We start from the raw sequence: 72,089 nt of genomic DNA on the forward strand, positions 1-72,089 counted from the left end.
TTCCTGCTCGGTAAGTAGCGCGTTAGACCGTGCGGTTAGCCGGGCGGGCCCTCTTATTCTAAGCCACTGGTAACAATCTCCTAAACCCTAGATCGATGTTAACCAAACATGGTACATGTATAGCTACGGCAGTGCCAACAACAGCTTCTTACGAATCCAATAACTTCTCCTATATGTTCCAAAATCACTTGTGCTTGGTATCCTAGGGGATTTTCTCAATCTTACTCCAATAAAGGTAACTTAGCAGACCTGATAACTCATCGTCGTTGACATCCTGACTGTGCCACGCAGGCCGCATTTTGGTCCAAAGCTGATGATAGGACTGGTGCTGTGACATGAGAAGATAAACACACCCCCAAAAAGCAACTCTCACATTGCCCTTGGTAATGGAAGCAACACTAATGAAATATAAGGGCACACTTATATGTTTCATCGATCTATAGGAAGCTGAAATCTGGTTTTGCAGGTTAGAGGGGATCCGGTTATGGTTATGGAAATGGACCGTAATGAGTTACTGTTAGTTCCACAAACACACAAACTTTTATTTTTCTAAGAACGACTTAATTACACACTACCTTAAAAGGATCAAATTAAAACAATACGGCTGAAGGCCCAGTTAAGAAAACTTGTGATACCTCCTGGGCTGAAGGCACAAAACCACACCAAAAACAAAAACAGCTAAAGGCCTGAACACAAGTTGTTAAAAATTGCTTTAAGGAATACACGCGGCTGAAGGCCTTACTTAAGAAAAAAAAATATAAATACTTGGTCGTGGGCCACACATTGAACACAGAAGAACTGATGGCTTAAGGCCTGGATAACAAGAATTTCAGATAGAGTAGAAAATTTTAAAAGGTTTTAAACAAGTGAATTTTCAAATTTTAATTTGAGACAGCTGAAGGCCTTATCTTAAAATGCTTCACGTAAAAGTCCACATATGAACATAGAACAACACAAGACTTAAGGCTTGGATAATAAGGATTTCCAATAGAGCAAAATCCCCCTTTAAAAAGAAAAAATAATTTAAGCAAGAATCGTACTGAACATTGAAGAGCTGGAGGCTTAAGGCCTGGATAACAATGATTTCAAATAGAGCAAAATTTACTTTTTTTAAAAAAAGAAAATAAGTCTTAAACAAATCAATCTTGAAACCTTAATTTAAGTCTGCTGAAGGCCTTATTTTAAAATTGAAACAAACGGAAGTAATAGACGGCTGAAAGCCTCGCACAGTACGTGAGACTAAAAGAAAATCACAATCTAAAAACAACAGAACAATGGTGGTCAGAAGTGTTCCAAGGGTCGGCCTGAGGAGGTAACTCTAACATAAGCTTAGGTGAGACAGGCAGCCAAGAGTAAGACCAAATAATCGGATGGCAACCCGACACAGCGACGGCTGAAGGACCGACCAACAACCTAATCAATTCCCTTCCGCCCGACCAACGGCACGACAATGAAAATATTAGGGAGGACGAAAAAACCAGCAGCACTACGTCTTCAAAATTGGCGTCTCAATACAGTCAAGGCACAATAACAACTCAAAAATATGAACAACACCAAGGCTGTCGAACTACATGCCGTGCCGGACAGCATCAACACAGCAAGGAAAAACACACTGCCAGAAAACTACACTAACGACCCGGGCAGGTAACTGGAGCGTTAACGGCTACAAGGCAGAAAATACCGCTGGTGCACTTCACTAATAAGTAACAATCAATCAATAGTTAAACACCATATAGGAAGACAGCTGCAAAGATTCGCCTACTCCAACACACCATACGTTGCTGCTTGCAGGGACTGCCCAAGAAGCAACAACCGGCAATGAACGAAGAGATGTCACAGCAGTTGAGGTTTTCATAACAACTTAATTCTTCACTTAACTTTAATGTCTAGGTTCGGCGGAGGACAAACTTTGTAGCTCTTGCAGCTAGCTCCCACAAATCCAAACGCCCGTGCACGCCTCCAGCGGCCCCATCCTGACCTCGCACCGTGGAGACTTCCTCACTGCACTGTCCCAACTGACTGACTGCATTCAACATGCAGACAGCGTTACAATAACTGGTCAGTCACAACCCCAGGCTACACACGGTTCTGAGGAATCAGTTTCACAAACTACTCGAATGATACTAAAACCAGTCACTGAGGAACAGCAAGGACGAATCGCAAGTCGACACACACAGAGAACCCAGAAGCGGTTGGCCACCAAATACATGTCATCGGATGAGACGCCGACCGAATGACCAACCAATGTCATCCCCACTCAAGTCATGTGTGTCGGCAACGTTTGGGCGAGTCATGGCTGTCCCCGGAGCTCACTGCTGCTCTTTCCTGACTCAACTACCAACACACAACGACCCAGAAATACTAGCGGTCCCTTCTAAAATAACACAACAGTGCTCTTATCGATTAGTGCTGCTGCTGCCAGTCATGGGCAGCCAAACCAGAAACTTAGTGACGCTAGTAAATCGAATAAAAAACGAGGCGGCAGTACCGTAAACACAAAATGATAAACAATAAATGGCGTGAACACGAGCAGCGCATGGATCAACCTCCTCCCCCCCCCCCCCTCAAACATCAACCTGGGGGTCACATGCCAAAATGAAATTGACCGGCAGCTTCTTAATGAAAGCAAAAGGCCATGGCCATGAGAATGCCACAAATGAGACACTTGTTCAAGACCATCCATGCAGAGGGAACACTTGCCCACTGGCCACGCAACATCACTGCACCAGGAAGGAACCTACCTAAGTCCCGCAAGGTGACCAATTCAATTATCATTGCTAGCTCAACAACGAAAAGAAGCGAGATTCCCAACCAGGCAGAAGGAACACACGCCGATAGGCAACCCGATATCCCTGCACTGTAGAAGGTTCCAAACTAAGCCTCACCAGATGACCAACATCAAGAACTATTTGAAGCTGACAACGAAAAGCTACCAGAATGTAAGGCAATAAGATTACGTCTTGGAACTAATGCATTAATTGTGCTTCCAACCTATCAAACTGACTTTCACTAGGTTGAGTGCCTTCCAAAATACAAATGGTGTCCTCAAGGCTCCTAATAGCCTTGAACCAAACTCAATGGCTGCGTCTGACTCACTCAACACCTCCTGTGTGATGTCAACCAGGTGAAGAACGGTGCCGGCCGGTGTAGCTGTGCGGTTCTAAGCGCGTCAGTTTGGAACCGCGTGACCGCTACGGTCGCAGGTTCGAATCCTGCCTCGGGCATGGATGTGTGTGATGTCCTTAGGTTAGTTAGGTTTAAGTAGTTCTAAGTTCTAGGGGACTGATGACCTCAGTAGTTGTCCCATAGTGCTCAGAGCCATTTGAACCTTTTTTTGAAGAATGGTAACACGCAAACGGGCCACTAAGCCCAGAACAATGCCCTCAATAGGCTGGGGCTTTATCACCAACTCAAAAACAAGGTGGTCCTTCTTCAACAGGCTGATCCCTGGGCACTGCCTGACCGCCATTAAAATAAGCCACTGGAAACCATCAACAATCAAAACAGTAAGGTGCAACACTAACAGAAATAAAATTCAAACTAACAGTAATTGGAATGGCAATATCACAATCATAACCACGCTCTGCTACCACTTGAAATGTGGTTTCACAGGATAAAGTGGATCTGGTTATGGTTGTGGAAAGGGGCCGTAATGAGTTACTGTTAGTTGCACAAACACACTAACTCTCATTTTTCTAAGAACAACTTAATTACATACTGCCTTAAGAGTATCAAATTAAAAAAATACCCCTGAAGGCGTAGTTAAGAAAACTTGTGATACCTCCTGGGCTGAAAACCCAAAACCACATAAAATAAAAACAACGGCTAAAGGCCTGACCACAAGTTCTTAAAAATTGCTTTAAGGAATAAGCGTGGCTGAAGGCCTTACTTAAGAAAAAAAATTTACATAAATACTTGGCTGAAGCTAACGCCTCAAAAATCCGACCGCATGTGCACACCGCCAGCGGTCCCGGCCTGACCTTGCGCCTTGCTGCTCTGTCTCAAACGACCGACTGCCTGCAGCATGCAGACAGCATTAAAATATCTTCTGACTCAAAACACACAAGCTACACATGGTTCCACGAAACACTTCCACAAACAATTCGAACAATACAAAAACAGTGACTGTGGAACAACAAGCATCAATCACAAGTCGAAACACACGGAGAACCCAGAAGCTGTTGGCGACCAAGTACACGTTGTCCAATGAGATGACCGACCAAAAGACCAACCAAGGTCATCCCCACTCAAGACGTGTGTCGGCAATGGTCAGGCGAGTCATGGCTGTCCCCGGAGCTCACTGCTGCTCCGTCCTAACTCAACTACCAACACCCAATGACCCAGAAATATTAGCGATCGCTCCAAAGATATCACCGCAGTGCTCTTATCGATAAGCCCTGCTGCTGCCATTCACAGGCAGGCAAGCAAACAGTGACACCAGTAAATCGAATAAGAAACGTGGCAGCAGTACTGTGAACACAAGATGACAAGCAGTGAATGGCATGAACATGAGCCGCACGTGGCTCAGAAGCGTTTGTAATGGAAAATGGTGCAAGACGTTAGAAATCCTAGGAAATATTTGAGCACGCTACAGCGTACCTCCCCGCCCCCTCTCCTGCAGGCTAGAATAGGTCCGATGTATTCCTGCCTGTCGTAAGAGGCGATTAAAAGGAGTGGCCTTTATGTGATAGTAGAGGTTAACCTCCCTATTTCCAAAATTTCCCGAACAGCGAGCCAGTTGGGGAAGGGCGCTTTACATGGTGAATTGTATCCTTCATGCACTTTTAGCCCACTTTACCATCGTGGCTTTGGAGTTACGCTCATTCTCCAGCCCTCAGGCGAGGACACCTTCCTGGGTGCGTTTTCCTCCATCCACTATGCAGTGTCGTTTACTGCGCCGACGATGAACGTGGACTCCTTTGCACTTCATATCCAGCACTGTAACCAGTCTGTTGTGGTGGGGTCGCCATGTACCCTGTTGGTTCCAACCCCCTGACCACACAGGGATAGCTCTGCTGATGCCTTTGGCGTTACCTCCTCACATATGCAAAGGAATAGGTGCCTGTCACCCCGGGGGCATTGGGACTCTTGGAAATGGCCAGCTGGCCAGTTGGCCCTTTCTGCAGCTGGGCAGCGCCCGTGGGAAGGGTCTCTGGATGGAGTGGACGACATCAGGGTGGATGAGACACCATGAAGCGTACCATGTCTCTTGCTGGAGGTGAAACACCAGCAGTCTCTAAGCTCTCTAGGTTTCAGTTTAATGCAAGGAAGTATGACACCAAATGGTTCCCCTTCCTGGCCACTGCATAGGAGTAATGTCAGGCTAAGAATGGCAGCTAATCTTACTCACCCTGATACACTGTATGTACAAGAGTTGATGGGGAATCCTTCATGTTAATGAAGCCTCAGTGTTTTGTCGAGCATTTAGAGGACAAGTTTGGCGACGTGGAGGGAGTGTCGAAAATGAGATGTGGGTCAGTCTTGATAAAAACAGCATCCTCTGGTCAATCACAGGCATTACTCGCCTGTTACAAGGTGGGGGATGTTTCTATTATCATCGCGCCCCCATAAGACCTTCTTTTGCAGACGACGAGCTGCGCGCCAGTTCAGAGCGGCGAGGTAGACATTTCGTCTGGCGCGTCCATCAGGGTCCAGGGGATAATGAGGTTGCGACCAGTGCCTTCATGTTGGCCTTCGAGGGTGACACATTACCCAAGAAGGTCAAGGTCAAGGTGCTCGTCTACCACTGTGATGTCACGTCATATATCCATCCACTGATGTGGTGCTTTGAGTGCTGGAAGTTTGGGCATATGTCTTTCCACAGTACTTCCAGCGTCACCTATCGAGATTGTGGACGTCCATCACATCCCAATCCTCCATGTGCCCTATCTTCCATTTGTGTTAACTGCAGAGTGCACCATTCCCCTTGCTCGCCAGAGTGCAGGATTTTACAGAATGGAACGAAAATCATGGAATACAAGACTCTGGACCGGCTGACCTATACTGAGGCTTATGCCACCACTACAATAGCTCTAGCCCCACCACTTCCGCTAACTCTAGTCAGCTCTCAGAGCCAAAAGACTTCGCCTGTCCACTTGATGGCAGGGGGTACTTCCCTCCCTGTTGCTCCCCCATAACCTACCTTGGGACCACTGCCCCCCGCCCCCAGGACCATTGTACCCCCCAAAACCACTGGGGACATAAGCTCTCATTTCTCAGCTGGAGAAGCGTTGATCTTCTTCGGCTCCTCTCGCTAGGAAGGGATTCTGTAGGTCACTCCCTTCACAGGTTTCTACCACTGGGAAAGAGGACACCTGCCAGTGTCTGAGGCACCCACAGGCAGTTGGTTGTAGAGGTTCAAGATCCTCCTCAGTCCCTGAGACTGAATCAGTGGAGCTCGTCCAGCCAGAGAAACCCAAGGAGCAGTGAGAGAAATCTAAAAAGAATAAGACTGTAAAAACCAAGAAATTACAGTGGCACCCACACTACTGCTACCTACAAGCTCTGCATCTGAGGATGAAATGGAGATTCTGATATCTGCTGAGGACCTAGATCTCTCTAGACCCTCAGACACAATGGATATGAAATGCACAGGTACTCAGTTAGTGGCAGCAGGTGACCATAAGAAGTAAACAGCCTCTTTGATTGCTTCATGCTTTTCCAGCCTCGCGACATCATCATCCTCCATTGGAATTGCAGCGGTTTCTTTCACCACCTGGCTGAACTACAACAACTGTTAAGTGTTTCTGCATTGCCGTCCAGGAAAGCTGGCTCCTGGCAATGAGGACCCCTGCTCTCTGTGGCTATAGGGGATATTACAAGAACTGAAGACTATAACTGGTGGAGCTTGAGTCTATGTCCTGTACTCAGTATGTAGTGAAACCGTGCCCCTCCAAACCCCTTTTGAAGCTGTGGCTGTCAGGATAAGGACGACTCAGGAAATAACTGTCTGTTGCTCTGATTCATCAACTCTCTAAACCTTTCAAACTTGTGGGAGATTTTAACACCCTTAACTCCTTGTGGGGTGGCACTGTGCTTACTGACCGAGGCAGAGATGTAGGCACTTTACTGTCTCGACCTCTAAATCTTAAATATTGGGGGCCCCACTCATTTCAGTGTGGCTCATGGTGCTTAATCGGCCACTGATTCATTCCTCTACAGCTAAGGACTTCTCCCGTCTGTCCACAATGACTTGTGTTGTAGTGACCACTTTCCCATCTTCCTGTCACTCCCCTAGCGCCATTGCCCTAGACGTCTACCCAGATGGATTTTAAACAAGGCAGACTGGGAATATTTCACCTCTGCTGTCACAACTGAATCTCCTCCACATGGTACCACTGATGTGGTGTTTGAGCAGGTCACTAGAACGTGATAACTTGATACATAGGGTGCCCCCGGCGAAAGACAGTATCTGGTGGTCGCCGGAAGTCGCTGAGGCAATCAAGGAGCGTCACTGGGCTCTACAGCGACATAAGCGGCACCCTTCCCTGGAGACGTAATAACTTTAAAACGACTCCATGCCTGTGTTCGCCAGCTTATAAAAAGACGGAAACAGGAGTGTTGGGAGAGGTATATCTCGCCATTGGGTGCGTTCCGTCACCTTACCTGGTCTAGCCGAGGATCAGACATGTTTTTATGTAGCAGACCCCCCCATCAAGTTCCCCTATCATTAACATCGATGGCGTGTTATCTACCGACGCAAATGCAATTGCCGAGCACTTTTTGTGCACTATGCTCGAGCCTCTGCGTCGGAGAATTACCACCCCCGCCCCAGCCTTTCGCACCCTCAAACGGCGGATGGAAGGGTAAGTCCTCTCGTTCACTACACGCCGCAGTGAATAAAAAAAATGGTTCAAATGGCTCTGAGCACTATGGGACTTCACATCTGAGGTAAACAGTCACCTAGAACTTAGAATTACTTAAACTTAACTAACCCAAGGACATCACACACATCCATGTCCGAGGCAGGATTCGAAACTGCGACCGTAGCGGTTGCGCGGATCCAGATTGAAGCGCCTAGAACCGCTCGGCCACACCGGCCGGCTGCAGTAAATCCTGTAACGCTCCATTTACAGAGTGGGAGCTCCTCAGCACCCTTACACATTGGTCCGATACAGCTCCTGGACCAGATCGGATACACAATGAGATGATTAAACATCTCTTGTCCGTCTACAAGTGACATCTCCTCGTCATCTTCAACCGGATCTGGTATGACGGCGTCTTTCTATCGCGATGTATGAGTGGGGTCTCTGTGGCTTGCTCCCGATTCATATCCAAAATTTCCTATCACTCCATACTTTCTGTGTTCAAGTTGGTGCCTCCCGTAGTACCCCCTGTGTCCAGGAGAATGGGGTTCTGCAGGGCTCTGTAGTGAGCGTATCTCTATTTTTAGTCGCCATTAACTGTCTGGCAGCAGATGTAGGGCCGCCTGTCTCACCTATTTATGCAGACGACTTCTGCATATTTCGTACTGCTCCTCCAGTTGCTGAGCGGCGCCTACAGGGAGCCATCCACAAGGCGCAATCATGGGCTATAGCCCACGGCTTCCAGTTTTCAGCTACGAAGTCGTGTGTCATCCACTTCTGTTGGTGTCGCACCGTTCATCCAGAACCAGAACTTTACCTTAATGACGATCCACTCGCTGTAGTGGAGATTCTTAGGACTGGTTTTCGATGCCTGATTGACTTGGCTTCCTCACTTTCGCCCGCTTAGCGGAAGTGCTGGCAGCACCTCAACGCCCTATGCTGTCTCAGCAACACCAACTGGGGTGCAAATCGCTCCAAGCTGCTGCAGCTCTACAGAGCCCTTGTCCAGTCCCGCCTTCATTATGGGTGTCTGGCTTAAGGTAGGGCGACGCCCTCAGCGTTGCGTTTACTCGAGCTAGTGCACCACTATGGTCTTCACCTAGCGACGGGAGCTTTTAGGACGCTTCTGGAGACCAAAGCCCTGGTGGAGACCGGGGTCCCTCCACTGAAGTTTAGGCGTGCACGACTGCTCACCAGTTACGTTGCACACATTCGTAATTCTCCTGTTCCTCCGAACTGCTGTTTCATTTTTCCAACCACTGCAGTTCATCTCCAGCATCGGCGGCCCAGGTCAGGGCTTCTGTCTTAACTGAGTCCTTCCCTTTACCACCTCTACTCGAGGTCCATTCACGTACACCTCCATGGTGTCAACCCAGGCCGAAGCTTCGTGTGGACCATTCGCATGGCCCTAAGGACTCCTTTAAGACCGCCACTCTCTGCTGTCACTTTCTCTCGATTCTCGACGTGTTCTAGGGCTCTGAAGTGGTTTCCACCGACTGTTCGATGGCATATTGGTTTCGCCTACGTCCACAGCGGCCATATTGGACAGCATTCCTTGCCCAGTGGTTGCAGTGTATTCACTGAGCACTATGGGACTTAACATCTGAGGTCATCAGTCGCCTAGAACTTAGAACTACTTAAACCTAACTAACCTAAGTACATTACACTCATCCATGCCCGAGGCAGGATTCGAACCCGTGACCGTAGCGGTCGAGAGGTTACAGCCTGAAGCGCCTAGAACTGCTCGGCCACAGCGGCCGGCTATATTCACTACAGAGCTGGTGGCCATATCTCGTGCACTTCAGTATATCCGTTCATGTTCTGGTGAGTCGTTTCTTCTCCGTACTCTGAGCAGTTTAGAAGCTATCGACCAGTGCTGCCCTCGCCATCCTTTGGTAGCGACCATATAGGAGTCCATCTAGTCCTGGAACATTCCAGTCATTCCGTGGTGTTTGTGTGGACCCCGGGACACGTCGGCATCCCAGGTAACGAACTTGCTGACAGGCTGGCCAAACAGGCTACACGGAAACCGCTACTGGAGATGTCCACCTCTGCCGCAAGGTTTTTCGGCTTTGCGAGACGGAATGGCATAGTCTCAGTACGCACAACAAGCCATTAAGGGGACTACGAATATGCCGGAGTCGTCTATGCGGGCCTCTCGCTGGGAGTGTTGTTCTCTGCCGGCTCCGCATTGGCCACACTTGGTTGCCCCACGGCTATCTCCTGCACTGTGAAGACACCCCTCAGTGTAGGTGTGGCGGCCGGTTAACAGTGGCCCACATTCTATTGTGCTGTCCTGCTTTGACTGCCCTGCGAGACAATCTTCGGTTACCGGACTCATTTTAGCAGACAACGCCTCATCGGCTGATTTGGTTTTCTCCGTGACAGACAGTTTCATTATATCATGTAAGTTTTAGGGTATGTCCTTTGTCCCTCTGTGTGCTACACGACCGTGTTTTTAGGCTGGAGATTTCAGTGTGTCGCAGATTGGCTGGCTTATCCTTTTTATTCTCATGATGAGCCAGCCATGGTCATCTGCTCTTTTGTTTCAATTCCTTCTACTTGTTTATTGCGTCTCTCTGTGGTTGTCTTGTGTTCGTGTTTGTTGCTCTTTTGTGTTTCTTGTGGTTTTTCCTTCCTCCCCATTATGTGTTGTCCGTCTCGTTTGTTTTGTTCTCACACTTGTACGCTTGTTTTAATAGGAACAAGGGACTGATGACCTAGCAGTTTGGTCCCTTAACCCCCCCCCCTTTTTTTTTAAACCAACCAACCAACTAACCAGCGTAACATGTGTAATATACTCGTATAATGCGTATGAGAACCAAGAAGGAAATATAAGAATGGAAGACTAAGAATGATATACTACTATTTAAAACGAGGTGACAAAAGTTATTGAATACCTCCTACAATCATGTCGGACCTCATTTTGCCTGATGTAGTCCAGCAACTTGACATGGCATGAACTCAACAAGTTGTTGGCAGTCCAGTGCAGAAATATTGGGCTACGGTGCCTCTGTAGCCGTCCATAATTGCTAAAGTGTAGGTGTAGGATTTCGTGCACCTCCCGCCCTCTCAGTGGACATCGCCTTGTTTAAGGCACCTTCACTGCTGGGCAGGAGGGTTTGGTGCTTCGGCTGGGTATGCGGTGGCGTTGCTACTGGCAGCGTCGCCCTTCTAGCCGGGAAGCTTTCGACTGAGGAGCGAGACGAAGAGTGTCACACAACACAGGGCAGAGCGGGCTCTATAGGTGTGGTGAATCCAGCTTCCCTAACGGAGACAACCTCGACAGAAAATCAGGCAGTCCGCGATACACACATGTGGTAGCCCCACCTACATCTACATTTACATCTACATCTACATCTACATGATTACCCTGCAATTCACATTTAAGTGCTTGGCAGAGCGTTCGTCAAACTACAATCATACCATGTCCCTACCATTCCACTCCCGAACAGCGCGCAGGAAAAACGAACAACTAAACCTTTCTGTTCGAGCTCTGATTTCTCTTATTTTATTTTGATGATCATTCCTACCTATGTAGGTTGGGCTCAACAAAATATTTTCGCATTCGGAAGAGGAAGTTAGTGACCGAAATTTCGTAAATAGATCTCGCCGCGACGAAAACCGTCTTTGCTTTAATGACTTCCATCCCAACTCGCGTATCATATCTGCCACACTCTCTCCCCTATTACGTGATAATACAAAACGTGCTGCCTTTTTTGCACCCTTTCGATGTCCTCCGTCAATCCCACCTGGTAAGGATCCCACACCGCGCAGCAATATTCTAACAGAGGACGAACGAGTGTAGTGTAAGCTGTCTCTTTAGTAGACTTGTTGCATCTTTTAAGTGTCCTGCCAATGAAACGCAACCTTTGGCTCGCCTTCCCCACAATATTATCTATGTGGTCTTTACAAATGAAGTTGTTCGTGATTTTAACACCCAGGTACTTACTTGCATTGACAGCCTTGAGAATTGTACTACTCATCGAGTAATCGAATTCCAACGAATTTCTTTTGGAACTCATGTGGATCACCTCACACTTTTCGTTATTTAGCGTCAACTGCCACCTGCCACACCATACAGCAATCTTTTCTAAATCGCTTTGCAACTGATATTGGTCTTCGGATGACCTTACTAGACGGTAAATTACAGCATCATCTGCGAACAACCAAAGAGAACTGCTCAGATTGTCACACAGGTCATTTATACAGATCAGGAATAGCAGAGGTCCCAGGACGCTTCCTTGGGGAACACCTGATATCACTTCAGTTTTACTCGATCATTTGCCGTCTATTACTACGAACTGCGACATTCCTGACAGGAAATCACGAATCCAGTCGCACAACTGAGACGATACCCCATAGGCCCGCAGCTTGATTAGAAGTCGCTTGTGAGAAACGGTGTCAAACTTGAGATCCCCTGTCGATAGCGGCCATTAGTTCGTGCGAATAAAGAGCTAGCTGCGTTGCACAAGAACGATGTTTTCTGAAACCATGCTGATTACGTATCAATATATCGCTCCCTTCGAAGTGATTCATAATGTTTGAACACAGTATATGCTCCAAAACCCTACTGCAAACCGATGTCAATGATATAGGTCTGTAGTTCGATGGATTACTCCTACTACCCTTCTTAAACACTGATGCGACCTGCGCAATTTTCCAATCTGCAGGTACAGATCTATCGGTGACCGAGCGGTTGTATATGATTGCTAAGTAGGGAGCTATTGTATCAGCGTAATCTGAAAGGAACCTAATCGGTATACAATCTGGACCTGAAGACATCACGCAACCAAAGCTGTGCGGCTTTCGTAATCCAGCCGAAGGATTGTAAAATTACTGGCAAACTTAGAACCTACGTCTCAAATACGCCCCATAAATGTAGATATTCATTTAAAGCGATGTGGGTGGCCGAATCAGTCACTCGAACTGTCCAGAATGTTCTTCAAACTAATGAAGAACAATGGTGGTCCGGTGATGTTTCGCATTTTCATCCACAGATTTGGGAACGTGAAGTCAATGAACGGCTGAAAGCGGCCTCCACGTACTATTTCCATTCAATGATCGGTTCATTTGGATCAGAGGACCCACCAGTCTATTCCATGTAAACACAGCCCACACCATTATGAGGCCACTGCCAACTTGCAAACTTCGTGGCGTCTGCACCACCCTCGGAACCTACCATTATCAATTGAAATCAAGACCCATCTGCCCTGGTTACGGTTTTCCAATCATCTAGGATCCAATCGATATGGTCACGAGCCCAGAAGAGGTGTTGCAAGCGATCTCGTGTTGTTAGCAAAGGCACTCGCGTCGATCGTCCGCTGCCATAGCCTATTAATGTCAAAACTCTCCGCGCTGTCCTAACGGATACATTCAACGTATGTCCCACACTGTTTTCTGCAGTTATTTCAAGCAGAGTTGCTCATCTGTTAGCTCTGGAAAGTCTACGCAAACGACAATGCTCTCGGTCGTTAAGTGAAGACCGCCGATCATTGCGTTGTCCGTAGTGTGAGGTAATGCCTGAACTTCGGCAAAGTGTATCTCGGAGTGTTGAATTCACTGACGATTTCCGATATCAAATACGCCATGCGTTTAATTCCAACTGCCAACCCCGGTTGCAAGTCTGTTAGTGCCCGTCGTGCGTTCATAATGACCTAAATGCAAATAACAGTTCCACCAATGCACAACCCTTTTGTATCTTTGTACGCGAGACTACCACCACCTTTATGTGAGGATATCGCTATCCCATTACCTTTGCTACCTCAGTGTACATAAAAGGCGAAAGTAAAAGAATGGTTCAAAAGATAGGATTCGGTGGTGACGTTGCTACGCTTACTGAAAGCGACGAGGAATTACTGAATAGAATAAGCAGTACACGGTGCACAGAAACGTAATGAGATTAAAGCGAAGAAAGACAGAAGCGCTGAAGAGAGCAGAAATGATGTTAGTGAGATAGTTACCTTCAAAACTGAGGAACACGACCTGGAAGTGAACAAATTCTGCCACCTTGAAAGCAAAATAACACGTATACGGGCGATAAAAGGACATAAGAAGTAGACTAGTACATGAGAAGAGGGCAAGCTGACCACAGGAAGTCTACTATAATCAATACCGGCCTTCATCGGACGAAGAAATTTCTGAGAAGGCATGTTCTCAGTAGAGCGTGTTAAGGTAATGAATAAAGGACTCTGAGAAAATCGGAAAAGAAGAGAATTTAAACGTTTGAGATGACGTACTATAGAAGGATGTTCATAATTAGAGGGGCAGATAAAGTAAATACTGAACTGGTTCTCGCAGAATAGGCGAAGAAACGAACATTGGGAGATGACTGGTAAGACTAGTGGACAGGATAATAGAACATGACTGTGATGACACATAGAGGAATAACTAGATAGAACTGTAGGGGAATCTAGAGATTAGAGTGTACACAACAAATGGTTGAAGGAGTAGGGTGCAAGTGCTATTCAGAGAAGATAACGTGTGCAAGGTTCGCACAAAAGAGAAATTCGCAGCGGGCCGCATCAAAGCAATCAGAAGACTAATGGAAATGTGTGCTGTTAGTCGTTGCATTATATTGATTCTGCGCTCAGGTGAGTATAGTTAAGCCACCGTTGGGTTGTTTTGGTTTCCACTGGCATTTTTAAAGCCGTTTTAAAGTTTAATCCTATGAGACACAGCGCCCGTAATTTCATTGGGAGACCACATTAAGTTCTTAAATAAGTGAGTAATGATTTATTTTACTAAACTGACTGATGGGAAAATGCACTAGATTTATTTCCAAATAATTAAGCACTGTCTGCAGCTCTCGAAACGTGCGTTGAGCTACAGTTATTTATTCCGTGGATTAACCTGTTGTGTTCAGAAGTTTTGTTAGCGGCATACGCGGCGCCAGAACATTTTTATTTCAGTTAGATGTTAAACGTGGAGTCCCAGTTCTGATTAGTACGGTGTTAAGAATAAATGTCTCAAAGGTTTTTTTATTTTAGGTGCCTTATTGCGGTGCTTCGCACAAGTCTCATTACGAAAGATAAGTTATATTGTTGGATTCATGCGCTTGGTATGAGAGGCTGTGTAATAAATTTTCAGTAGTTTCATTCTCTACAGAGTATGTCTCTCCAACTCTGCCCGCATCTCGTGGTCGTGCGGTAGCGTTCTCGCTTCCCACGCCCGGGTTCCCGGGTTCGATTCCTGGCGGGGTTAGGGATTTTCTCTGCCTCGTGATGGCTGGGTGTTGTTTGCTGTCCTTAGGTTAGTTAGGTTTAAGTAGTTCTAAGTTCTAGGGGACTTATCACCACAGCAGTTGAGTCCCATAGTGCTCAGAGCCATTTGAACCATTTTTGTCTCCAACTCTCAAACTCCACCAAATTCTCCAGTGTACCTTGCTGGACTACTATGGCTGCTGGAGAAATGCCTTGGTCACATTTATGGTTTCCAGAGTGGCGAAGTCTGGAGAGGCAATTATTTCCACCCTCCCGCCTCCCCCATTCCCCCCCTCCAGAATATGGAGTACAGAATTTCTGTTCTTATACGAATGTATAACAATCGTTTCTGTAGGATAAAATAAGTTTTTATTGTCAGCTGTCATGTATAAAATTTATGATGTAACAGAAATTCAGACTACAGTCGCAATAGGGCATTTAAGTAAATCCTATGGCGACAAGAGTGAAAAATTGTGTCGAAGAGGAACTCGAACCCTGTCACCTTGAGGTCTACGGCTATCCGAGCACGCTTTTCGTCCAACCCCAATTGTCAACTTTTCGGACACTACACACGTAGCTTCCAAAGTCCATTATCCGAATTGCTCGCAGCTTCGAATCAGGTGAACCTGGTATCAATGATGTTAATGGATAGTGGATGCTACGTGTGTAGCGTCCGAAAAGCTAAGAATTTTGGGTGGACAGAAAGTGTGCTCAGATAGCCGAAGCGGTTAAGACGACGCCTCACATAGAGCAGGAATTTCGGGATTGAGTCCCGGTCCAGCACAAAGTTTCACTTGTCGCCATTGGATTTATTTCAATTCCCCATTGCGGCTGAGGTCTGACTTTCTTTTACATTATTTATATACGATGGTCAGAAACAGTCTAAAAAGCTTTTGAGGGTGTTGCAGAGTAGGTTTTGCTGGTAGACAATTGTTAAGAAAAAACTGTATACATTCCACCGTTTCAGAATTAATTAGGATTGAAATTAGCCAATGAGGCCATGAAAAAGCAGCCTGGCAGATAAAAGTAGCGTCAGTTGTTCTCATAATGTAGATGATAGTTCACGAGACTGGTTAGCCTTTGGCTCCGGTTCGATCCTTATTGCCGTCAAATGTATCGCTCTCTTGTTCGATTTTTAGGGAACCAAGCAAAGAACATATTTGGCGACGCCGTCTTTTACGTGCCGCTTAAACTGGCGGGCGCAACCGCCTGATTGGCTAAGTTCCATGCTAATTAATTCGGAAACGAAGCAACGTACTGAATTTTTATTCTTAACAATTATTTCTCAGCCTGGCTCACTCAGCAATATCCTTACAAGCTGTTCAATCTGTTTCTCACCTCTCTGTATATACAAAGCCGCTGAATCAGAAAGTGGTGTCTATTCTTTCGGATGTGTCCCGATATAAATAATATTACATGCGCCTTGAGGGCAAATAATGATACCTTCAGTGCGGACGCTCGCTACATCCGATCTTTTGTGAGAATCAAGTGAAGCTGCGAGAAATGGGCGGAATGACTTTTATCGAAACTGACAAAATCATTTACAAAAAAAATGGCGATTTTAGAGCCAACAGCTGCTGGAAAAATTTCTGTGGCCGCCCAGGTTTCACACTGTGGCGGAGCGCGAAACATTTTTAAGTACCCTGCAAGATTAAAACTGTGCTAGACTGGGAAGTTAAACTGGAGACTTGCGTTTCTGAAACCGTGCACTTACCGACGGAGTTATTTAGACACGGCCCACGAGCTGCCATTCTAGATTCATTTCTACCAATACCTTTTCCCTAATTCTTTTACCTTCTCTTCTAGGGGTGCCAGCTCAGACCATCTATGAAGTTTGCTTTTTGGGAGAGAGGTATGGACGGAAGTGAAGCTTTGAGGGCTGGTAGCGTGTTGTATCTACATTGTCCACGAATCTCAATGTTCATAATTCGGTTTCGGATGCCAGAGACAGTTCTCTTCTGACAGAAATTTTCAGAACAGCTGACATTCCGCTGCAGAGTTGAGAACACTATAACATAAAAAGGGATAGCCGCTATTAACGACAGCACATGACGTATGTGACGCTATAAAAATATTACTTACACTTACTCCACGTGACTCTAGAAACCAGCGCAGTTTACTTTGGGACAGTCACGCCCAATGTGAAGTTCAGCTCCTCCATTTATTGGTGTAAAGTAATAGCCAGTATAAAGTAGAACTGTAGAAGATACACGAAACTGACACTCAACCGGATAAACACAAGATTTTATAATTAACCTCTTTAGTCTTTGATTATCTTTTATTTTTGTATAGATATCACTCAATTACAATTTTTTCAGGAGAATATTCCTTCATTTAAAACTTGAATCTAAACTACTAACTAAATTACTATTTTGTGATAAAAATGTGGGTGTACAAGGTAGTCCTCTGTTCATATTAAGTAAATTTCAATCTCATCACAAAATGTAACATTAATTTTAAAGGCAAAATTAATTTCTCATTCCGATCAACGTTAAATAATTGAAATCATGTCAGGGGCTGTTAAAGAACGATATTAAGGAAATAATTTAAAATAACCGAGAAAATTGAAAGTACCGTTTTTGCAACGGTGCATTAATTGTAAAGAAAAAAAAACAAGAAGATCAAAATAACATCACATAATAAATAACGTAAAACAGTAAAACAGCTGTATTTAATGAAAGAAACCTGAGTAATTGTTGTGGTCGATAACTGAGTCTGGGTACGCGTTGCCACTGTAACAACGCCTGTGATGGTATTTGTAACTTTGTCTTGCGCCTGTGCCGCGAGGGATAGCTCGTTCCTGTTGTTTGTCGGTTTTATAGATGTTCGCCTGTGCGTCACATATTTTGATACTTGGAAATTTAGTGTAGATGGAAACTGAGAGATCGCAGGATCGAATATCGCTCGGAACACGGGTTTTTCAGTATTTGTTTTAATGTAGCCTCCACCTCGCAACGATATGAGGATCCGCCAGAAATATCTGAACTAATATTAATGAGAAAAAAATATTTTATAGTGTCTCGATGAAGTGGCCGCCTTAGATTGGACAAGCGGTTTCTTTCACCACCAAAACCAGAAACTCACCTTTAATTAGCGACCGAAACTGCAGAGTAGAGTATAAATCGCTTTGTGCTTTAATCATCTTATTTTATTTTATATTGTAAATACAGTGATAGGCTAACACATTACAGCTTTCCCACCACTAGACTGAATGCCATTTTCGAATCACTTCTTAAATTCATTTCGATAGTCCAATAAATCGAACTCCCATTTATAAAACGCAATATCTCCCGAAAAAAGTGTCGTACAGTGATACAAGATTATCGCTCTTAATGACTAGATTACGACAGCATTTTCAATATTTAAATTCGCTCAATTACGGTATCAAATACTGAATGTCAAATATTTCTTGCTACTGAAATTCGCTAGGTAGGCAACCTGTAACTGGCGTTCAATTGGGGAGAGAGGTTTAGTAATGTAGTACATACTGCTGAAATTTTCAGCCTGCAATAGGACAGCACCACAAGCAGCAGAGGAACAGCCACCTCTAGCGTCTCTCTACTGTTGCTGAACTGCGAACTCGCAGAGATGCAGAAATCGAAAAAAAAGAGAGGAGAGCGGAAACGGTGCACAGACACTGAGGGGCCACCCATAGAGCTATGGGGAGGGGGCAGGGGTGGCGAGGTTCTGCTTTTAGCCGTATTGCTGGCGCTGGCTGGCAGCTCCTTGCTGCCTCAGCAGTTTGGGGGGGGGGGGGGATGGGGGAGGGACGAGAATAGTGCCAGCAGCTCCTTTGGGAACGGCGGCCGATGTCAAGTGACGACGTGTGGCGCAAAGCGTGGAACCGCCCTGCTAAAACATTTCTTGTGTTTGAAGGTTTTCCGTCGTTTCCGATGAGTTTCAGAAATATGCAAAGTGAATTTATTTTGTTTCACTCAATTGGCCAGATTGCACTGTACTTATAATATTTTATTTCGCCTTGTGGAATTTTAGGCACGTTGTATTGTATATACAGTGATAGGCTAACACATTACAACTTTTCCCACCACTAGACTGATTGCCATTTTGTAGCATTACAGGGATATTCCACGACAATGCAAGTACGAGGTTAATTTTGTTTTCAAGTCCTATCGGTCGCGAAATTAACACCATAGTGAAAATCTGTTAAAGCTTTGTGCTGATGTGTTGTACAGTGTCTATACTATTCCTGTCAAACGCGTCACGTCGTATTTACGAGTTTTGAGAGCACAAAGGTATCCGGATCCCCCCAAAAACAAACATTTTTCATATTAGATGCATTGTGCTGCTACCTATCGCCAGGTACTCCATATCAGCGACCTCAGTAGTCTTAGACATCGTGAGAGAACAAAATGCGGCGCTCCGTAGAACTCACGAACGGGGTCAGGTGATAGGGTGTCACTTGTCTCATACGTCTGTACGTGAGATTTCCACTCCTGAACATCCGTAGGACCACTGTTACCGATGTGATAGTGAAGTGGAAACGTGAAGTGACCCGTACAGCACAAAGGCGTACAGGCCGACCACGTCTGTTAACTGACAGAGGCTGCCGATAGTTGAAGAGGCTCGTAATGTGTGATAGGCAGACATCTATTCAGATCATCACACACGAATTCCAAACTGCATCAGAATCCAGTGCACGTACTATGACAGTTAGGCGGGAGGTGAGAAAACTTGGATTTCATGGTCGAGTAGCTGCTCATGAGCCACAAATAAAGCCAGTAAATGACGAACGACCCCTCACTTGTTGTAAGGAGCGTAAACATTGGACGATTGAACAGTGGAAAAACGCTGCATAGAGTGATGAATATGGTACACAATGTGGCGATCCGATGTTAGGGTATGGGTATGGCGAATGCCCTGTGAACGTCATCTGCCAGCGTGTGTAGTGCCAACAGTAAAATTCGGAGGCAGTGGTGTTATGGTGTGGTCGTGTTTTTCATGAAGGGGACTTGCACCACTTGTTGGTTTGCGTGGCACCATCAGAGCACAGGCCTGCATTGATGTTTTAAGCACTTTCTTCCTTCCCATGGCTGAAGAGCAATTCGGGGCTGATGATCGCATCTTTCAACACGATGTAGCATCTGTTCATAATACACGGGCTGTAGCGGAGTGATTACACGACAATAACATCTTTGTAATGGTCTGGCTTTCACAGAGTCCTGACGTGAATCCTATAGAACATCTTTGGGATGTTTTGGAACGCCAACCTGATGCCAGGCCTCACAGACAGACATCGATACCTCTCCTCAGTGCGGCACTCCGCGAGAAATGGGCTGCCATTCCCCAAGAAGCCTTCAAGCACATTGGTTGAGAGTGGATGCTGTCATCAAGGCTAAGGATGGGACAACACCATATTGAATTCCAGCGTTACCGATGGAGGCCACCACGAACTTGTAAGTCATTTTCAGCCAGGCGTCCGGATACTTTTGATCACATAGTGTATGTCTAGAATGCTAAAGTCTCTCGTCAAGTGTGAAGTGGATGCTGTTATTAGAAGTCTTCATGCTGAGGGACTCCACGTGATGTCATGCAGCCCACATAATACTCACTCATGACAGCAGTGTGAGGCAATGGTGCAGCAACTTTTAAGGAGGGCGTACCGCGTTCACTTTGCTGACGATCGGGGAAGCTAGCGGGTGTCCACTGATCCAAACAAATTTGGAAAAGGGCAGATTGTTACGGTACAGCCTGGGAACATGCTTCTCGGAAACAGTGAAGCTAGTCCACCGTTTGCTTGCGATAATGGTGGGTATCTATGGAAGATTGTTGAAGGGTGGTGACAAGGTGTTGGCGTCCACCTCTCATTACAGAAGGTGGAAGTCGAAGGCTTGCCCACTCTGTATAGCAGGATAAGTGGTGATGTATGGCAGGTCTGGCGACAGAGTACAATCCTGGTACAGGCACAAGTGTTTGGAAATACACCGTTCTGCGTACACTGATGCACATGCAACAGACAACCCCTACATGTTGACCCAATAACATCTTCTATTACGAAGACAGTAGGCACGGAGGCATCGAGGTTGGATCATGGAACAAAGGAGACGTGTCTCTTAATCATATTAATCACGTTTCATGTTACAATAGGTCGACGGTCGCGTGTAGATACACTGAACATGCAGTGAGCCACAGACATAAGGCGGAAGGAGGGGGGGGTAGATGTATGGATCATGTAGTAGCTGCCAAGGACAATATTACACCTTTGGAACATGTGGACAGTACTTGCAGCCCTTCATGCCTGATGTCTTCCCCGAAAGTTACGGCATCTTTTTTCGTTCTGTGTTTTTCTGTGTCTGTGTGTGTGTGTGTGTGTGTGTGTGTGTGTGTGTGTGTGTGTGTGATCAGTGTTCTGACTGGACAGATGCACCCGCCACGGATTCCTCTCCTGCGCCAACCTCCTCATCTCAGAGTAGCGCTTGCAGCCTATGTTCTCAGTTATTTGCAAGATGTATTCCAGTTTCTGTTTTCTCCTACGGTTTCTACCCACTACGCACCTCTAGTACCATGGAAACTATTCCCTGATATCTTAACAGATATCGCACCATACTGCCCCTTCTTCTTGTCAGTGTTTTCCATATATTCCCTTCCTCGCCGATTCTCTGAAGAACCTTCCTATTCCTTACCTCACCGATCCTCCTTTTCAACGTTCTTCTCCAGCACCACATCACAAATGCTTCAATTCTTTTCTTTTCCGGCTTTCCAACAGTCCTTGTTTCACTACCATACAATGTTATGCTCCTGACGAACATTCTCAAAAATTTATTCATCAAATTACGACCTATGCTTGATACTAGTAGACTTCTCTTGGCCAGGAATACCATCTACGCCAGTGCTAGTCTGCTTTTAATGTCCTTCTTGCCCCGTCAGTCGTGGGTTATTTTGCGGCCTAGGTAATAAAATTCCTTAACTTCATCTGATCGTGATAACCAATCCTGATCTAAAGTTCGTCGCTGTTCTCTTTTCTGTAATTCTTCTTCACTTCCACTGTGGATAGCTCTCCCCTATTTTCCTCGGAATTTAGAACACCTAGCACCATTTTATATTGTCGAACGCTTTTCCCTGGTCGACAAATCTTATCGACGTCCCTTGATTTTTCTTTAGTCTTGCTTCAGGATCAACCACAACGTCAGAACTATACCTCTGGCACCTTTACCTTTCCTAAAGCCAAATGATAGTCATCTAACACACTTTCCATTTTCTTTTCGATTCTTCTGTCTATTACTCTCGTCACTAACTTCGATGAATGAGATTTTAAGCTAATCCCGTGAAAATTCTCGCTCTTGTCGCCACTTGTCTTCGGAATTGTCTGGATGATGTCTTCTCGACAGTCAAATGGTATACAGCAAGACTCACATTCCACACACCAGCGTGAATACTCGTTTTTTTGTCACCTTCTCCAATTATTTTAGAAATTCTTATGAAATGTTATCTACCCTTCTGACTTATTTGACCATAAGTCCTCCAAAGCTCTTTTAAAATCTGATTGTTATACTGGATCCGCTATCTCTTCTAAATCGACACCTGTTTTTTCTTCTATCGCATCAGGCAAATCTTGCCCCTCGAACAGGACTTCAATGTACTCTTTACATCTATCCGCTCTCTCAACTCTATTTAACAGTAGAATTTCCATTGCACTGTTAATATTATCACCCTAGATTTAATTTCACAGATTTTTGTGTTGACTTTTCTATATGCTGAGGCAGTCCTTTCAACAATCATTTCTCTTTCAATTTCCATACATTTGGCATGCAGCCTTTCACCTTAGCTTCCTGCATTTGCTATTTGTTTCATTCCTAAGTTAATCGTATTTCTGTACTTCTGACTTTCCCTGAACATTCTTGCACTTTCTGTTTTCATCGATCAACTGAAGTATTTCTTCTGTTACCTCTTGTTTCTTCGAAGTTATGTTCCTTGTACCTGTGTTTTTATTTCCAACTTCCGTGTCTGCATTTTTAGAGATATACGTTCATCTTCAACTGGAATGTCTACTGAGCAATAACTTATTGCAGTATATATAACTTCAGAGAACTTCAATCGCGTCTCTTCATTCCTTAGTAACTCCTTATCGAACATCCTTACACGTTAATTCTTCTAACCAGTCTCTTAAGCTTTAACCTATTCTCCATCACTAATACATTGTGATCTGAGTCTTTATCTGATTCTGAGTACGTTTTACAATGGAGTATCTGATTTCGGTATCTCTGTCAGACCATGATAGAATGTAACTGAAATATTCCCGTATCTTGCGGCCTTTTCCAAATATACATCCTCCTCTTGTGATTGTTCAACAGTGTATTCGCTACTCATAGCTGAAATTTACTGCGAAATTCGATTAGTCTTTCTCCTCTCTCTCATTCCTAGCACAAAGCGCATATTCTCCTGTAACCCTCTGTTCCGCTGCTACCCCTCCAATCGCAATCCAATGCCATATGACTATTAGATTTTCATCTCCTTTTGCGTACTGAATTACCCGTTCAGTATCCGCATATACTTTATTCTTCATCTTCTGCTTGCTGACGTCAGCATGTATACCTGAACTATTGTTGTCGATGCTGGTTTGGTGGTGATTCTGATGAGAACACCTCTATTGCCCCACTTTTTACTGTAATTCACTGTGTGTCCTACTTTCATATTCATAAGGAATTCTACTCTCATTTTCTGCTGCTGTTAATATTGCCCTATACTAATCTGACCAGAAGCCTTTGCCTTCTTCTCACTACATTCCCTGAGACCCGTTACATGTAGAATGAAACTTAGAATTTCCGTTTACAGATTTTGTAGCTTCCCTACCACTTCCAAACTCATGAAATTTCACGCCCCGACAAGTAGAACTTTATACTTTCGTTCGTTATTAAATCTTTTACTCATGATCACCTGCCAGTTGGCAGTCCCCTCCCGTAGATCGAATGGGGGTCTAGTCTGGTAGCTTTTGTCAATACAGAGATCTCCATGATACTTTTTCAATTACAGGAAATATATTGTGGATACACGTTATATGCCTTTAACACAGTTTTTTTATCGCTTTCTGCATCCTCATGACATTGATCATGGTGCAGGAGAGGTCAGAGGTTCAGGCCACTCTCTTGCGCTAGGGGTCAGAAACTGTCCCTAAAGGTGGAAGAATTATAGCATCAACCAGCACAATAACTGCCCGTAACACAAGGCCGAAATTGTGCTGCTGTAGGTTGAGGAGTATGACAGTGAACGCACGCTGATGTCTTGGCCACCAGATTCTCCTGATCTGAAACGGGTAGAACACATATGGGACGCTGTCGGACGCCAACTTCACAAAAATATCCACTCCTAAGTTGCTCGAATGTAGCGACCTATTGTAGACAATTTCTGCTACATATCTCCGAAAATGTTCCAAAAATTTGTCGATTCCATATCACGCAAGATCGCTGCTATATTGCCTTGTGAAGGTGGGCCAACACGCTATAAGTAGATAGTCACAGTTTTTGGTTCATGGGTGGTTGGTTCAGCCTTAAGTACGTAAATCGGATTATCGTGGTACGCATGTCTTATTTTAGGTTACTCCAGTGATCATGGTACAGCGTCTACCGATATCGATAATATGGAATAAAATAGTAAAATCTATACCACAAATTTTGAGAGGAAGAGGAAGAAAGAAAGATTAGGATTTAATTTTCAGTCGACTTAGACGTTGTTGGATACGGAAGACGAAGCTCAGAATGTTAAAACGATTGGAAAGCAATTCGGCCGTGCCCTTCAAAGGAAATCATCATGGCATTTGCTTGCTGCGATTGAAGGTAACCACGGAAAACCAGTATCAGGATAACCAGACACGGATTCGATCCACCGTCTTCCTGAATGCGAGACCACTTTTCTAGCGACTGGGCCAACTCTTTCGGTCCTTGAGAGTACCATTACGCAAGACAACAGTAATTCTGTGGTCATTTTGCAGATTTTTGATCTTTGCCATCTGATAGCAAACTACGACTAGTTAAAAGTGCTTTAAGATTTACGTACAAACAGGTCTCCACGATACTCGGAAGCATTGTCCTCCATGATATATGACGTTCCATTTATCTGATGTCCACATGCACGGCGCAGTAGATGGAGAGCAATGAGCGCTCCGTTGCCCGGCGAATCAGGTACCGTGTCGCATGTCTATCACCAAGTACCAAATTTAAAACATACGCAAACAAATATTGTACTCATCCATGTAGAGCAAGCAGATGCTACAACAGTCTACCATTGTCTTCCACGCATTTATGATTTCTAATCAAGAAATTATACATCATACGATTCAGTTCTCATCGAGAAATTGAATTAATTGACTTATGGACATTATCCTTGAGTTCCTGTAATGTGTGCGGGCTTGTTACGTACACTTTATCCTTAAGTGGTCCCCACAAAAAGAAATCGGATGAGGTTAAGTCGGGATTTCGAGTGTGCAAGGTATTGCTGCTAATGACTCTGTCCAGGGACACATAGTGAATTGTGTGCAAAGAAACACTGGCTATATGAACCCTTGCCGAAGCCTGTTGAAAAAATGCGTATCGCCGTTCTCTTTGTCTCATTTCATTAAAAAAATGTTGCGCACATATCTTTCACTGTTAACTGCGTCATTAAAAATGAGCCTATTGTTCTATCAAGACTGACTGCGCGTCACACTCCTATTTTCCGATCGTGTTGGCGTTCCTTATGGAGCAGAATAAGTCTACCAGTGCTCCGATTTCGACAGTTTTGGGCATTTACATATCCGTGTAAACGGAACAAAGCCTAATATGAAATCAGAACGAGGTAAGGCTCCATTTCACTGCCACGCACTAGTTTCAAAACTCATTCGCAAAACCTAAACCTCTGCACAGGACCACCACGTTTAAGCTCTTGCACTACTGTTTCTTAATAGGGCCATTGTCCAAGTAACTTAAAAACTCTTTGTACGGAGGTGCAAGAAATTTGTGTCTACTGTAAAACTTGTTTATTTAGTAATTTGTGAATTGCATCGCGAGTCGGAATTCGAACACCTGGACACTTCTGTTCAGACAATCTGTGAACAATACGCAATGTACGCAATGTATGCAATGTACGCATATACGAATCGTAAACAGACACTTGTTGTGAAATGGAATAATTCGTTCTCGTCATTGTTGCGTTTCCAGCATTCCGTGTTAAACTCGTGATGACGTTTCACTGTTCAAACGACAGTAGCCGAAAAGGCGCGTAGTGCGCCAATAGCGGGGATCCGCGGGTCGCATTCGACCGGCCTGTGCCGGTTCTGTTGCCGGCAAACCCAAGACCGCTCGCGCTGTCTTCAAATAAGTGGGACACCCTATACTACAAATTTCTCCTGGGAGATTCTCTACTTTTTTGTTTTATTTAAAAAAAGTTGTTTATTCAAAATACAATCATCATACAACATAACCCACAACCATTAGCGGTTCTTAATTTCTACATTTATAATTGCAGGTAGATACTTCCTTAATGGCTAATGCTGGACAAAGTTAATGTTAATGCTACTAATCTACTCTTCAAGTGTACTAAGAAGCTAAATCCATCGCAGCGTTACATGTGTGCCAGCAGATCTTATAAACTTAAAGTGTCGGCCTGCCCACCGAGATAATCCCAGTGGGCGTGCCCTGGCACGGGGCTGGCCTGAATACTTTATCTCGTTGCAGCCCCTAATGTGTTTATGATTGCTGGTTAATGTCTACGACAAATGTATCGGAGCGGTGACTGTGTAGAGAAGTAGCTGGAAGATATACCTGACGATTCCAAATAAAACATTTTGGATTTTCGTTGTGGTGTTCATTTCGCGACTGATCGGACCAACTTTCCGAATGACTGTATTCCCCTTAAGTTTCACAGAATCACTATAACAGAGAAAACTTTCCATGGTGACGTGAAAAAAGTTGTCAAAAGACATATTGGAAAAAATTGAGACTAATCGTCAGTGCAAATCCAATTATAGAAGTAGATACCCATCTTCATGGAAAAGGAGCTTGTACTGGCACATGGCAAACTTTAGGGTTTACACTTAATCAGGCATTACCTAATTTTGACACGCGTTTGATAAGAAATCTTATACGTAGTAGTATATAATCCAACTCTTCTAAATAGTTGTACCAGATAAGTAGCACCTTGTGTTGCGATTGTGAAAACATAATAAACGTTGCAACTGTGATTGAAGGTGCTGCGTTGTGGGAATGCTAAGGAAGCCCTGAACTGGAAATAGTTTGTGACAGTCACATAGTCGAATTAGGTGACAATGGATGACAATGGAGATTATAATGGTGGTACTGGGTATCTTGATTGAGAGTCTTACACAATTATGTCACTGTAGAAAGAATAATTTAATTTGTGTCCCGTGGCCATAGAAAGAATAAGGGGGCACTTTTAAGTAATTTGAACACTTGTGTGCTGAGTGATGACTGCCTACTTAGATATGAATATGGCCGTCAAAGAGATAACTATTAAAGCACAAACATGAAAAATAATAATTTCAATATTATTGACACTGCTCACATTGGACCGCCGTGTAATTCGATACAACTAGGGTTTCAAAAAACAAGGGAATAAATATATTTTGCTCGACTTCAACGAAAATAGTGACTTCGTTACTTTTGTATAATGTATATCGGCGTTTTTGCTATTTTCAACTGCTGCAGTGACAGAGGGTCTGCAGCAGTTGAAAATAAAAATAATTCATTAAGGATGTAGGGAATATTCTCGGTCCTATTAAAGCGAACCGTCGGAACAAAAATCCTGGTGGTGGCACACAAGTGTTCGTGCGCTGTCGCAAACGGAGTCTCTCGTAAATAAATTGCTTCGATAGGTGACACAATACGGTAATGATGTATTACATGTTATCAAAATTAATTTTATAGTTTGATTGAAACTTCCGCGCTGGAAGTTTGTATGTGCGTTAGACAGAGAAAATAGCTTCACATCTCTTACGCCATATCATTTTTTATCGCGGAATACTTTTGTGTCTATACAATAAAAATGTGTATCACGTGCATCTATAAACTCTAAGACATTCATATATTTCGTTTCAGTCAAAATATGTTAGTGACACTGTTTTTTCCATGGGATGAAGTCTAAAATATTTTTCTTGAAAATTTCCTGTAACGTCGGTATTTACTGTATGACGTAACGACTGGTAGGTAGTTTGTTTTGGAAAATACTTTATCATATGTAGACTAGAAAGAGAAATTCATAATATTTTTTTTCAGAATGTTTACTAACTTGTAAAGTTATCACTAACTGGAAAAATTGCAATAAGGTGAGATGACATTCATATGTCTAGTTTCGTGACTGCCACCACAGTGACAAGAGCCAGATGCGGCGTTGGTGGGAAATACTACATCTACATGAACAGAAAGAAGATCCAATACTTCCATTGTAGACGAACTTTGCATCAGAAGAGGTTTATCTTCCCGTGCCATTCAAAGCTAATTCCGGTTCCTCGGCGACAGTGTGAGGAGAGAAGAGAATAATTTAGAAAAGACCATGTTGCAAGGCAAAGTAGGAGCAAGAAGAGGAATAATAGCAAGTAGATGGTTGGTTCGAGTGGAGACGATTACAGGCCTGCCTCTTCTCCTCATATCAGCCAACACTGAAGATCGATGTGGATGGAGATGTGTAGTCGAAGATTCAGTTAGTGAAGAAATGAATGAAGAATGGTGCTCACGACACTCAGAAGTGCGTAAACCGACGGATCAATGATGCGCATTACAGTGGTTTGGTAAGTACGAATAAATGTAGATACAACTGCAATGCGTGGTATAAAGAGCACTGTAGTGTGCCCTGTCAGATAGCCACAATAGTATTACACGACAGTACTTCGCCGGCTGGTGTGGGCGAGCGGTTCTAGGCGCTTCAGTCCGTAACCACGCGGCTGCTACGGTCGCAGGTTCGAATCCTGCCTCAGGCTTGGATGTGTGTGACGTCCTTAGGTTGGTAAGGTTTAAGTAGTTCTAAGTTCTAGGGGACTGATGACCTCAGATGTTAAGTCCCATACTGCTCAGAGCCATTTGAACCATTTTTTTTTGACAGTACTTGTTGCCTGCTACTGCCGCCTAAGTTTCGAGTTGTGAAACCACTGAGATAAAATAAGATTTTTCTCACTAGAAATAGCCACGTGAGAGGCCATAAATTATATTTCAACAAGCCATTTGGAACAGGGAGTATTCGCGCTGGTTAATTGTCTGTTTCGCGCAGGAAAACGACTGCCAATGAATGCTTCATAGCAAAAGCTGGCTTGCACTGAACAGTACCTACGCAAGCAGTAAAGATATCCCGCTCTGCCAATAGCGGTTTTAATCGCACCTGGCGAGCGCAGAGCGCATGCCCAAAACTGCAGCCTCTTCCTACAGGAGGAGGGGTTAAAATAAATAAAAAAAAGTTCTGGGAGGGTTGAGCGGGAAGAGGGGGAGAAAGCAATGTCTGCCTCCGCAATGTTTGTAATTGTATTCCGGAGTGGGCCCGGCTGGGCGTTTATCTGGTCGTGAGGACGAGGCGCGGGGGTGGGAAACGGCGGCGAATGGTCAGGTAAACTGCTGCGCCCTATCGGTTCCGTATAAACTGGACTGGTAAGCACCCCAGCGTTTTTATATGCAAAAAAGGTGCCGCCGGACGGCCGAACCGGATAATAAAAAAAAATCTGTGTGTGTGTGTGTGTGTGTGTGTGTGTGTGTGTGTGCTCACGGGGAGCGTTGGAAGGGACAACTCCACGGGGACGCGGCCAGTGGGAAGAGGCAATCCGCCTGTGGAGGGGAGGAGAATGCCACGCCAGGGTTCGTGGTCGCCGTGTTAACGGTTTGTTTAGGAATAAAGTATTTTCAATATTAATTAAAAGGGTGTTGCGCTTTACGAGCGCTCGCAGGATCCGGTTTAATTTTCGCAGGTGTGTTTGGGGCCGCCTTAATGGGCCCCGGAATGGAAGCGACGTTTCCACCCCCACTGTCCCCCTGCAGGGCTGCCACTTCCGGGCCGTAATGTCCGGCCGGCAGGGCCGCCACTACACCGGGCTTAACGCGCTAAGCGCCCTCCGTCTCTTTCACTCCCTCGCGGAGTCTTCTCCACCCTTTTGCGTTCCTCTCGCACTTTATTGGTCTCTCTTTCTTCCTGTCGTTCATCTCCGGTCCCTCTTGTCTCTACAGGACGCTTTATTTCATACACTACTTTGCTGGATGATCAGTTCCTGTGTCGAGTTCTTTCAACTGAAAAACGCTCGCAGTTGTGTGTATTTGCGCGCGTGTAATATGGTACGGATTTAAGGGGAGATTGTACTTCATATACTTATAATGTTAAATTTGTCAATTTTATGTACATTTATCTCGTAAACGGTTCATGGGAATGCTATAAAATTTTTATGGCTGGAGGAGGCAGAGTCCCTCTCCATTGACTTATTTTTGTAGATAAGTCGTTTCCATAATTTATTTTTTACAGAATGTTTTGCAAGTTGTAAAATTTTTTCCACATGTTTAAGCTTCATTAATTCATAATTTCTACAATATGAACCTCTTTTCAAAATGCATCACCGCAGTTTCTGTCAGTTGTGTAAGTTTCACTGTACTATGATGGTAAGTTCCTGAAAAAAATGTGCCCAATCATCAAAAAAGTAAAATCTCAGGAATTTGGCTTTAAAGATGAATGTAGTTTGTTACTGACCTTAGAACATCCCTGCACCATGTCCTGGGTCATCCGCATTTTCTTCATCCTCCTTGGCTCTCTTAGCGTTCTTTGAGGGCATTCTTGCCTTCGTAACCTGCTTTCTTCACACGGACAGCATCCAATTCGGATCATGCCATCACCGTATTTTCCCCACGTAGTATACCTAACTTTTGAAGCAGCCTAAACTCCCCTTAAACTGCTTGATTATTTTATTCAGCAGTGTGTGTACGTATGTTACCGGCAAATCGCGAAGTCCGGCATTTTATGCAGTGCGTAGGTATATATAAAACAGAATACCATAAATTATTAGGCAGCGTATGAAATGCGCTGTATGCAATATTTTGCCTGCGTGCTTAATACACAATGCAGTCATATTAATGTGACTACTGCCTATATTCGGTGTTAAAGTGCAATAACCACTCACAGACAGTAGGTGGCAGGGCTAGCAGTGGAGGGAATATAAGGAGTGTCGCGGGGACGCAGCAACAGTGCAGTCGTTGTCGTAATGCGGAAATAGAGCCATTTATCTGACTTTCACAAGGACATGATCATTAGGTTTCAGGCCAAGGGTAGAAGCATTTCCGAAATGGCTAAGGTTGTAAACTGTTCACGTGTTGCTGTGATTAAAGTATACAGTGAACCGCAAAATGGCACTGTCCGAAACCAGCGACGAAGGAACTGTGGAGCACAACGCACTGTAGATGACAGGGTGAACGATGGTTGCAGAGGTGTGTTCCGGTCAACTGCTGATCACCCAACAGCCCACATCGACAAAGGAACTTCTAACAGTGTCTCCTCAATGACCGGTCATCGATTGTCGTGGTGTGTGGGCCTCAGCAGCAGGCACCGGTTCATGCGTCCATGCTGTCTCTGTTCATGAACGACGAATACTGGAATCTGGACACCAGTAACGCACCTGGACGTCCACTGAGTGTGCGACCGGTGCCCTCTTCAGATGAATTACGTTCATACTCAATCGGATAAATGACCGTTGGCGTGTACGGTGTCAACATCCAAAAGCGAACAACGAGGCAACGTTATTGGTCTGTGGAATGTTTTCATGGCATTCCCTGGGTGATCTCGTCATTCTGGTAGGCGCAATGGGTCAACACACGTATGCATCTATACTTGGGAATCATGTCCACCCCCACATGTTGGCCGGCCGCTGTGACCGAGCGGTTCTAGGTGCTTGAGTCCGGAACCGTGCTGCTGCTACGGTCGTAGGTTCGAATCCTGCCTCCGGCATGGATGTGTGTGATGTCCTTAATTATATTTAAGTAGTTCTAAGTCTAGGGGACTGATGACCTCCGATGTTAAGTCTCATAGTGCTTATAACCTTTTGAACCATTTGACCCCACATGTTGTTTGTTTTTTCTCGGCACAACTGAATCTATCAGTAAACTAATCCAACGTGTCACACAGCCATTAGTGAACGAGCGTAGTCAGAGAAGAGTATAACATACTCCTCTGGCCACCAGACTCCCCGGATTTATGCCCAATGGAGAATCTTTGGGATTAGCTCAGTAGGGCTGTTCGCACCATGGACTCACAACCAAAAAACATAGTGCAGCTGGTCTTAGCACTGGAGTCCACATGGGTCCGCACCCCCGTCGGTTACATCCAGAATCTCATTGACCGTCCTCCTGTACGTCTTGCAAAGGTCCGTGCGGCAAATGGTGGTTATTCAGGCTTTCGACCGGTGGTCACGTTGACGTGACTGGACAGTGTAGAACGCCGGTTGCGTTTAAGGCAAAGCCTCAAAGGAAGTTAACTGAAATATCACGACGCTTACAAGATCCAAAGATATCATTGTTGTAACAATTTCAGTCCAGTTCGGCTGGACTTAAGTTGTACCAGGGTGTTACTTTCGATAAAATGGAGGCTCCATGTGGTGTCATGGTTGTGGTTGATGATTGTGCAAATGCAATAAAACAAAGATTTTATACTGAGTTACGTATAATGAGGAATAGTTCTTTACCAAAAAGTCTTTTATATTGCAACAGGTTTTTTTTTATTTATCAGACGATCACTATCAGCAAATAATAACAGACGTCAATACGTCATTACTGGTTAATGAAGAAGTACAGTGTAGTGAACGTACAGCGAAGGCAGTTGTACAAAGCGTCGTTGTCCACAGCATTTAAGAAATCTGTCTTAAAGTCTAACAGTGTTCTCACAGAGAAAGAAGTATCTTCCATGTCAGCTGCAATCCAGCAATCTACTGGGATCGGACGGAGATGTGTGAAGTGTATGTGCAAAAATATGCGCCAGAACCCCAGATGTCTGTGTGTTCAAGGAAAAGTTATCTGCAGTGCATTTGAGTGCTGTTTGCTGTAATAAATGAAGCAAAACAACTACAGTTTACAAATATATAAAAACTGAAAATTTAGCTTCTTCTTCCTTAATTTATTATACACTTGTAATATATTTAGTTGAGGGATTTTAACCTGCGAAGTATGGCCAGAAGAGGGGGTTAAAGTTTCTGAAAATACATACAAGATTGTGCAAAAAAGATGCCGATGAATTTACATTATTTGTGTTTAAACCGGCTTCATTAACTCTCTTTGTTTCATTTGCAGGGTTCAGTTATACTGGATTACACATATCATTTCAATGTTTTTGACACGAAGTCGCTGGTGCATTGAGCTCAGTAGCTCCTTATACATGGAGAAACTCCACTCAACGTCTGCAGAAAACAATGCAGCATAACTTTAAATGCAACATTTTAGATTAGGCCTTACTGTGACTGTTATTGATATCGAATGAAACAACAAGTTTACTGTTACCAACGATTGTTTACTAATATACACACCGCGTTTTGGATTTTTAAAACTCCATAATCAGCTTAATTTATACGCATTAGTATGACATATGTGTGTGTGTTGCCCTGCGATTTTGGGGTAACTTTTGGTACTTTCTCCAGAGATCTCAGGCTCCTTTCTCTATCATAACACGACAGATGTAAATTGACATATTTTATAAATAAAATATGTTTAAAAAATATAGCAGTTTAGATGTGATGTGCAATGATAGAGAACGAAGCCTGTGACCACTGGAGACAGTGCCATAATTGAACCCAAAATCGTAACACAACACACACATATGTCATACTAACACGTTCAAACACTCTTAAGATGGAGGTTTAAACCTTCGAAACGTGTTGTGAATATAAATGAATACTGATTGGTAACAGAAAATTTGTTGTTTCGTTCAGTAGAGCATATCTTGTTAGCATTCCTAAAGAAAGTTCACTCAAAGTCGCAAAGAATTACACGTCTGGATTAATCTTCAAATTTAATTCGAAGTTCTCTTTAGCAAACCAATCAAGGATGTTCATAACATTGCTCAAGTTCTTCCACTGTTCCTCCTCCTCCATGCATTCTTCTTCCAAACTCTGAATCACTTGAGGGAAACACTTGTAGCCATACACTACAAAATAAAACTAACTGTAGGTCTTCGTTGTTGACTAATTGTGGTCTTTCTTGATGGCTGCTACGTCTCTTGACATTAGAGCACATACGAAGTATTTGATGTTATCAAAGTTATTGCGTAAGGAAACTGGGCATCTTATCTAAGTACCCAACCTTCTGACGATAGGAAACGGTGGAAGGTGGAGCGCTGTCATTTCTTCATATAAAAACTTGGTAAATGGGAGGCTTTAACAGAATCTTCCTAAGTGCACCATTGGAGTCACCTACCCTGCAGTAGTTCTCGCTGATACTTTGGCAAACTGTGTGTAGCCATGAGCAACAGAGGTCACGTGATTGAGATTGGGTTACACGACCTACAATTGTTGGAAATCCGGAAGCGTGTTTGAGCAGTCACCACAAGCCTCATTTTTTCGTGGCATAAGCCCGCTGGGCACAGGTTAATATATGAATCGTTGCATGATTGCATTATCGTACAGACATTTGTCTTCTCGAGTTGGTACATTTTAAAAAGCATAGATTTTACCCATCCAACAGAAAAAGGAAAAAACAACACATTCAAAATATATCTTTATGACTCATTACTAGTTTCATCTAAAGCTAATCCTATCCCATCTTTGCCGACCACCTCCTGTATTGCCGGCCGCAGTGGCCGTGCGGTTAGGGCGCTTCAGTCCGGAACCGCGTGACTGCTACGGTCGCAGGTTCGAATCCTGCCTCGGGCATGGATGTGTGTGATGTCCTTAGGTTAGTTAGGTTTAAGTAGTTATAAGTTCTAGGGGACTGATGACCTCAGATGTTAAGTCCCATAGTGCTCAGAGCCATTTGAACCATTTGAACCTCCTGTATTTTCTGCAAAGGGTTCTCATAAGTTGGCCGTAAGCTGTCATCCAATATTGACCTTCTTCCAGAGCTCATTGGAAGCAATACTATTCACCTCCCGAACTGGAATTCCTGACTGTATTAATGCCTTGGAAACATTCGCACTAAACTCATTCAGAGACCGCTGCTTTTCAGTTACTGTAGTGATGTATATCATTTTCCTTAGGTTTAGACTTGCGATATTCAATATTCTTCTTGGTCTGGAGGTGTTGGTTTAATTTGCGTATTTACTGCTTGTCATCGATTGAAATATTTATTTAACGGACGATACATCGCAGAGTGATGCCATGAGTTTCGATGAACGGAGTCTTGAATTCTTGTGGAAGTGCACACAACCTCTCGTTATTAACCTTCGGCATGATTCTTTGGTGAAAAATCCGTTCTGGTAAAACACTAACACAGCCTTCAAGACAGTAAAGAGTTGTTGGATACGAACCTTTAAATTCATGGTAGCGCTAAATGATTCTTGTTTTCGTCTGATGTAGCTTCATTGTTTAAATTTTATTTGATTTTGTAGCTGCAAGTTGACTATTGTTACTGAGGCTGACAACTGCACTGGGGTTGGCCGATGTTGCTTGGGTTGTGAATAATTACTGGTGCATTTCATAAATTATATTTTAATAATTATTGACCATTGTTGACCTCTGATTAAAGTAATTCGTAAAACCGTGTTCAAGAGGAGAAAAAAACTGTCTCGTCTATTAAAAGCGGGGGCAGGTGTTAAGCGTGGAACAGGAGGGAGAAGGTGAAAAAGATGCAACGAACAGTGCTTATTTTGCTTCATTGCTTGTTACAAATTGCATATATTAATCTGTTTGTGTATAAATAGCTATATTTTTGGAAATGTGCTGCATAGTTGAGACATTTCTTCCGTAATAATGATTAAACGACGGTTTTTTCAATTGTTTATCACATATTAGTACTTGATAAAAAAAACTATTAACTCGCGTTTACTTCACGTTAAGTCACTTTTCGGACACAGTGGTGATAATTTTCATTAGTTTAAATTTCATTAATTTAGGTAGTAATTAATTGTTTTGCTATATATTTTATAGTATTTACTTGCATTAGTGTCAACTACACTTGATAAATTGAAAATTTCAGTTTTCATTTGCTTTTCAATAGGAAAAGCGAAGTTTTGTTTAGGACAGTTTCACGTGTACGTAAACGTTTGTTTACATTCTTAACTGACGTTAAATACGCGGGATTATCAATTAAGTCAGTGTACAATACTCAGTATTTACGTTTATTAGTGTCATTTAGACTTGATATATTGAAGGTAGCAGTTTTTACACGTTTTATTAGGAAAAGTGATACTGACAGTGAATTCTGACTTCACCTGTATACGTTTGACTAGCGCAACCTGCGAGCGTTAACAGTTAGGCAAGCGTAAAATGCGTGGTAAATTAGTGTTACACTACAATATATGAGTAAATCAGTGTTATAAATCAGCTTCTGAGCCCTTCTTACATACGGTTTAGTTGGCAGAAAGCTAAAACTCACCTCGCCGTCTGCTTAAATTCCTTAGCTTCTAGTGGGCTTGAGTGATCGTGTACTGTAAGCCCGTCGGTTCCTATAAAGCAGAGTTCGAATTTGTGCTTTACATTCTGAATTTTTATTGTTAGCTAAACGTTTTGTTTTGTACCTGCATTTGTAAGTGTACAATATTCTTTTTTACTTTTATTAGTGCCATTTATTAATGTCATTTAGACTCGATACATTGAAGGAAGCAATTTTTACAGTTTTATTAGGTAATTTCCGCGTGTACGTAAACGTCTGTTTACATTACAAATACGAGGGATAATCAGGAGGTGTAGCTTACCGTAGGTTACTATTTAATTCGTTAATCATATTCACTAGATAGCTCCTGGCAGTTTACTGTAGGTCACTGTTTTTTTCTTTAGTATTCCCTAGGTGGACCCTATCAGAAAATAAGCACCAATTCTAGATTCTACCATATATTTTTATTGTTTTTCATTGTTGAGTGTCCTTTCTGCCAACCAGAGGTAGCTGTTAGCCTTGTGTGGCAGTAGGTTTCCTTAAGTGTCTTACAGTGAATCACATATTAACTAGATGGATAGGGACTGTGTCTGTTGTGTGCAGATGCAGGAGGAGTTGGCCAAAGTCCAAACACAGCTGGAAGCTTCGTTGGCCACAGTCAACAGGTTCCAGAATGCCACCTTTAGATCCAGTGCGGGTGGGGTGCCTTGGGCAGCCACTGCTGTACTATATGTGCAGGGGGAGGGGGGGGGGGGATGTCACAGCCCTCTAAGCCGACCTCAGGTGCGACTGAGCCGGCTGCCCCAGTCTCACCTAAGTGTTGGTGGCAGACTGTGTCAAGGTCTAGAGCCTCAAGGCGAAGGCTGCATGGGGGACGTAGGCTCCTGCCAAATCCCATGCACTTTGCTAATAGATTCAGTTTGCTATCTGATGCTTTTTTGGGAGGGGGGGGGGGCAGGCAGATCAGAATGCACCTTCTGCCAGGATAGTGACCGCTCCTTCAGCAAGGTCAGGACAAGCACGTGGGGATAGGGGTTTGTTAGTTATTGGGAGCTCCAATGTTAGACGGGTCATGGAGCCCCTCAGCAATATAGTGGCTAGGGCGTGGAAGAAGTCCAACGTTGACTCGGTGTGCTTGCCCGGGGGGGGGGTCCTTGCCCAGAATGTGGAAGAGGCTCTTCCGGAAGCTATCGAGCGTGCGGGGTGCAGCCAGATGCAAATCGTTGCACATGTCGGCACCAACGATGCCAGTCGTCGGGGTTCCGAGGAAATCCTTGGGTCCTTTCGACGGCTGGCTAAATTTGCAAAGGCAGCCGCCATCTCTCGAGGAGTGGAAGTGGACGATTTGCAGTATTGTACACAGGGTGGACCGGGCTCCTCTGGTTTGGAGTCGAGTGGAGAATCTAAACCAGAGGCTACGTCAACTCTGTGACGAAAATGGCTGTAGATTCCTCGACCTATGCTATGGAGTGGATGGTTGTAGGACGCCCCTCGATAGATCAGGGGTGCAGTACACACAGGAAGCAGCTACATGGGCAGTACAGTAGCTATTTGTGGCGTGCACATAGGGTTTTTTAGATTTGGTTCCTCTCCACGGGAAACAAACCGTTGGCCAGTTAATGACAATGATGTGTGTGTGCCAACTGTAAAAATTATTAGTCCGCCTAAACAAGTCATTCCAAAGGATTTAAATATGCTCTGAAGTTAGTAAATTGTCGAAGTGTCTGTAGAAAGATCCCCGAGCTACTCTCCGAAATAAACAGTAGTAATGCCAATATTGTACTAGGTACCGAAAGCTGGTTGCAACCAGACATAAATAACAGTGAAATTTTGAACTCGGATTGTACAATGTTTAGGAAGGAAAGGAGGTGGTGTGTTTGTTGCGGTTAAAAGCTGTTTAAACGCAGTTGAGATCGATACTGGGTCGAACTGTGAAACAGCCTGGATAAAGCTATCAGTCAAACAAGGAGTGACCATTGTATTAGGATATTTCCATAGACCACCAGCATCCGCAACAAACGTCGCAGAACGTTTCAGGGAAAGTCTTGAGTACATAGGAAATAAATATCCATGTTATCCATTCATTATAGGTGGAGACTTTAATCTGGCGTCTACTGACAGCAAAAATTACACATTTAGCACAGGGGGCTGAAGCAAAGACTCGTATGAAGTTATTCTAGGAGCGGTCTCAACATACAACCTTAAGCAATTGGTTAGAAAACCAACTCGAGATGGGAACATATTAGATATCTTGCGACAAACAGACGTGATCTTTTTGAGGAAGTTAATCTAGGAGAAGGTATTAGCGACCATGTCGTTGTGGCTTCTGTGTCAGTGGAAGTTACAAAAAAACGAAAGAAAGCGTATAGTTTTCTTGTTTGGGAAAGCAAATAAAAGTGTCACTAATGAATACCTTCATAGTCAGCTTCAAGCATTCACCGCGAGACACAAAGATATTGAGCATCTTTGATCAGAATTTAGAGTTATTGTCCACCACGTGCTAGAGATATATGTGCCTAGCAAAAATATAGGGGAGAGAAAGGATCCACCTTCGTTCAACAAATTAGGAAACGGCTGAGAAAGCAGAGGATTTTGAACAGTCATTTTAAACGTACTACCCCGCTGATAAAAAGAAATTATGCGAAATGAAAGCAGCTGTCAAAAGATCAATGAGAGATTCTTTTAATTTGAAAGCAATATTTTATCTGCAGATCCTAAAAATAATCCCAAAAGTTTTGTTTGTACGTAAAATACATGAACGCTACAAATAAGTCAATATCTTCTCTTGCTGACAGTACGAATAATGTAACTTTATTGGAAGGGAAGAATTTAGCCTCTCAGGCTGAAGTGGATACTAATTAAGGATTATCTGTTTTCTCTCATGCATTCACTTGTCTATGGGCAACTTGGAGCTTGCTGTTTAATTATAAGTAGCTATCCGACATGAATACATTCCCTGATTCTTACTAGTGTCACACATTTAATATAAATATGGTTCCTGTATTTTGACTGAGCAACAAAATGCATGAACTGATACTATAGTGAAACATAGAACTCGAACATTCATTGAAACAGTTGCGAGCTTTCCCTGCATAGTAAATAGAAATAACATCAAACTAAGATAAGTGCAGGTTTCGTAGAACGTAACGCAGAAGAGACGACTATCTGGCCCAGCCCACAGCCAACCCAGAGTGCCACAGAAGCGACAGGCCGCCATGGCGTCTCAAAACGGCTGGTTGTATTCAAGCCACTCAGTTTTGTGATCCAGTCTGGCCAGCCAATGCAGTGTCTGGAACAGAATATGGGACATTTTCTGAGCAGGCTGAAACCAGCACCGCTCATGGATATAGTCAGAGGCCGGCCAACATAGTGTTGGCGGTATCTCGTGCAGTGTTCCCATTGCCACGTTCAAGCATTGAAAAGTGTCCAGTAGCAGCACGATACTCTGGTAGTAGCCTGACAATGTCCTGGGGCACCGGTTCCTGTGCCCTGACAAATGTGCCTTTATAGAGCGAAGTTTGCAATAATGAAAATATCCTGACATTTGAAAATTTGTCTGAGCTGATTCTTCATAAGTGATTTACTATTTATCTGATGCAGCCACCGTACTCTTGAGGCTGAGCACGAGTGCATACCTAATGCAAACTTTCATTCTCACTCAAATTTCCGAATACTACAACCGGGCACAAATAATGTGAGAACATTCTCTGGCGAGCACAGTGGTTTACCGTGCCACAAGGAGTATGCTTTGATGAGCTGAAACTGTAAGATGGCAGATTTTAGCACCTTACATGAGACTGATTCAGAAAGGAAATGACAAATACCACGCGGACAGGTGTAGTCCTTAGGAAGAATAATACTAATAGCAAAACCAAGGTTCATATTCGTATGTGACATTTTGAGAACTTTGCATATTATCATTTTGAAGGTGGTTTGGACGGACACAGGAAAAAGCTGTTTTGAGCTGTAGAACAAGCTAGATGGCCGCCGGGAGGCCGGAGCTTCACACGGCGGCATCTTTGTTGGCATCATGTCACCAGTGTCCCGACGACCTGAGACCACACAGGTGGAAGGAGAGAGAGAGAGAGAGAACTACATTCGAGGCAGAAAGGGACTGCTTCTCGCCGCTGCGACGATATAACGGTTGGAACGGAACACAAATACGGCGCGCCCATGAAAGGTGGAATAACCACTCGAATATCACTGATTGGCCAAAAACGCGTGGGGATACATGTGAGAGGAACTGGAAAGTTCGGTGCCAACGAGAGGTAGAGGAGTCTGGTTTTTGTTGTGGTCTGGGAGTGGAGGCCTAGAAACAGTTAGGTTTGGAGATACTGCAGGCATTGCGACTAGTGATCCACCTCCAATTTTTCAGAGTTAGTGCATACATCTCCACAAAATCAGAATCATCTGTTGCTCTGAGATTGAAAACAGATTTGTACACGTTTGTGACGAGTGTTCCTTTGCTCCTGGCACTTGTGCAAATAGATTGTGTATCGACTCGTAACGGACTCCGCAATTAAGCAACTTACGATCAGGAGTTTTAGGAACGAAATCACGTCCACGTTGTTAGATAAAGTCTAGATTTCACAGGGAAAAGACGACACCATGCCGGTGCCTGGGACGACCGTCGTGATCTTCACATTTAATTACGCTGATATTAGCACAAACAGCTGGCAAAGCAGGATACTGTAATTGTAAATGAGTACGTGTTCGACTGGCTCTTTGCTTGAGTTCTCTGATTGTGTGTCCGTCTACGTGGAGCTTCAGTAGAACACCAACTTGCGTTACCAGTATCAACCAACATGTCTTAGTGAAAGGGGTGTGATAAGGAATAAAGATTCCTTGTGCTAATGGTAGTGTAGTTAGTTTAAAAGTAATTTGATTGGTGTTGTAACGTCTTAAGTTAGTAACATTGCTCATACTGTTTTAATTAATAAATTTTTGATTTGATTGCATACTATAATTAAGCTTATTATCATTTCCGTAGGTAGTAAACCACTTATTGAGGAAAAGAGTTTTTATTAACAGCCATTATTATTCAAAATTGATGCAAACGGTATTGGTAGTATTATTCGCTCAGTTAAACAGAGCCAAAGTCGGATAAAACGAAATAAGTAACGATGTCTTATGAACATTATATCCCCTGTACATTGCAAAACATTATGACAACATACTTAATAGCACGTTGGTCCAATTTCTAATGCAATTCAACAGCAATTCTGAATGACACTGATTAGAGAAGACCTTTGTAGGTTTCCACATGTATTTGGTAGTAGGAGGGTCAAAGAGAGTTCTGGCGGAATTCGTTGACTTCACATCTGCCACCACTTATTTGTCATGACATTCTTCGAATCCTCACATCATTGCCTGCGGTGGTCACCTCTGCACTATGTCCCCCGTTCCCCTGCCCACCATGCACCCTGACTGCCACCACACCTCCACACTGCCCAGCTGATCGATGTCATCAAGCTGTCTGCCAGCTGCATGCAAGCTCCCCAAACTCAGAGCAATTTCAGTTTGAGAGTGTGTGTGCTACCATTTGCTGTACTGTATGAAGTACTCACACCAGTAGTAGCGATCAATTGGAAAAAGAAGACTATCAGGAACTATTTTGTCAATCCACAGATTATTATTATTGTTATTTGTTTCTTGTCTCAGACGTTACGTCTGGTTAAAAATGGAAGGTGACGCGGACCTTGATCAAGCGTGACTTCCTTTTAACTGTACGGTATATGTTACATTGCATTTAGGAACTTTCGGGTAATTGAACAAGTGTCAATAATTACAGATTTCTGTAGTTGTATATATAAGTTTGGATGTAGCTGTATTGCATTGATGTACTGGTGGATATTGTGTGGTATGACTCCTGTAGTTGATAGTATAATTGGTATAATGTCAACTTTATCCTGATGCCACATGTCCTTGACTTCCTCAGCCAGTTGGATGTATTTTTCAATTTTTTCTCCTGTTTTCTTTTGTAAATTTGTTGTACAGGGTTATTACAAATGATTGAAGCGATTTCACAGCTCTACAATAATTTTATTATTTGAGATATTTTCACAATGCTTTGCACACACATACAAAAACTCAAAAAGTTTTTTTAGGCATTCACAAATGTTCGATATGTGCCCCTTTAGTGATTCGGCAGACATCAAGCCGATAATCAAGTTCCTCCCACATTCAGCGCAGCATGTCCCCATCAATGAGTTCGAAAGCATCGTTGATGCGAGCTCGCAGTTCTGGTACGTTTCTTGGTAGAGGAGGTTTAAACACTGAATATTTCACATAACCCCACAGAAAGAAATCGCATGGGGTTAAGTCGGGAGAGCGTGGAGGCCATGACATAAATTGCTGATCATGATCTCCACCACGACCGATCCATCGGTTTTCCAATCTCCTGTTCAAGAAATGCCGAAGATCATGATGGAAGTGCGGTGGAGCACCATCCTGTTGAAAGATGAAGTCGGCGCTGTCGGTCTCCAGTTGTGGCATGAGCCAATTTTCCAGCATGTCCAGATACACGTGTCCTGTAACGTTTTTTTCGCAGAAGAAAAAGGGGCCATCAACTTTAAACCGTGAGATTGCACAAAACACGTTAACTTTTGGTGAATTGCGAATTTGCTGCACGAATGCGTGAGGATTCTCTACCGCCCAGATTCGCACATTGTGTCTGTTCACTTCACCATTAAGAAAAAATGTTGCCTAATCACTGAAAACAAGTTTTGCACTGAACGTATCCTCTTCCATGAGCTGTTGCAACCGCTCCGAAAATTCAAAGCGTATGACTTTGTCATCGGGTGTCAGGGCTTGTAGCAATTGTAAACGGTAAGGCTTCTGCTTTAGCCTTTTCCGTAAGATTTTCCAAACCGTCGGCTGTGGTACGTTTAGCTGCCTGCTTGCTTTATTCGTCGACTTTCGCGGGCTACGGGTGAAACTTTCCCGCACGCATTCAACCGTTTCTTCGCTCACTGCAGGCCGACCCGTTGATTTCCCCTTACAGAGGCATCCAGAAGCTTCAAACTGCGCTTACCATCGCCAAATGAGGTTAGGAGTTGGTGGATCTTTGTTGAACTTCGTCTTGAAGTGTCGTTGCACTGTTATGACTGACTGATGTGAGTGCATTTGAAGCACGACATACGCTTTCTCGGCTCCTGTCGCCATTTTGTCTCACTGCGCTCTCGAGCGCTCTGGCGGCAGAAACCTGAAGTGCGGCTTCAGCCGAACAAAACTTTATGAGTTTTTCTACGTATGTGTAGTGTGTCGTGACCATATGTCAATGAATGGAGCTACAGTGAATTTATGAAATCGCTTCAGTCATTTGTAATAGCCCTGTATTGGGTATGGATATTTCGATTAGTTGTGTTAATTTCTTCTTTTGATTGGTGAGTATGATGTCAGGTTTGTTATGTGGTGTTGTTTTATCTGTTATAATGGTTCTGTTCCAGTATAATTTGTATTCATCGTTCTCCAGTACATTTTGTGGTGCGTACTTGTATGTGGGAACATGTTGTTTTATAAGTTTATGTTGTAAGGCAAGCTGTTGATGTATTATTTTTGCTACATTGTCATGTCTTCTGGGGTATTCTGTATTTGCTAGTATTGTACATCCGCTTGTGATGTGATCTACTGTTTTTATTTGTTGTTTGAAAAGTCTGCATTTATCTGTTGTGGTATTGGGATCTTTAATAATATGCTTGCTGTAATATCTGGTGTTTATTGTTTGATCCTGTATTGCAATCATGAATCCTTCTGTCTCACTGTGTATATTGCCTTTTCTTAGCCATGTGTTGGATGCGTCTTGATCGATGTGTGGCTGTGTTAGATGATACGGGTTCTTGCCATGTAGTGTTTTCTTTTTCCAATTTACTTTCTTCGTATCTGTTGATGTTATGTGATCTAAAGAGTTGTAGAAGTGGTTATGAAATTGCAGTGGTGTAGCCGATGTATTCATATGAGTGATTGCTTTGTGTATTTTGCTAATTTCTGCTCGTTCTATAAAGAATTTTCTTAAATTGTCTACCTGTTCATAATGTAGGTTTTTTATGTCGATAAATCCCCTTCCTCCTTCCTTTCTGCTTAATGTGAATCTTTCAGTTGCTGAATGTATGTGATGTATTCTATATTTGTGGCATTGTGATCGTGTAAGTGTATTGAGTGCTTCTAGGTCTGTGTTACTCCATTTCACTACTCCAAATGAGTAGGTCAATATTGGTATAGCATAAGTATTTATAGCTTTTGTCTTGTTTCTTGCTGTCAATTCCGTTTACAGTATTTTTGTTAGTCTTTGTCTATATTTTTCTTTTAGATCTTCTTTAATTCCTTTCTGCTTAATGTGAATCTTTCAGTTGCTGAATGTATGTGATGTATTCTATATTTGTGGCATTGTGATCGTGTAAGTGTATTGAGTGCTTCTAGGTCTGTGTTACTCCATTTCACTACTCCAAATGAGTAGGTCAATATTGGTATAGCATAAGTATTTATAGCTTTTGTCTTGTTTCTTGCTGTCAATTCTGTTTACAGTATTTTTGTTAGTCTTTGTCTATATTTTTCTTTTAGATCTTCTTTAATATTTGTATTATCTATTCCTATTTTTTGTCTGTATCCTAGATATTTATAGGCATCTGTTTTTTCCATCGCTTCTATGCAGTCGCTGTTATCCAATATGTAATCTTCTTGTTTAGTGTGTTTTCCCTTGACTATGCTATTTTTCTTACATTTGTCTGTTCTAAAAGCCATATTTATATCACTGCTGAATACTTCTGTCATCTTTAGTAGTTTGTTGAGTTGTTGATTTGTTGCTGCCAGTAGTTTTAGATCATCCATGTATAGCAGATGTGTGATTTTGTGTGGGTATGTTCCAGTAATATTGTATCCATAATTTGTATTATTTAGCATGTTGGATAGTGGGTTCAGAGCAAGGCAGAACCAGAAAGGACTTAATGAGTCTCCTTGGTATATTCCACACTTAATCTGTATTGGCTGTGATGTGATATTATTTGAATTTGTTTGGATATTAAGTGTGGTTTTCCAATTTTTCATTACTATGTTTAGGAACTGTATCAATTTAGGATCTACTTTGTATATTTCCAATATTTTTAGTAACCATGAGTGGGGTACACTATCAAAAGGTTTTTGGTAATCAATGTATGCATAGTGTAGCGACCGTTGTTTAGTTTTAGCTTGATATGTCACCTTTGCATCCATTATCAGTTGCTCTTTACATCCTTGTGCTCCTTTGCAACACCCATTTTGTTCTTCATTTATAATTTTGTTCTGTGTTGTATGTGTCATTACTTTCTGTGTAATGACTGAAGTTAATATTTTGTATGTTTTTGGTAGGCATGTTATGGGGCGATATTTAGCTGGGTTTGCTGTGTCTACTTGATCTTTAGGTTTCAGATAAGCTATTCCATGTGTAAGTGTATCAGGGAATGTGTATGGGTCTGCAATGTAACTGTTAAATAATTTAGTTAGATGTGAATGTGTTGAGGTGAATTTCTTTAGCCAGAAATTTGCTATTTTATCTTTTCCAGGGGCTTTCCAATTGTGAGTAGAATTAATTGCTTGGGTGACTTCATTTTGCAAAATTATCACTTCAGGCATTTGTGGTATCATCTTGTATGTATCTGTTTCTGCTTGTATCCACTGGGCATGCCTGTTATGTTGTACCAGGTTTGACCATATGTTGCTCCAGAAGTGTTCCATGTCTGTTATGTTTGGTGGATTGTCTATTTTAATGTGTGTGTTATCTATTGTCTCGTAAAATTTCTTTTGGTTTGTGTTGAATGGTTTTGTTTCCTTCTATTTTCACTTTTTTTGTATCTTCTAAGTCGTTTGGCCAATGCTTGTAATTTCTCCTTCTTTTCATCTAATTGCTCTATCACTTCTTGTTGTGATATTTTACCTAACATTTTTCGTTTTTTTTCTGTCATTTCATTTCTTATAAATTGTGTTAGCTGTCCGATGTCTTTTCTCAGTTTTTCTATTCTCATCTGTAGCCTGTGTTGCCATGCGGGTTTTGTGGGTTTCTTCTGTGTGTTGGTTGGTTCTGATCTCTGCCTAGTGTGTATATTTAGTGTAGTGAGTGCTCCTATATAAACCAGTAGTTGTAACCCTTCCATAGTTGTGTTTTCATTTATTTTGTTGTGTATGATTGTGTTGATAGTTTTTATTGTTGTTTCGACTTGTGGATTATTTGGCGGTCTATGCAAGAATGGTCTAATGCCTGTATTGGTGTCTTTGTATTCTATATATGTCAGCTGAAATTTTTCTTCTATATCTAACATGCGTGTCACTTCGTGTTCTATTTGTGTTTCTTCTGGTGGCTGTCTTAAGATTTCGTTTTCCTCTGACTGTTTCATTGACGCGTGTTGTTCTTTGTTTGCTCTGGGATGTTTGAGTCCATTACTGTATTTTCTTCTTCTTCTGATTGCACATTATTTTGTTCCAGTATTTGTTGTACTTGTTGTTTGATGTTTTCTAATTCTGACTGGGGTATCCTGATATTTTTGATTATTACACGGATCTGATCAGCTAGTCGTTGTTCTGTTAAAAATTTTAATTCTGGGTATCTGGTAATAAATGTTGTGTATACTTGTGATCTGTATCCACTTGTGTTGGTGCCTAGGTTTGTTGCTTGGTAATAACAGAACATGAGGTGTCGATTAACTTCATCTGACCATCTCATCCTCTGTCTTTGTTTTCCTTCTAGGGTGGTTGCAGGAAGCATATCCTGCAAAACACCTCTATTTGGATTTGAATTATTTTCCAGTTGGCTAGCAGTGTCGTTACCATTGTGGGCGGGCATAGGGTTGAAGCGTCGTCCCCGACCATGACGGCGCTTGTCCGAGGCTTCTTTAGTTCTGTCCTGAACCAACTAATCACACTAAAAGGGGGTTAGCCCTATTAGTGGTTTATTCTTTTCATCGCCTTTTACGACTGGCAGAACATACCAGAGGCCTACTCTTTTCCCGGGCCTCCATGGGAATTATTGTTATTATTATTATTATTATTATTCCTGTTACTATTTTTATGTGTGTACATCATTATACTTAGGGCTTCATTATTAACTTCACTATTAACGTTCCAGAGGAGGACACACAGATGCTGCACATGTCACAGCAGTAGCCACGGTCCATAGGATGCCTTTTAACCACACATTAGTACAGCTGATCCAATGCTGACTGATGAGAGCCAGGTAGTCCATGACGTACAAGTGCCTCAGCAGAAGGTGCAGTCGCTTTCCACAGGATGTCATCCTGACCTGGCATCATTCAGTTATGCTGTAGCACAGCCAGAAGACTACTGATTTTCATCAACATATAAGTGTGATTGCTAGTGACCTGCATGCATGAATGTAGGTCTGCATGTGCTATCAACTGTAATTTAGTTACAGAACAAGAACATGCACAATGTGTTAGTGCTAAAGTGCGGTATTCATGGTATGAGGAGGCCTATCTATGCAATATGATGGTGTATATAAAGAGGGAGGTGATAACTAGATATGAACCACCACACATTTATACTGAATTGAAATGCTAGAACATAAGGTTTGCATAGTTGATATGTATCATGAGGCAATGCTGCAATTACCTTCATGGGCCATGAATGTATATCCAAAACATTCAAATGTTGTTTAACTTAAAGATATGCAGTTTGCATTATCGACTTCTGCATGTAGATTTACCATTACCATCCATACGTAAGAGGGACACACTATGAATTAGTTGAGTATTGGCACACCAACAGTGTCAATGTATACCAAGTGGAGTAATTCATCAATGCCTGTAGTCCCTCTGTACCAAAGTGTGTATGTTTTGAACATGTCAAGTCTATGAACGCTGAGTTGATGTGTGTGTTTGCAGCTGTTGAGCTCAATGCAATACACACTGAATTTAAGGCTAGTAGATGATAGCTGTTTGTGAAATAGTGTGCCACAATGTTATGATTGTGAATAAATATATGTATGTAATTAAATTATAAGGAAGGAAAGGAATACAGCAATCAGTCACACTACTATTGGTTTTTTTATTATTTTTGCATATCCAGATTTCAGCTACGAATAGATATCTTCAGTACGTTTGAGATGGATATTTGTAGCTGAAATCTGGACATTCAGGAATCTAATAATTTTAACATGTTGCAGCCCTATCAACAACTGCGATAAATTAATACGTCAAAGATCCGCCTGAGTTGCGAAAAGATACTGGTCTTTACTCAGGTTTCAGCTAGAGTAATCTAGCCTTCTCCAGAAGCATAAAATAAACTAATACATGCCAGAACAAGGCACGGTCAAACATAAAATGCTAAAGTACCGAAGCTAAGTAACGTAGCTTGCCATGGTACCATGGTACTTTTTACGTTACTTAGCTGTTCCTCTAAGTTACATTAACTGAGTTTTGTGTATTTGTGAAGGGCTTGGAGAAAGTGAAATGGTTTAAGAATTGTTACCGGAATATGATGTGCACATAATTAGGACGAGGTGTGGCCCTTACTCCCTACACTCTAGCTGACAAAGTGTGTTGAGAAATGTGAACCAGTGGCTACCGATTTAAATACGAAATTGTAGGCATGATTGTGGCGTGGTTGTTGCTCATGAGATTTGTCATATTATGGAAATGTAATATCTCTGTGTTAAAATGGACGTGAGTAAAATCAACCTCGTTGTTGAACAATGGAGTACAATCTTTTTAAGTGAAGATTATATTTATGATATAGATTACTGTGGAACAATATAACCAGCCCTAAACATTATTAGTGCTACATTAAACTGATATTGAGGCTGCGGCAACGAAAAAGTTGCCAGATGATATTTTTAAGACGTTTCGGTCAGCTAAGAACCATACGCCCATACGACATCTGGAAAACGGCTAACAATGAGGCAAGCATGTGACTATACTTGCAGGATCAGATCAGCACGTCAGTCCATCGGTCCATTAACAGGCATTAGGATCGATAGTCTAGGAAATTCCTGCCAGATATGAGAATTACTGAACAATCAGTTTAATACGACGTGGCTGTGAATACTAACACGAATTCCATACACGAGGATCCGGAGAAATGGTGGTCCCAGCGACACAATACCCATCCTAAGGCATATCCCTCAAGACAAATTTAATAAACATACGTTTGCAGAATCTGTAGATTCAGAAAAACCTCTTCACCACGTTGACTGGGAAAAGATCTTAAAATGTCTGAATATATGGGTGACAAAATAGTGGGAGTGAAAATGGATACACCACAGACTGTAGTTGCTTGAAGCTAATGATACGGTAGAAAGATAATATGCAGAAGTGAAACTGAGCTGTAGGCTACCCAAAATGCTATACCATCAGTAAACTGAATGGCTAGTAAAGTCAAAAAATGAAAAAAAAACTGGAAAGATATTAATGCTCATGCAGAATAATAACGTTTCCCGCTCACAACGTCAATTCATGAGCAATCAAGATGGACTTGAAAGACAAGTTGAACAAATACGGTGTTGCCTTTATAAAAGGTTATACGGTAACATTAACGAAAGGAAAACAAGGGCAAGGAATGTAGAGTAAATAAATCACGTTACGCTCAGGAGGTTATATTTATACGGTAAATAAGATACTCAAAGTAGCGGACGAGTTTTGCTATTTTGGCAGCAAAGTAACTGACGATGGCATAAGTAGATAGGCTATAAAATGTACACTCTCAAGAGCAAGGGAGGTTTTCCTGAAAATATAGAAACATGTTTCTATCGGGTGGAAATCTAAGTCTTGGGAACTCTGGTTTTAAGACTTTGTAGCATTGTTTTCATTCATCATAAATAACATATCAGATGAAATAGCAACTCAGTTTTGTTTGTATACCTGTGTTCAAACAGAAGATTATATGACGACGAAGAGTGACTGAAGAACGTTTTGAGGGAGCTAGACAGCTTTCCACGCTTATCCTCATTAAGTCACCTGGAAGGATAATCGTCAATTAGCAGTTCCAGCGCCGTCTGTGTGGAGACTTTCAAGGAGAGGCTTATAACTACTTCCTTATCATTTGCATATATTACAAGCTCTGAGGCCTACAGTTTATGGTTTATGAGCCAACTTTGCAAACGAAATGTTGCTGCATGACGATGGAAATTTTCTGGATCGCCTCACCTTCAGTTATGAATCGACATTTCACCTGGTTGCTAATGTGAATCCACTTAATGTGTGCGCGTGGGTCAGGAGATCACTATGAGATGGTACAGTTACAATGAGATTTCTCTCAGTTGAATGCTTATGGGCCTGCAACTGTAACTGGCGTTTCTTTATCTTAATGTGATAGGACTATTTATCTATCTTCAATTGAAGTAAGCTGAATCACCGAAATTCATTTGGCATGACAATGCGCTGTCTCTCCGGTATAACTCAGTATGTGATTGGTTAAACGATGTACCCAACTCTTGAATGGCCGCGAGGGGCCGGATGACAGGGTTTACTTCGCATGACGCACCCGGTCAGACAATATCTGACGTCATATGATCTTTACCTCTGGGGGTTTATAAAGGATCAAGTGTATGTGCCTCCGCTACTAGAACAGAATTTTTTCAACAATTACTCTAGGCACACTGATCAAGGTTGCGAAAGAACTCGCCTATCACCACGATATGTGCTGAATGGTGCTCACATTGAATGTACACATAACTTCTTGTAATTCGACTACTACAATCACAATAGAAGCTATGTAAAAAACACTGTTAGTTGTAGTTTTATGATAACTGTCATAAGTGTTAAAAGCCTTTAAATCCGTATGATGATGATGATGATGTTTGCTTTGTGGGGCGCTCAACTGTGCTGTTATTAGCTCCCTTAAAAATTACCAACCTTCGCTCAGTCGAATGTTGCCACTTTCATGAATATTGAAGAAATGATGAGGATAACACAAGCACCCACTCATCTCGAGGCAGGTGAAAATCCCTGACCCCGCCGGGAATCGAACACGGCACCACGTGCTCGGGAAGCGAAAACGCGATCGCGAGACTACGATGCGGACTTTGAACCCGTATGTTCAATTTGAAACACCCCGTATAATCAAGTGAAACGTGGACGATATACAGCTCAAACAAGAGGAGATTATAGCTTTTGAAATGTAGAGTTGCTGAGGAATGCTCAAAATTACGTGGATGAGTTATGAAATGCAGAATCGTAGTAAATGCAGAATCGTAGTAAATAATAGGTGAGGCGTCAAAGAGTAGCGAGTTTGCTGGTGGAGGGATGGGTTCAAATGGCTCTGAGCACTATGGCACTTAACTGCTGAGGTCATCAGTCCCCTAGATCTTAGAACTACTTAAACCGAACTAACCTAAGGACATCACACACATCCATACCCGAGGCAGGATTCGAACCTGCGACCGTAGCGGTCGCGCGGTACCAGACTGAAGTGCCTAGAACCACTCGGCCACTTCGGCCGGCGGTGGAGGGATGTGTGGAGGGTGTAATCTGGGAGGAAGACCAGGATATGAAAATAGTAGATTGGTCCAAATAAATGAAGGCTGCGGTACTTATGCAGATAGTTCACTAGCAAGTTGTAGACTCGCGCGGAGGGCTTCATCAAATCAGTTTTCGGGAGGGAACAGCAACAGCAAAAACAACAAAAACAACAACAACAACAACAACGGCAACAACTATGGCACTGGCACATTCATAAAACTGAAAAAATTCAATTTTCCAAAATTTGGGCACCAAACACACATATCTATCTGGAATGATGTAAACGTAAGTACAGACGATAATCCTGAAATGACTTTCCACGCCTTGTAAATTAACTAGTCCACTATCACCGATACATAGTTTTTTGGCTTATCTAAACATAAACGTAAGCGGCGTTCGTCATTAACGTAGAGCCACTTCACTACTAACAGGAAGCGATATTCTAGAAATTTTCAAGTATCTATGCTGTAGCAACGACAAGCAGAGTTCTGTAGAAAAAGATGAGCGACTACATTTCATTCGTCCGTCAAGCGGACTTTGGAATAATGAACACTTAGTGCGAAGTCAAAGACTGTAATTGAATTTACATTCTGAAGGTATCAAAGGGCTTGGTGAAGTGAAGGGTGGTTGTTAAGCGTATTTCATTAGAACATTCAAATTCTTCTCGGCGTTTGAGGGGAGCTGGGGGCTGCGAGGAGGGTGGGAGGTCCTCGCAGTAATGAAATTGCAGAAGTCATAAATTAAGTCCCGAAGTGGCGCGAAACAATTTGGCCGCCGGCTATGAGGTAACCGGCCGAGAAGATGGAGTTAGTTTCTTTTCTTTGCGTCACTCCTTTCTTTTTCTCATTGACATTCTTTTCTCGGGTAGATGGCGAAATGGATCCAGTTTCATACGACTGACGGAGGAGTACAGATGTTTTCGAATTCAAGTCCGATGTTTTGCAATAAGCTGAGCTAAATAAGTTGCTTACTAATCAAATTGTATTTTTCGGTAACGATCACTCTGGGATCTTTCCTTAGCAGTGGTAGAAGGGGAAAAGAGACGGGTAAGGGAAGACGGAGAAACGAAAGAAACTGCAACCCCGGCGTCGTTTGCAATTCCACTGCTCTGTGTTTTCCTTCCTCTTCCGCTTTTTTCCTTTTTCTTTAGGACTCAGTATCAATGCACAATATGCTGCTATGCGAGACCACTGTCGCTTGTTACCCTGACAGAAAACGCCACAACGCACTAACGTTGTTAATAACAGCAACTCGTAATTCAAAAAGCCGTCGCAGCGGTCCAGATTGTAAATCACGACAACCCTGCCCAGCCTGGTTCCAGGGGCTCGATTCCTAATAGTGGGAAAAACGTCTAAAGCAGAATCACCTTACATGAAAGTCACACGCGCGTGATAAACATATACAATATTATACTCAAATCTCCCTTCCACAAGAGATTAGAAAGAAAGCGACACGGGTTTAGTCCATTGCCTGTAAAGCTTTAACGAGTGTACGACACTAGGGCGTACTGGTCAAACAGTGTGTGAGGTCAGTCCTCTAAACATGGAAACCCTTGATCATGAATAGGGCAGAGACGCCTGAATGATTTCCTGAAACAAGGGGCAAAACGTTTTACCCATATATGCAATATAGAAACTTTGGAGACGTTGTTATCTGCTCATCATTTTCTCTTATTTGTTTGTACTGCGCACTTTTAGTACCTGAGCAGTGTTATAAATAAAAACAAACTAACTGTATAATTAGAGTGATGGTTGTTTTTACGTTTTTCGGCTATTTATGTTATTATCTATTGGTCCTGTGGTAGGCTCTATTCATTCAGTTAATTGTTTCCTTGCCACTAAAAGTCTTTAATGGATAAAAGTTCCCACATTTTACGCTTTCGAACACCGAACACAAGCTTCAGTATCTATTTTCAAACTAATTGATGTGGAAACTACATCGTTTTGCACCACCTGTAAGATAAGGCATAACATAAAACGATATGTTTTTGATATTGTACTTAATTTTTTATATGTCTGTATTTAACATTAATTTATGGCTCAACAATTAGTTTTTTAGATTTTGGCGAGAACAAACGCTGCATGTCCCTCTAGGAAAAATGCTGCAATGTGGCTCAAGAATGTATTGGTACATGTTGTTGTTGTGGTCTTCAGTCCTGAGACTGGTTTAATGCAGCTCTCCATGCTACTCTATCCTGTGCAAGCTTCTTCATCTCCCAATACCTACTGCAACCTACATCCTTCTGAATCTGCTTAGCGTATTCGTCTCTTGGTCTCCCTCTACAATTTTTACTCTCCACGCTGCCCTCCAGTACTAAATTGGTGATCCCATTATGCCTCAGAACATCTTCTCCCCAATCCTATTCAATACCTCCTCATTGGTTATATGATCTACCCATCTAATTTTCAACATTCTTCTGTAGCACCACATTTCGAAAGCTTCTATTCTCTTCTTGTCGAAACTAGTTATCGTCCATGTTTCACTTCCATACATGGCTACACTCCATACAAATACTTTCAGAAACGACTTCCTGACAGTTAAATCTATACTCGATGTTAACAAATTGCTCTTCTTCAGAAACGATTTCCTTGCCATTGCCAGTCTACATTTTATATCCTCTCTACTTTGCCCATCATCAGTTATTTTGCTCCCCAAATAGCAAAACTCCTTTACTACTTTAAGTGTCTCATTTGCTAATCAGATTCCCTCAGCATCACTCGACTTAATTCGACTACATTCCATTATCCTCGTTTTGCTTTTGTTGATGTTCATCTTATATCCTCCTTTCAAGACACTATCCATTCCATTCAACTGCTCTTATAAGTCTTTTGCTGTCTCTGACAGAATTACAATGACATCGGCGAACCTCAAAGTTTTTGTTTCTTCTCCATGGATTTTAATACCTACTCCGAAATTTTCTTTTGTTTCCTTCGCTGCTTGCTCAATTTACAGATTGAATAACATCGGGGAGAGGCTACAACCCTGTCTCACTCCCTTCCCAACCAATGCTTCCCTTTCATGTCCCTTGACTCTTATAACTGCCATCTGGTTTCTGTACAAATTGCCACCTTCAGAATTTGAAAGAGAGTATTCCAGTCAACATTGTCAAAAGCTTTCTCGAAGTCTACAAATGCTAGAAACGTAGGTTTGCCTTTCCTTAATCTAGCTTCTAAGATATGTCGTAGGGTCAGTATTGCCTCACGTATTCCTATATTTCTACGGAAACCATACTGATCTTCCCCGAGGTCGGCTTCCACCAGTTTTTCGTTCGTCTGTAAAGAATTCGCTTAAGTATTTTGCATCAGTGACTTATTATACTGATTGTTCGGTAATTTTCATATTTGTCTGGCCTGCTTTCTTTGAGATTTGAATTATTATATTCTTCTTGAAGTCTGAGGGTATTTCACCTGTTTCATGCATCTTGCTCACCAGATGGTAGAGTTTTGTCAGGACTGGCTATTCCAAGGCCATCAATAGTTGTAATGGAATGTTGTCTACTCCTGTGGCCTTGTTTCGACTCAGGTCTTTCAGTGCTCTGTCATACTCTTCACGCAGTATCGTATCTCCCATTTCATCTTCATCTACATCCTCTTCCATTTCCATAATATTTCCTCAAGTACATCACCCTTGTATAGACCCTCTATATACTCCTTCCACCTTTCTGCTTTCCCTTCTTTGTTTAGAACTGGGTTTCCATCTGAACTCTTGATATTCATACAAGTGGTTCTCTTTTCTCCAAAGGTCTCTTTAATTTTCCTGTAGGCAGTATCTATCTTACCCCTAGGGAGATAAGCCTCTACATCCTTACATTTGTCCTCTAGCCATCCCTGCTTAACCATTTTACACTTGCTGTCGATCTCATTTTTGAGACGTTTGTATTCCTTTTTGCCTGCTTCGTTTACTGCATTTTTATATTTTCTCCTTTCAGCAATTAAATTCAATATTTCTTCTGTTACCCAAGGATTTCTACTAGACCTCGTCGTTTTACCTACTTGATCCTCTGCTGCCTTCACTACTTCATCCCTCAGAGCTACCCATTCTTCTTCTACTGTATTTCTTTCCCCCACTCGTGACAATTGTTCCCTTACGCTCTCCCTGAAATTCTGAATAACCTCTGGTTTAGTCAGTTTATCCAGATCCCATCTCCTTAAATTTCCACTTTTTTTCAGTTTCTTCAGTTTTAATCTACAGTTCATAACCAATAGATTGTGGTCAGAGTCCACATCTGCCCCTGGAAATGTCTTACAATTCAAAACCTGGTTCCTAAATCTCTACCTTACCATTATATAATCTATCTGAAACCTGTCAGTATCTCCAGGCTTCTTCCATGTATACAACCTTCTTTTATGATTCTTGAACCAAGTGTTAGCTATGATTAAGTTATGCTCTGTGCAAAATTCCACCAGGCGGCTTCCTCTTTCATTTCTTAGCCCCAATCCACATTCACTTACTACGTCTCCTTCTCTCCCTCTTCCTACTACCGAATTCCAGTCACCCATGACTATTAAATTTTCGTCTCCCTTCACTATCTGAATAATTTCTTTTATTTCATAATACATTTCTTCAATTTCTTCGTCATCTGCAGAGCTGGTTGGCACATAAACTTGTACTACTGTAGTAGGCGTGGGCTTCGTGTCTATCTTGACCACAATAATGCGTTCACTATGCTGTTTGTAGTAGCTTACCCGCATCCCTATTTTTTTATTCATTATTAAACCGACTCCTGCATTACCCCTATTTGATTTTGTATTTATAACTCTGTATTCGCCTGACCAGAAGTCTTGTTCTTCCTGCCAGCGAACTTCACTAATTCCTACTATGTCTAACTTTAACCTATCCATTTCCCTTTTTAAAATTTCTACCCTACCTGCTCGATTAAGGGATCTGACATTCCACGCTCCGATCCGTAGAACGCCAGTTTTCTTTCTCCTGATAACGACGTTCTCCTGTGTAGTCCCCGCCCGGAGATCCGAATGGGGGACTATTTTACCTCCGGAATATTTTACCCAAGAGGACGCCATCATCATTAAACCATACAGTAAAGCTGCACTGGTACATATTGGTACATATTGAATATAAATTAACAGTTCATCTGCTTATTATCATTGCCGCATTTCTTACTGTTGTTAAATCGTAGCAATTAAGGCTATTGAAAGAAAATTATCGCTATTTTTCGTCGATGTAGTACCATGAAACATCGAAATTCGGTTGTCGGTGTTCTTGATTCGTTTTTGAAACTTAAGGAAAATACTCCTGTTGTGTCATCAAATACAGAAAGATTTTACAACCCCAAGCTCGTGCTATCTGACTGTGTACGTTCTCACGCTATATGTACATCTGTATGCTGACTATCATACAATGCAATAACTCTAGGATGTAATTTTCGTACATTTTCGAAGAAAGTGTTTTTCTTTTCTTTTTTTAATGCTGTGGTTTTAAATTAATAATAATTTTCGAAACTTCAGTTCAAATCTCCTATAAAGTTTTTCAACACTTTTTATTTTATAATTCGCTCTGGCTAAGTTTTACATCATTTTAATTCATTTTATCGATTTTTTCAGGTCGTTCAGTGATCATTTTCTATGTATTTTTGGACATAAAAATCTGGGCCCTGTGATTAGAGGCCCCTTTTTATATTCATGAACTAAATGAATTCTGACTAGGGGCAGTTGCCCCGACTGGTCTCCCACGTGGGCGCACCAGTATTGCAGAGCAAAAGCAATTTAAAGGATAAACAGATAAATCATTAGGTTGACTTCTTGAAGAAATACATTCAGTGATCGCTAAGGAAACGACATCGTTACTCAAGAATGTAGAGGACATTCTTGCATTGGAATCCGAGGATGGAACGCATTACTTACGACTGTTGAGCTGACAGCGACGTCGTCCATTAGACTAGTCGTTTAGCCCAAGCACTTGCAGATGAGCAATATCTACTTCTGAAGCTGGCTAGCGCTGTCAGTCTTCTCCCTGGTTATTCCATTCGCGAATGGTATGTGGGAAGAACGACCGCCCACGATTCCCTGTACTGTTTCTCTGATTCTCTTCCGCAGTCATTTCGAGAGATATACGCGAGAGGAAGTAGTATGCAGCTCAAGTCTTCTTGGAACGAACGTGCTCGGAACTATGTGGTAAATAACTCTGTGATGCACGACGTCTTATTTGTCGGATCTACCATTTGAAAATCTCAGCTCTAAACAATGATAAGGGGAAACCTAGTTGTTTTGAAATATTTCGCAGTGCGATTGCAGTAAAATCTCATGTGTAACATACTGGCCCTTTCCCTGTGGCTTCATCGGCGTATGAATTCAAAACAAACATCAAACACACCTCTTCCTAACCCTCCCTGCGTCCATCTCTTTCTCCCTCTGCCTGTCATCCTTCCACTTCTCACTGTTTACCTCCTCCTCCCCACTCTCTTTGTCTCTTTATGTCCTTCTCTGCTTTCTTCCCTTTCCTCCACTCTACCATACTTTCCTCCTCCTCCCTTTAGTCATATAATCCTTCCAACCCTCTCTTTCCATCTCAGCCTCCCCATCTCCCTCTTCCCTCTGCCCACTACTTCTCTACATCTTCCACCTGCCTCATGTGTCTTCCTCTTCCCCTCTCCCTGTTCATTTCCTCCTCCCCTTCACTCTGTCCATCCACTCCTCTAACTGTCTGAACATACCTGCAGCTATGCTCATCAGCAAGTGTAACCCCTGCAATACAGTTTAGTAAAGCAGGTAGAAACTATTCCCACAACATACTCATTATGCAAGGCACACTGCACATCAGGGGCTTGAAAATAATTTATTTGCCCTAATTAAATAGGCTGCCGTGCAAAACAAGGTGATAAAGCAGGCCTGTACTAGTCCAACACAACATGTCCATCATGTATGGCAGCCTACATGTTGGAGCCCAGGAAACGTTTTCTTGCGCCTGACATGTGTGCAGCCCTGTAAAGCAGGTTCACTTGGCAGACTGATATTTTTTCCATACAGCATATCTGTTGTGCAGTCCTGTCTACATACCAGGGGCTCGATAAAGTAAATGTTTTTCTCATATCCCCACTCCCAGACGCCTATAACTCTCACAGTGCTGACCCTCGCGAAGCCTTTTGTTCCTGTGCCAAACTTATAGAAATCGAGCCAGGATTTTTAGAGCAGATTCCTCACATGCATGCATACTCTCTGTTTTATACGTATAAACAGATTTCAGGTACATGCACTGTGATATCTCTATACAGATCGCACATTGTTGTCAACTATACCTAGAGTAACGACATAGTTTTGAAATTGCAAATTCTACACAACATTTTGTTCTTAAGAATTTACAATGGATACTTAACATCGTTTACTTGCGAACTGAGTGCACCTGACGTGGGTTAACATTAGGTTGCCACTTTTTACTTGCTGGGCGAAATAATGAAACTTGTGAAACTTCTCAAAAGTACAACTTTAAAAACTATTAATTATTTCAGGTCTCAAAATTAAGACTTGCATTAACAAGTTTCACAGTATGAAACATAACAACTTAAAATGTTTGTCTATTACTCAGTTAAAACTAAGATAAATTTTAGCAAGCTCCTTACTACAGCATGTAAACAATCTTAAGGATAGCCATTAACAATTATGCCAACACACTGTCACATAAATGCACACAAATTTTGGTAAAAAACACAACACTGTTCACTTGCTTAAATCAAATTCAACTTTACCTGATTACAACAACTATAGAACATTTGTTTTCTGGAGAATTTTCAGGATCTTTAACAGAGCTGTTGTTATCCACATCATCCTCAGATCTGTGTAAGTCATAACTGGAAAATGTTTTCCTTTCACAAACAGTGCATACGTTACTACTAGCGGCAGCCGTATTTTTGGCACTTAACACAACACTGTTTGCTAACACACATCCTGGCAAAGTTGTCACTAACAAGAATCTGAAATTAAAGTTAGAGCTATCATTTCTCGCTTTATCGTGGAATTATTAACTCATATCAATATAGCACATCAATTACCTTCTTTAACACGCTCTACATCTGTTTCTCATCAACTGACTCCACCACTGTTTACAACTGAGGTCTTCATTTACGATTGTAGAGCATAACGCCTAGTTATTCTTTAAATGATCCCAACACTAAATGGGCCAATATTCTTTGGGTTGTCTGTATGTCTTCTATTAATGCTAGCTAGTATCGATCCCATACTATGGGCAGTGCTTGTTTTATTTATTTAGAGTATGGCATTTAAGTACATTTCAGTATTGGATCGTGTTATTCTACATTAGATATATTCAGAGACAAACATCTAGTCCTTATATATATTCAATGGATTTTTGGGATGCCTCGAGGAATTCTTCAAAGTCCCCACTGAACGTTCTAGCACTGCATTCTTCTCTGATGTGTTGGATGGTCTGCTTTGGCGCGCCGCAGTCACATGCTGGCAAAGACAGCAGTCCCCATTTGCCGGGTGAGCCAGCACATTTTCCGTGCTCCCTCTTGACACTCAGATACGGTATATCGATGTGTGCCGGTAGTTCAGGGTTTGCTTCGATCTTGTTGTATTCCTTGACCAAGGTTGCTTCTCGTCGTATTTTTGAGGCGTGGTATATGACTCAGGACAGGTAGCCATATGTTTTGTGTAGACCTAACGGTTCCTGAAATAGTGCGCGTGGTGTTGTTAAGTTCTACATCGATTTTCTTCACGTGACTACTGTTTAACCATATTGGTGCTCAGTACTCCACCGCAGGGCATACCAGGCTCAGCGCAGACGTCGTCAGAGTTGTTGCCGTTGATCCCCAGAAGGTTCCACAGAGTTTATGGATGAAGTTGTTTGTTGTTCTCACCTTGGCAGCTGCTTTTGTAAGGTGTGATTTAAATGACAATGTTCTGTCTAACGTGACCCCTAGGTACCTTGGCTCCTTGTTGTGGTTGAGGCGCGTGTCGTCAAGGTATACTTCTAGAGCTTTGTCGCCTTCTGTGTTATTTAGGTGGAAGCAAGTTACATTTGTCTTCGTGGCATTAGGCCTAAGCCTCCATCTACGGAAGTATGCTGCCAGGGCAGACAGATCGGGTGACAGGGTTTCTTTCATTGTATCAAAATTGGTGTGCCTTGTTGCAATAGCCCATTCTTCAGCATAGCCAAATTTCCTACAAGCTGTTTCTGGCATGTCAGCAATGTATAGGCTGAAAAGCAGTGGGCTAATATCGAGCCTTGAGGTAAGCCATTTTGAAGGAATTTCTGGCTACTGACTTTGTTTCCTATGACGACCTGGAATCCTCTGTTACCTATCATGTTACCAATAAGCTTTGTCACTTATTGACAGAGAATTATTTTCATCATTTTATGGAGTAGGCCTTGTCTCCAGTCGGTATCATAGGCTGCTGACAAGTGAATGAAGGATACAGATGTTCTTATTTTCTTTTGGAATCCCGCTTCAGTATGTGTTGTAAGGGTCAGGACTTGGTCTGCACAGCTTCGGTTGGGACGGAAGCCGGATTGTTCTACTGGGGTGGCCGTGAGTATTGTCTGATCGATTCTGCTAAGTAGTACTCGTTCCAGAAGTTTGTACACTATGCTAACCAGTGCTATAGGCTGGTAGTTTTGCGGAAGATTTCCCGGTTCACCTGGCTTTAGGAGGGCAATTATCTTGGCTCAGTACTCATAATTTGGTGGAACGAATGTTTCATTAGGCACATCTATCGTGGGTGACTTATATTATCTTCTGCCGATGAATTTCAGCCTGATATCTGCTTTTCGTATAGCCAGCATAGCGTAACATTTTCACTTAAAGTATCTCCAGACGATTATTGCTATTTGATTGTTCCCAGAGATTTATCACGGATTGTTTAACAGAAAAGTAATAGATCTCATAGATTATTTACACGTAGTAAGTTATACTTATCTGCGTTGAGAATCAACAGCCATTACGTGTCGCAGTCGAATGACATTGTAACGGAACAGCTTTGTGACATTTCCATAGTCACACTTACATGGTTGGCCGCTGTGGCCGAGTCGTTCTATGCGCTTCAGTCCGGAACTGGGCTGCTGCTACGGTCGCAGGTTCGAGTCCTGCCTCGGGCATGGATGTGTGTGATGTCCTTCGGTAGGTTAGATTTAAGTAGTTCTAAGTCTAGGGGATTGATGACATCAGCTGTTGTCTCCTAGTGCTTAGAGCCATTTGAACCATATGAACACTTACTTCCACCGTAAGCAGTAATGGCCACTTAACACATCCTAATGGAGTTCCTAAATTTCCTTTTACGTCTGAGGATAACTTCCCGCTAAGAAAGGGTAGTACGGGCAAATAAAGCATTCCTGGCCAAAAAACGTCTATTAACATCAAATATAGGTCTTAATTTGTGGAAGAAAGTTTGAGACTGTGCTTTTGTAGCTCGACATTACATGATAGTGAACCATGGTCTGTGGGAAAACCGAAAAAAAGAGAATCGAACCATTTGAGATGTGCTGCTGTAGAAGGATATCAAAAATTAGGTGGACCGATAAGGTAAGAAATGTGGGTATTTTCCGCAGCGTCGGCGAAGAACGTAGCATATGGAAAACACTGACGAAAAGGAAGGATAGGAAGATAGGACTTGTGTTCAGACATCAAGGGATAACTCCCATGGTACTAGAGGAAGTTGTGTGCTGCGCAGAGCTCAGGAACTTTTGAGACATCAACATAAGCACATCAGTTCTTGTCATATACTGAGGGAAACAACTCTCGTAAATAACATATTAATGTTTCTTTTATAAAATCAATTTTTTCTCAGTGCGTAAAAGTCGAGAATGAGGCGACAACATGTATAATAAATCTACAGTATTACTACGATGAAAAACAAGAAATTAGTTTGTACGAGTAGGTTGTGGCGAGACGACTCGATGATCGTCGCCACACACAGGTGATGTACCGACTTCAAGCTCCTCAGTGTCCTGCAGTAAAATAGATCACTAACAGTGTAATAAAGAAAGTATAACGAATCTTACATAAATGCCAGATTTGATGATTCTAACGGATCACCTCTCTGCACGTTGTATAGCAAATTACTTCTGAATAGTTCCACGGTACGTGTTAAGATGGACGGATATTTAGAAAATATGCACCCTGATTATGAAGACAAAAATGAAGAATTTTTCATACGTAGTAAAGAAAAATTATGAAGACGCCAAGAAGCTATAATGTGTGTGACATAGATTGCGAATGAAAAAGTCACCGAGGCATCAAGTTCGAAAGAACAAATACCAGATATGTAATACCTGTATCAAAGCCAAGATGGTCATTCGCAATATGTTCAGTGTGGATGCACAATAGGCCCGATTTGTTGCGGGAATCATGCGAGATGCTGCGACCAATGAGGAAAATGGACAGGGAGGCGCTGAGGCAGTAGTGTGCAGAAAGTGGGACATTTGGATCTGCTGCGAAGCGTGCTAGGATAGCAGAAACGATTAAGGCGACCGCACGTATAGATCGGGAAATCCGGGTTCGAGCTCTCGTCCCGCATACATTTTCATTTGCCCTTATCATTTTAATGGCGTCTAGTGGCTGAAAAATTGGTATTTCTCTTTCATCATTGATATATACGGTCCCGGAATCATGACTGTATGGTGTCTGCTCTTTCGGACATGTCTGAAACAACAGGCACAACACATAGGCATATTACAGTAATCAAAATATATGGTATAAATGGCCGCATATTATGATTGCGTTAACTCACAAATTTAAATTTTTACACCGACAGTGAAACCTTAGGTTTTGTATCCCGTCTGGAAGGCGGGGCGTGGGTCTCCTCCTCAAATCTGACAAAGAGGCCGAATGAAAGGAAGCGAGTAGGAGCAGGTGAGGTAAAGCTTTCGGTTCTGCAAGTAGAATAAAAGTGGTTTTACTATACTATAAACATATGCAAGCACATTACATAACTGTAGGTGATGAGCACGGTGTGCAGCCAAAGTCCAGGTAAGAAATTCTCAACAGCAAGTTAAGCGAGCGCGATGGTTCTGGGCCGTCTTCTCTTCATGAACTGGTCGAAAGTGGAGCGGCGCTTGTAGAACTGGACAGCGTCGGCTAGACGGCGCTGTGGTCGGCGAAGATCTTCCACTCCCGTAGTGACAACCTACGCTTTGGCATCGAAACTATTGATACTTTAGGACTTAGTATTTGACGTAAAATTCAACTTGATACCTCTACGCGTTCCTGGGAAAGAGGGTTCGTGACAGGCAACTCGCTCCGTACGGAACCTCCTAGATCTTTTATGGAACTAACTGCTACCAGTGATCGTTCCACAGTCGTGTAATCATAAAATAAATGATCTTTCTGTCTATGCATACGCAATACGTTTGTTTATGTTGAGGGTCAATTTCCACTCCCTGCACCATGAGTCCTTCTCCACATCTACCTGCGTTTCGCTACACTTTTCTAGCGTAACTATTCCTCCGTATACGACAGCGTCGTTTGCGAAAAGCGTCATGGGACTTCAGAATTTGCCTATCGTGAAAAGTAATGGATCTGTAACACTCACTTTGTGTGTCACAGAAGCGGTTAAAATACGAGTGTTGAACTTCCCTTTTGTGACAGTACGTTTGGTCTAGTTATGTACAGGTATACGTCATTAGAGGGATTTCAAGAACCACTGGTTGCCATAACAACAGGCATATTGTAAAACTTGTACAGAATTTGGTAGGAGGGGACTTGTGCAGTGTGGAACAGTATGGCCGAATCAGATTCAAGAGTCCACATGCAGCCTACAAAGAGGAGATACAATGATCAGGAATTTCGAGTGAATAGTATCGGTGAAATTTGGACCACAATAAGAAGGTTCGTATAGAGATAGGTGACAGTAGTTACACAGAGAGAAGGGACTTGCACATGACAGTGTGGAAAGCTGAATCATACCAGTTTTGGGACTGAAGAGCACAACAAGAACATGAGCGCTAATGCACGACCACTACATGGGACAAGAAAAAAGAACCGAAATAGAATTTTTTTTTTGGTCATCAGTCTTTTGACTGGTTTGATAATGCCCGCTAACAATTCCTCTCCTTTTCCAACCTCTTCATCTCAGAGTAACACTTACAACCTACCTCCTAAACTATTTGCTGGGTGTATTCCAATCTCTGTCCTCCTCTACAACTTTTGCCTCTACAGCTCCTTCCAGTACCATGGAAGTCATTCTCTGACGTCTTAACAGATGGCCAATCATCCTTCTCTTTTTCCTTGTCAGTGTTTTCCACACATTCCTTTCCTGTCCGTCTTCTGCGCAGAACCTCCTCATTCCTCACCTTACCACTCCACTTAATTTTCAACATTCACCTATAGCACCACATCTGAAATATTTCGATTATCGTCTGTTCCGGTTTTCCCACGGTCCAAGTTTCAATACTTGACTGCTCTGCTCCAAAAGTACATTCTCAGAAATTTCTTCCTTTTCTTAGCCAGGAACGCCGTATTTTCCAGTGCTACTCTTCATTTGATGCCCTCCTTGCTCCGTCCGTCACTGACTATTTTGCTGCCTAGGTAACAGAATTCCTTAATTTCATCTACTTCGCGACCTTCAGTCCTGATCTTAAGATTATCGCTGTTCTCATTTATGCCACTTCTCATTACTTTCATCATTGTACGATTTACTCTCAGTACACATTCAGCATTCATTAGATTGTTCATTCCATTCAGTATATCATGTAATTATTCTTCACTTTCACTCTGGATAGCAATGTGATCAGTGAATCTTATCACTGATATGCTTTCAACTTGAATTTTAATTCCACTCCTGAACCATTGATTCTTCGATGTACAGATTGAAAAATAGGGGCTGTCTTACACCCATTTAATCAGAGCGCTTATTGGTCGTCATCTCTTATTATTTCCTTTTGGCTCTTGAACGTATTGAATATTACCCGTCTCTCCCTATTGCTTACCACTATAATTTCGAACATCTCGCGCCACTTTACACTGTCGAATGCTTTTTCCGTGTCGACAAATCCAATGAACCTGTCTTGATTTTTCTTTGGTATTGCTTCCATTATCAGCCGTAACATCAGAATTGCCTGTCTGGTGCCTTTACTTTTCCTAAAGACAAACTAATCGTCATCTAGCACATCCTCAATTTTCTTTGTCGTTCTTCTGTATACTTTCTTGTCGGCAACTTGGATGCCTGAGGTGTTAAGTTGACTGTGCGATAATTTTCGCAATTGTCGGCTCATATAGTCTTCCGAATTGTATGGTATTGTTCCTAAAGTCAGACGGTATGTCGCCAGACTCATACATTCTACATACAAACGTGAATAGTCGTTTTATCGGCAATTAGAAATTTACAAATACTAATTATTACATACCTACATCGGCCAAAGGCGATGACATCATAGGTCGCGGTTCTTCGTATCTTATTCTCACTGGAGCGGAAATCCAGGGTATGACTCCGAGAATTTAGTGATGAATGTAGGGGACTTTCGTATAGAGATCTAGACAGTGTGATATATTGAGGTTTGTGTCGATCCGGGAACCGAGCACGGATAGCTTAATGGTTAAGGAGACCCCTCGCAATGAAAGGGAAATCCGGGCTCGAATCCCAGCACACATTTTTATGTGTCACCAGTAGAAGTACGTCTATACCCAATACAGCGGAAGCCCGGGAGGGCATCCTGCCACTCCTTCAAATTAACCACGCTAAGTCCGATTGTAACCACGCCGACCCTGTGAAAACTGTGGGACAGAGGCGTCAGCAAAGGAAGAAGAAGAAGAAGAAGAAGAAGAATAACATACCCTTGCTTAACACCAGAACTGAATGCACGGAAAGGCTCGACAACAGAGCCGTTACCATTGAAGTCTGCTACCATATCTGTGTAATAAAATTTTAAGGTGGCAATAAATTTCAGTGGAACACCATACAGAGCTGAAATATTCCATAAAAAGAGAGTTTACGAAGTCAAATTGCCTTAGTCAGGTCAGTAAAGACGATGTAAAGAGGCCTGTTTTGGTCTCTACATTTTTGCCGAACCTGAAGAGCTATGAATCTTGTTTCTGACGTTTCTCTAGAAGGCCTGAAGCCACACTGTGCGGATGATAGTAACTGCTGCACGTAGGGTACAGAACGTGTTGCGAGAATTCGAGTTATTAGCTTTCCCAGATTAGACTGTAACGACATTTCGCGATAGTTACTGTAGCTTGTGTATCTCCTTTCTTAAATACGGGACACACCAGACTAGTTCTGAAGTTGGAAGGCATTTCTTTAGTGCTCCTGATTTTACGAGAGTAAGATGGCATAAGCGATAACATAGAAAGTAGTCCTAAAACATTGTGTACCTTCTACGAGTTATTCGTAAGTTAAACTATCTGCTAGATATGAGGACAAACTAACTCACGACTTCCATTCTATGTAACCTTAAAAGGAGGCTGTGTACATTTCATTTGCCATGTAACCGACAACTGTTCGCTGATATGCTCGACATGTAAATGTATCTTTGTCATCCCTGTGTCTACTGACATCGTCTGTCGTGGCATGGATAGACAAAATTTACAAGGCCGTAGTGGACTCGATGGTTGGCAAACGCTTGGTCGTGGAACGGGATATCACGTGAGTTTCGCCCCCGGAGCAGAGAGACGTACTCGTGACTTGCTCCGCGGTTCGCACGTTACAAGCCTTCTATGGGGTGCTTCATGAAGGTTATCAGCACACATATATCTCAAACACCATGTTACCGAAAATAAACGTCTGTACAGGTTGCGGAGCGTAACGAGGTCGGTGAGTATCGAACGGAAGGCGGCGATTTAAAAGAGTTAATAAAAGGAAACTCAAAGTATATTCTGCAATTACCGAAGAGCTACAAGATCGTGGTTCAAATGGTTCAAATGGCTCTGAGCACTATGGGACTGAACTTCTAAGGTCATCAGTCCCCTAGAACTTAGAACTACTTAAACCTAACTAACCTAAGGACATCACACACATCCATGCCCGAGGCAGGATTCGAACCTGCGACCGTAGCGGTCCCGCGGTTCCAGACTGTAGCGCCTTTAACCGCTTGGCCACCCCGGCCGGCTCTTGGTGAAGTGGTTACAGGATGACTAACAGTTTGGGAGTTGTAGCTTAGCTAGCAGTAGAAAGCAGGGTAGGTGGCGTTTCACGTTCATTAAGGCTGGTGGGCGGTACCAGCGAAGAGGGCCAAGGCAAATGCCGCCCGTCCTGTGCGAAGGCTAGAACAGAAGAGCGTCTGCTGCCTTCAACGGCTGCAACTAAAGAGAAATTTGAAATTCTGCTCTTTCCCCTGGGACCCTCCAGGAATGACACACACGAACCGTCTGCAACGCTCCCTGTTGGCAAAATAGTAGAATTCAGCAACGAATACTGGACTCAATCGCTTTCTGGTCAAATGTTGTTTTAACCTAGGGACAGGTGATAGTCACTGGGCGCCAAGTCAGGACTATAGGGTGGGTGGGTTATTATGTTCCACTGAAACTGGTACAGGAGATCAACGGTTTGCCGAGCGATGTGTGGGCGAGCGCTGTCACTGAGAATGTGTACGCCCTTTCTCAACATTCCTCTTCTCCGGTTCTCAATTGCCCGTTTGAATTTTTTTTCAGAGTCTCATAGTACCTGCCAGCGTTAAAAATGTGGCACCAAAGATTCAGTTCCAACGACGAGGTGAGAGAAGAGGTTCATAACTTTCTAAATAGCATGGCGGCGAGCTGGTATGACATGGGCATACAAAAATGCCACAGCATCTACAAAAAGGCATCGACAGAAATTGTGGTTATGTCGAAAAATAGCTAAATGTTCAAGCTGTAAACTGATGTAAACCATTGTAGAAATAAACAGGCGTATGTACTTATAAAAAAATAGGAGACCTTACTTTTGGGATTATCGTCGTATATCAGCGATGAGTAAATAGCTGTCAACATGGAGAGCCTGTCATTGCAGCACTGAGATTCAGTCAAGCTTTGGGATTCTAAACTAATGATCCAATAATACTTTTTAGCCTATTAGGGCCGCACTCAGTGTCACGATGGATTGCTTATGGGAACTGAATGGCTTTCCAAAAAATAATTGGACTGTCAGGGGCAGTATTTTATTTTTTGCCACCTGACACATGTACACTGTCACTTGCATTCCCTAAATGTAATCAGTGTCAGCTTTCAGTTAACTATTCGTACCAGGATTCCGTGAAAAATAACACAGTGGTTGGCTTTCAGCCTCGTACCTTGTTTGTAGAAGTAATGTGCTCCTGCTGCGTAGGTTAGGGACGTGTTTACCTGCTAATAGCTTCACTAGCTTTCCCAGCTGCGGCGAATCGGGAGGTGCGCCGTGTTTTACGCGACGCGTCACCGAAATGGAATTTAGGTGGTCGCACGCCACTTGATGCATGCCCCCATCTGTCGGACTGTTTGCGAGAGAGACCATGTGCTCTGCCGCTCCCGCGTCGTCAATCACGTGGTGCTGGCCCCGGCCACTCCAGGTCCCCCACCCCGCACACTCCCCCTGCGACGTCACTCTGCCTCCCCACCCCCACGCCCTCCAACCCAACCCAGCTGCCTCGGCAGTTATCAAATTACCTGTGTTCTGCACCAGATGGGGCCTCATCAGTTTCAATGCTTCTGCAACGTGGGCCACTGGCTCTCACGTGCGGTGCAGATGGAGCAGGTGTTCTGGGGCGAGATCTAGCAGCAAGAAGCGCTGCTCTTTCCCATAGATAAGTATTACGGCAGGCAGCCTGCGTAAGAATCAAGAACAGTTTGCAAATAATAGTTGCATGAATAAGACAGTAATACAGAGTAAGAATAATCGACTGGCCCAGTTAACTGACTGCATTAACCGCTTACAGTACTCGGAGAGGCGAAATTGCTCCTGCACGAGTCGACTTATCGCGTTTCCGTCATTTCAGTATTTATAATGTGTCTGTTGCACTATCTAGATTTCGACCGTAGACCATTTTCAAGTATTACAACATTAAAAATCGTCCGACTCGCGTGAAACACAACTCATCATCGAACTTTTTTTCACTTGGTGTTATATCATGTCCGCAGCGCGTGGTCTTGTGGTAGCGTTCTCGCTTCCCGCAGTCGGGGTCCCGGGTTCGACTGCCGGCGGGGTCAGGGATTAACCCTGCCTGGAGATGACTGGTTGTTTTTGTGTCGTGTTCATCATCATCACTCATCCCCATTACGGTCGGAGGAATGCAATGGTAAACCACCTCAGCTCGGACTCTTGCGTAGTCGGCGTTGCGGGCCTCCCGCATCGTTCCCTACGCTCCTCGGAGTATGGGACCACATCATCATCACACCTCGCCGCATACCGCTCTTCAGGCAAGCGAATAAAAAAAAATCTAAATTGAGAAATATTTAAAAACTGGGGGCTGTTGGGTATTTTAAATTAAAAATCAAAGACGGACCGTTAAGAGATATACAGTTTAAAAACACACGGGAGCAATGTGAAATTCTTCTGATGAAAGCAACGAAGCACTTAAAATCTGAAGGACCTGCACTAGACTGAGAGGTATTGCCAGAGGAGAGAGTAGGTTCCATAATGTTGAGGGCTGCGGGCAGTAAGATAAGGGTCTATTAGATAGAGAGGTAGATGGAGATGAAAGGTAAGAGTGGCGGTGGATAATAGGAAATACAATCGGTGGGAAAGACAGACAGTGAGAAGTAGTGTCCTTAGGGCAGTGACTGCAAGAGGAAAGGATTGCGGATGGATGGAGAGGAAAAGGAGGGAGGAGGCGTGATGTGGAGTGAGATAGGTGCGCAAGAGTTGAAGATGGTCGGAGGGATAAGTATCTGGGCGACTCATCCTCGAAAATTACGTATCAGGTTATATACACGAGTTGTCGGTTGTCTGAAAGTAAATGTGAGAACATATCTGCGGCAATTAAAATGGTTCAAATGGCTCTGAGCACTATGGGACTTAACATCTATGGTCATCAGTCCCCTAGAACATAGAACTACTTAAACCTAACTAACCTAAGGACATCACACAACACCCAGCCATCACGAGGCAGAGAAAATCCCTGACCCCGCCGGGAATCGAACCCGGGAACCCGGGCGTGGGAAGCGAGAACGCTACCGCACGACCACGAGCTGCGGGCTGCGGCAATTAAAAAGGTTGTAATGTGCATGTGCGTCTGGCAAATATAGTGAAGCTATGATGTAGATTATACATTCAAAACACAGACGTGAGTTTCGTTTCACTGTATCTAATGTGTAGACTGAGTTCTGTCTGCGAGGAACTCGTGACGCTAATCACATCTCCGTTCCCATAGTCGGTAAGCTCGTAGTTTCTTCGCTAGATGGCCGTGTAGAACTGTATCGAACACATCCTAAAAGTTAAAGATCGTGGCATTACCTTGAACGCAACTGACTATGGCAGTATCGATCTCATGGACGAGCTGAATTTCTCAAGATTTTTTATACATTCCATGTTCATTTTTAGGGAAGAGATTTTTCGCTCTCCACAGACGTCATAGTGCGTGAGCACAAAGAGTGTTACATAAAACTACGAAAAATTAACACAGCTATTAAATGGAATTGTTCATGAGTATGAGATCAAATACGCTAAATTTTTTACCGGCCAAAATTTGTAATTCGTAATGCGGCGCTACGAATTCTGTTTAACTATTAGCTATCATTAATTATTAAGCTAACTGATAAATAATCTACACCATTAGACTAGCGCTGCATAGTAAATTATTTATTACTAGTGATGAGATACAAGGAGATAGTGCTGAAAGGTAATGCGTTTGAATTTTTTATTTGAAAACTCTTAAAGCTTTTTAAATTAAACAAACGTTATTAACATTCTGCATCTTTATTATTCATGTCTACGTATTTATTTTCTCAACACGTTCAACCTGGCAGCTATCAAATTTCTCCGAGACAGATCTGTTTGTTGATTCCGTCACTATGGAATGTTTGACTCTGTCGACAGAATTACATCCTCACCTCAGGATGTACCGATTCATGGCTGTCAAATTGAAGTCCTCGAAGGGGTTCTTTAAGTTTCGGAAAGAGATGAAAATCAGATGGGGCCAAGACGTGACTGTATGAAGGAGATCGATTACAGTGAACATAAGGGTCGGAATATTGCAGAGGTTGCAGCGCTCGTGTGTCGTGTGATACTTATCATGTTGAAGGAGAGGGTCCTCCATATGTGGACGAACTGTTCAAATTAGAATCTCGGTTTCAGCACATACTGCCATGTTGAA

The sequence above is a fragment of the Schistocerca piceifrons genome, chromosome 8 (assembly GCF_021461385.2).
Source record: "Schistocerca piceifrons isolate TAMUIC-IGC-003096 chromosome 8, iqSchPice1.1, whole genome shotgun sequence".
NCBI classification, from domain to species: Eukaryota; Metazoa; Arthropoda; class Insecta; order Orthoptera; family Acrididae; genus Schistocerca; species Schistocerca piceifrons.